This window comes from Taudactylus pleione, unplaced genomic scaffold (genome assembly GCF_031769625.1).
Source record: "Taudactylus pleione unplaced genomic scaffold, aTauple2 ptg000726l, whole genome shotgun sequence".
Taxonomy (NCBI): Eukaryota; Metazoa; Chordata; class Amphibia; order Anura; family Myobatrachidae; genus Taudactylus; species Taudactylus pleione.
Window position 1 is genome coordinate 186,706 of NW_028285128.1, and position 72,089 is coordinate 258,794.

Sequence of the window (72,089 nt, forward strand, 5' to 3'; positions counted from 1 at the left end):
CACAAAACCCAGAACCCAAAACACGGAAGGGTGGTTTTGGCAAAACCAATCCAGATCCAAAACACGAAGAAAGATCCAGATCCAAAACCAAAACACAAAACACGAAAAGTGGCCGGTGCACACCCCTAGTTATCATATAACATCACTTAACCATCACATATAGTAATATTTTTCTAATACACATAACAAATTTTAACCAAGACACATCATTTTTTTTTATTGTACCACAAAGAGCTTTCTAACTAATAAAAAATAATATTTTATTGTGACACAAAATAAGGGGTAACTGTTAACATAATTTTTTACATCAGTTATATAAAAATATAACTCTGATGTAATATGGTGGCCGAGGGCTGCGGTCGCCGAGATCTACTTAGCGCGGGAATCCGGAAGTCTATGGAAAAAGAGTAGGAGCTGCATCGGAGAATGAACTCGCAGGGTCCCAATCGATGGAAAAGACAACTCTTTTGAGTATTGCGTTGAACCGTGGCTTCGGTGCGCTTGAAACAGAAGATTCAACCTAATTGATTGGCTTGAGGGGCATTGCTTTGCCCCTGCCTAAGAGTTAATCTTGGCTTCCTGTGCATGGGACAGTCAGGAGTAACCACAGTGAGCCTTTGACGACATACTGCGTGACAGTTCTGCCCCTTCGCTTGTTCATGTAATAACCGCTCAAACATGGAAACGTTAGTTCGTCTGTGGACAGGGAGCCATCAAGTTCTTCCGAAGTAGAAGAGATATCTTAGAGTAAGTCACTATAAGAAGAACAAAAGACCCCTTGACATCAGAAAGATCAGATAGATCACTACACTGGTGTAGCAAGGGGTCTTTAAAAATACATTACACTTTCTGTTTTTTTTCCAAGTGAAGCCACCTAGAGTCAAGACTGGTGAGAGACTCCTGGAAGCAGGCCCCCCGGATGTCAAGCTGAGGATCATTAAGGAGCGTCACTGACCCTAACGGGGAGGGTCGGCACAGGGTACCCCTCTGTACCCATCGAGATCGGCCTAGACTGGTAAGACATTCATATCTGATTGATAATAATGTTTGAATGCAAATAATAGCATTAAATAATTATCATATAAAAAAAATTTCTAGTCATCACAGAACAACACATAACCATCACATATAGTAATATTTTTCTAATACACATAACAAATTTTAACCAAGACACATCATTTTTTTTTATTGAACCGCAAAGAGCTTTCTAACTAATAAAAAATAATATTTTATTGTGACACATAATAAGGGGTAACTGTTAACATAATTTTTTACATCAGTTATATAAAAATATAACTGCGATGTAACAAGGTGGCCGAGGGCTGCGAGCGCCGAGATCTACTTAGCGCGGGAATCCAGAAGTCTATGGAAAAAGAGTAGGAGCTGCATCGGAGATTGAACTCGCTGGGTCCCAAACACTGGAAAAGACAGCTCTTTTGAGTGCTGTGTTCAACCGTGGCTTTGGTGGGATTGAATCAGAAGATTCAACCTAATTGATTGGCTTGAGGGTCATTGCACTTGGCGCTGCCTAAGAGTCAATCTTGGCTTCCTGTGCATGGGACAGTCAGGAGTAACCACAGTGAGCCTTTCACGACATACTCTGTGACAGTTCTGCCCCCTCGCTTTTTCAAGCAATAACCGCTCAAACATGGAAACGATAGTTCGTCGGTGGACAGGGAGCCATCAAGTTCTTCCGAAGTAGAAGAGATATCTTGGAGAAAGTCACTATAAGAAGAACAAAAGACCCCTTGACATCAGAAAGATCAGATAGATCACTACACTGCTGTAGCAAGGGGTCTTTAAAAAGACTTTACACTTTCTGTTTTTTTCCAAGTGAAGCCACCTAGAGTTAAGACTGGTGAGAGACTCCTGGATGCAGGCCCCCCGCATGTCAAGCTGAGGATCATTAAGGAGCGTCACTGACCCTTACGGGGGTCGTCGGCACAGGGTACCCCTCTGTACCCGTCGAGATCAGCCTAGACTGGTAAGACATTCATATCTGATTGATAATAATGTTTGAATGCATAAAATAGCATTAAATAATTATCATTTAAAAAAATGTTCTAGTTATCATATAACAACACTTAACCATCACATATAGTAATATTTTTCTAATACACATAACAAATTTTAACCAAGACACATCATTTTTTTTTATTGTACCACAAAGAGCTTTCTAACTAATAAAAAATAATATTTTATTGTGACACAAAATAAGGGGTAACTGTTAACATAATTTTTTAGATCAGTTATATAAAAATATAACTGTGATGTAATATGGTGGCCGAGGGCTGCGGTCGCCGAGATCTACTTAGCGCGGGAATCCGGAAGTCTATGGAAAAAGAGTAGGAGCTGCATCGGAGAATGAACTCGCAGGGTCCCAATCGATGGAAAAGACAACTCTTTCGAGTATTGCGTTGAACCGTGGCTTCGGTGCGCTTGAAACAGAAGATTCAACCTAATTGATTGGCTTGAGGGACATTGCATTTGGCGCTGCCTAAGAGTCAATCTTGGCTTCCTGTGCATGGGACAGTCAGGAGTAACCACAGTGAGCCTTTGACGACATACTGCGTGACAGTTCTGCCCCCTCGCTTATTCATGTAATAACCGCTCAAACATGGAAACGTTAGTTCGTCGGTGGACAGGGAGCCATCAAGTTCTTCCGAAGTAGAAGAGATATCTTAGAGTAAGTCACTATAAGAAGAACAAAAGACCCCTTGACATCAGAAAGATCAGATAGATCACTACACTGGTGTAGCAAGGGGTCTTTAAAAAGACATTACACTTTCTGTTTTTTTTCCAAGGGAAGCCACCGAGAGTTTAGACTGGTGAGAGACTCCTGGATGCAGGCCCCCCGGATGTCAAGCTGAGGATCATTAAGGAGCGTCACTGACCCTTGGGGGGAGGGTCGGCACAAGGTACCCCTCTGTACCCATCGAGATCGGCCTAGACTGGTAAGACATTCATATCTGATTGATATTAATGTTTGAATGCAAATAATAGCATTAAATAATTATCATATAAAAAAAATTTCTAGTCATCACAGAACAACACATAACCATCACGTATAGTAATATTTTTCTAATACACATAACAAATTTTAACCAAGACACATCATTTTTTTTTATTGAACCACAAAGAGCTTTCTAACTAATAAAAAATAATATTTTATTGTGACACATAATAAGGGGTAACTGTTAACATAATTTTTTACATCAGTTATATAAAAATATAACTGCGATGTAACAAGGTGGCCGAGGGCTGCGAGCGCCGAGATCTACTTAGCGCGGGAATCCGGAAGTCTATGGAAAAAGAGTAGGAGCTGCATCGGAGATTGAACTCGCTGGGTCCCAAACTCTGGAAAAGACAGCTCTTTTGAGTGCTGTGTTCAACCGTGGCTTTGGTGGGATTGAATCAGAAGATTCAACCTAATTGATTGGCTTGAGGGGCATTGCATTTGGCGCTGCCTAAGAGTCAATCTTGGCTTCCTGTGCATGGGACAGTCAGGAGTAACCACAGTGAGCCTTTCACGACATACTCTGTGACAGTTCTGCCCCCTCGCTTTTTCATGCAATAACCGCTCAAACATGGAAACTTTAGTTCGTCGGTGGACAGGGAGCCAACAAGTTCTTCCGAAGTAGAAGAAATATCTTGGAGAAAGTCACTATAAGAAGAACAAAAGACCCCTTGACATCAGAAAGATCATATAGATCACTTCACTGGTGTAGCAAGGGGTCTTTAAAAAGACGTTATACTTTCTTTTTTTTTCCCAAGTGAAGCCACCGAGAGTCAAGACTGGTGAGAGACTCCTGGAAGCAGGCCCCCCGGATGTCAAGCTGAGGATCATTAAGGAGCATCACTGACCCTTGCGGGGAGGGTCGGCACAGGCTACCCCTCTGTACCCGTCGAGATCGGCCTAGACTGGTAAGACATTCATATCTGATTGATAATAGTGTTTGAATGCAAATAATAGCATTAAACAATTATCATATAAAAAAAATTTCTAGTCATCATATAACAACACATAACCATCACATATAGTAATATTTTTCTAATACACATAACAAATTTTAACCAAGACACATCATTTTTTTTTATTGAACCACAAAGAGCTTTCTAACTAATAAAAAATAATATTTTATTGTGACACATAATAAGGGGTAACTGTTAACATAATTTTTTACATCAGTTATATAAAAATATAACTGCGATGTAACAAGGTGGCCGAGGGCTGCGGGCGCCGAGATCTACTTAGCGCGAGAATCCGGAAGTCTATGGAAAAAGAGAAGGAGCTGCATCGGAGATTGAACTCGCTGGGTCCCAAACGCTGGAAAAGACAGCTCTTTAGAGTATTGCGTTGAACCGTGGCTTTGGTGCGCTTGAAACAGAAGATTCAACCTAATTGATTGGCTTGAGGGGCATTGCATTTGGCGCTGCCTAAGAGTCAATCTTGGCTTCCTGTGCATGGGACAGTCAGGAGTAACCACAGTGAGCCTTTCACGACATACTGCGTAACAGTTCTGCCCCTCGCTTTTTCTTGTAATAACCGCTCAAACATGGAAACGTTAGTTCGTCGGTGGACAGGGAACCATCAAGTTCTTCCGAAGTAGAAGAGATATCTTGGAGAAAGCCACTATAAGAAGAACAAAAGACCCCTTGACATCAGAAAGATCATATAGATCACTTCACTGCTGTAGCAAGGGGTCTTTAAAAAGACGTTACACTTTCTGTTTTTTTCCCAAGTGATGCCACCGAGAGTCAAGACTGGTGAGAGACTACTGGATGCAGGCCCCCCGGATGTCAAGCTGAGGATCATTAAGGAGCGTCACTGACCCTTGCGGGGAGGGTCGGCACAGGGTACACCTCTGTACCCATCGAGATCCGCCTAGACTGGTAAGACATTCATATCTGATTGATAATAATGTTTGAATGCAAATAATAGCATTAAATAATTACCATTTAAAAATGTTTTCTAAGCATCATATAACAACACATAACCATCACATATAGTAATATTTTTCTAATACACATAACAAATTTTAACCGAGACACATCATTTTTTTTTATTGTACCACAAAGAGCTTTCTAACTAATAAAAAATAATATTTTATTGTGACACAAAATAAGGGGTAACTGTTAACATCATTTTTTACATCAGTTATATAAAAATATAACTGTGATGTAATATGGTGGCCGAGGGCTGCGGTCGCCGAGATCTACTTAGCGCGGGAATCCGGAAGTCTATGGAAAAAGAGTAGGAGCTGCATCGGAGAATGAACTCGCAGGGTCCCAATCGATGGAAAAGACAACTCTTTCGAGTACTGTGTTCAACCGTGGCTTTGGTGGGATTGAATCAGAAGATTCAACCTAATTGATTGGCTTGAGGGGCATTGCATTTGGCGCTGCCTAAGAGTCAATCTTGGCTTCCTGTGCATGGGACAGTCAGGAGTAACCACAGTGAGCCATTCACGACTTACTGCGTGACAGTTCTGAATGCTCGCTTTTTCTTCTAATAGCCACTCAAACGTGGAAACGTTAGTTCGTCGGTGGGGAGCCATCAAGATCTTTGGAAGTAGAAGAGATATCTTGAAGAAAGTCACTATAAGAAGAACAAAAGACCCCTTGACATCAGAAAGATCAGATAGATCACTACACATGTGTAGCAAGGGTTGTTTAAAAAGACGTTACACTTTCTGTTTTCTTTCAAAGTGAAGCCACCGAGAGTCAAGAATGGATAGAGACACCTGGATGAAGGCCCCCTGAGTGTCAAGCTGAGGATCAGGAAGGAGCGTCGCTGACCCCTACGGGGAAGGGTCGGCACAGGGTACCCCTCTGTGCCCGCCGAGGTCGGCCTAGACTGGTAAGTCATTTATATCTGATTGATAATAATGTTTGAATGGAAATCATAGCATTAAATAATTATCATATAAAAATGTTTTCTAAGCATCACATAACCATCACATATATATTAATATTTTTCTAATACACATAACAAATTTTAACCAAGACACATCATTTTTTTTTATTGCACCACAAAAAGCTTTCTCACTAATAAAAAATAATATTTTATTGTGACACATAATAAGGGGTAACTGTTAACATAATTTTTTACATCAGTTATATAAAAATATAACTGCGATGTAACAAGGTGGTCGAGGGCTGCGGGCGCCGAGATCTACTTAGCCCGGGAAACTGGAAGTCTATGGAAAAAGAGTAGGCGCTGCACCGGAGATTGAACTTGCTGGGTCCCTAACGCTGGAAAAGACAGCTCTTTTGAGTACTGCGTTCAACCATGGCTTTGGTGGGCTTGAAACAAAAGATTCAACCTAATTGATTGGCTTGAGGGGCATTGCTTTTAGCGCTGTCTAAGAGTCAATCTTGGCTTCCTGTGCATGGGACAGTCAGGAGTAACCACAGTGAGCCATTCACGACATTACTGCGTGACAGTTCTGCCCCTCGCTTTTTCATGTAATAACCGCTCAAATATGGAAACATTAGTTCGTCGGTGGACAGGAAGCCATCAAGTTCTTCGGAAGTAGAAGAGGTATATTGGAGAAAGTCACTGTAAGAAGAACAAAAGACCCCTTGACATCAGAAAGATCAGATAGATCACTACACTGGTGTAGCACGGGGTCTTTGAAAATAGACACTTTCTGTTTTTTTTCCAAGTGAAGCCACCGAGAGTCAAGACTGGTGAGAGACTCCTGGATCAAGGCCCCCAGAGTTTCAAGCTGAGGATCAGGAAGGAGCATTGCTGACTCCTACGGGGTAGTGTCAGCACAGGGTACCCCTCTGTACCCGCCAAGGTCTGCCTAGACTGGTAAGACATTTATATCTAATTGATAATAATGTTTGAATGCAAATCATAGCATTATATAACTATAAGAGAATAATTTTTCTAATCATTACATAAGAACACATTACCATCACATATAGTAATATTTTTTTAAGACACATAAGAAATTGAAACCATTACACGTCTTTTTTTTTATTGCACCACAGAAAAATTTCTAACTAATAAAATATAATATTTTATTGTGACACATAATAAGGGGTAACTTTTAACATAATTTTTTATGTCAGTTATTTCAAAATATAACTGTGATGTAACAAGGTGGCCGAGGGCTTCGGGCGACAAGATCTACTCAGCGCTGGAACCGGAAGTCTATGCAACATCACTAGCAACTGCAGCGGTGATTGAACTCGCTGGATCCCAAACGCTGGAAAAGACAGCTCTTTTGAGTACTGCGTTCAAATATGGCTTTGGTGGGCTTGAATCTAAAGATTCAATCTAATTGACTGGCTTGATGGGCATTGCATTTAGCGCTGTCTAAGAGTCAATCTTGGCTTTCTGTGCATGGGATAGTCAGTAGTAAACACAGGGAGCAGGGAGCCATTCACGACATACTGCATGACAGTTCTGCCTGTTCGCATTTTCTTCTAATAGCCGCTCAAATGTGTAAATGTCAGTTCGTCGGTGGACAGGGAGCCATCAAGATCTTTGGAAGTAGAAGAGCTATCTTGGAGAAAGTCACTATAAGAAGAACAAAAGACCCCTTCACATCAGAAAGATCAGATAGATTACTACTATGGTGTAGCAAGGGGTTGTTGAAAAGACGTTACACTTTCTGTTTTTTTTCCAAGATAACCACTCCTCCAAAAACAGGCAAAAATGTAAGGACATTCTAGAAAATGAGTCTGTACCCCCCAAAAATGGCTAAAGTACATAGTAAAGCAATGTAGAATGTATTATTGGCCTTCATTAAAGTATTTAGGGTACCTAAATTGCATCTGTTGGCTGTAATTTGCGTATATAAAAACATTTTGAAAAATGATAGAAAGTAATTTTTTTTCCAGGAACTGCACGTCAATTGGGTGCAACTATATATTTTGGTGTTGCTGTAAAGTGCACTTTTAAAAAAAAAGTTAAAAAAAACACCTGCTGGAGCCATGATGCAATTTTTAAAACACCTGTTACATCCATACAGCGCCCTGAAATACCAGACCCAAAACATTAAACCCATTTGCAATTATTATTTTTTTTCACCCAAAAGTTTACAGGTAATTTTGGGTCAAATTACGCAAATTACAAAGAACTTTTGTGGTAATTTATCATTGGGGGGGGCAGGGGCTGGCTGCCAACATGCATGCATGCAGGCGGCCCTGGCAGAGGAGTAGCGTGTAGCCAGGGTGCCTGAAGAACGTGCGTGCTACGGCGCCCCCCCTCAAGTGTTCCAGGGAGGAGGCTGGCCATATGGGATTAATGTAAAGTAAAAAATAAGATTAGGGACAGCCCCGTCGTGGTGCCCATATGCAGTGTCCCCCTGTTCCCCAGGAGAGGACCCCCTTATGCAGGCTTCCAGTAGTTCCCCCAGTAGTGATCCCCCCTATGCAGTGCCCCTTATACAGTGCCCCCAGTAGTGGTCCCCCCTGTGCAGTGACCCTTGTGCCCCCAGTAGTAAGCCCCTTATATAGTGCCCCCAGTAGTGGTACCCCCTATGCAGTGCTCCTTATATAGTGTCCCCAGTAGCAGTCCACACCCCATGCAGTGCCCCCAATAGTGGTAACCCTTATGCAGTGCCCCTTAAAAAGTGGCCCAAATTGTAATCTCCCCCCTATGCAGTACCCCCAGTATTGCCCTTTTTATAGAGCCCCCAGCAGTGGTCCCTTGATTCAGTGCCCCCTGTGGTAGTCCCCTCCCCCCTATGTAGTGCCCCTAGTAGTAGTCCCCTCCCCCCTATGCAGTGCCCCTAGTAGTTGTCCCCTCCCCTTGTAGTGCCCATAGTAGTAGTAGTCCCCCCTTGTAGTGCCCCCAGTAGTAGTCCCCCAGTTGTAGTCCCCCCCTTGAAGTGCCCCCAGTTATAATCCCCAGTAGTGGTCCCCCCTTGTAGTGCCCCCCCCTGTAGTGCCCCCAGTAATGATCTCCCCCTTGTAGTACCCCCAGTAGTAGTCCCTCCCTCTTGTAGTGCCCCCAATAGTGGTTCCCCCTTTGTAGTGCACCCAGTAGTAGACCCTCCCTCTTGTAGTGCCCCCAGTAGTCCCCCTCCTTGTAGTGCCCCCAGTAGTAGTAGTGCCCCCCTTGTATGGCCCCCATTAGTAGTGGTTCCCCCTTGCAGTGCCTCCAGTAGTGGTTCCCCCCTTGTGCTGCCCCCAGTAGTGGTCTCCCCCTTGTAGTACCAGCCTCCCCCCCCAGTAGACACACATAGTAAAAAAAAAAAAAAAAAACACTTACCTGAATCCCCGCTCCCGCCGTCGCCCTCCGCTCCTCCGTCTGTCCTTCTCGGGCCGGGCCACTCTGCATTATGGGAGAGACATCATATGACGTTATGACGCCTCTCCCATTGCCCACTGCGGGAGCCGGAAGATGGAGCGGCTCCTGCAGTGGGCGCAGCAGCAGCTAATGAGAGTCTGACAGACTCTCATTGGCTGCTGATCAAAACAAACACACAGCTGCCGGAGCCACTTGTGTAGCACTGACCGAACTCCGTCTGGTCAGCGCTACACACGCGGTGCAGTCTGTGTCACAGTGACACAGATTGGCCACGGCCCGCATGATGCTGCGGCCCAGAGTGCACATGGCACCCTGCCCTCCGGCCCAGCCCGCCACTTTGTGTCCAAAGGGTTCATAAAGAAATCCCCACATTTTTAGGCAAAAATAGGGATATTGCATTTTTTACTTACTCTGACAGTAGCGCATGCAAGGGGGGGTTTCTAAAGCCCCCAGAAACCCCCCTGATGGGTCACTTTTTGTTCCAGAGATGGAGACAACCTTGTGTCCATCTCTGCACCAGCCGCGGACCACCCACTGTCCCCTTCAGCTACCATTAGCGCTCAGTGCATCTGTGCGAGTAGAAACGGGGGCTACCCCCGCCCCTGTGAGCTGCCCGTGAAGCACTGAGGACTGGATGCGCGGCCACGTGCCCAGGTTCCCGCTCGACACACCACTCGGCGAGGCCCCGAACGGGTGACTGGGTGAGGAGGGATCCATGCTGCCAAGCGGGGAATCGCAGGGAGAGACACCCCTCAGGACCATACCTGCTTGGTGGGTGAGAGGGCTGAGAGCGGGAGGCAGCGGGGAAGGTAAGGGAGCAGTGAGTGGAGAGAAGGAAAGTCGCGTGGCCATGCCCGCCATGGCCGCCGTGGAAGCGTGAACGGAGGCCGCACAAGGCGAAGCTCCCGCTCCGGAAGAGCCGACCTGAGGGCGGCCCTGTAAAATAAGGTGTAGTGCGGGTGGTGGAGGCCTGGAGAGACGGCAGACGCCAGAGCCCTGATTAGGCCCGCCGCAGCCGCGGCGTGCCCGGGCACCATCGCTGCTGCGTCCAAACCCACAGTAACCTGGGCTGTGGACTGTGAAGCAGCCGGGGAGGCTAAAAGGGATGAAGCAGGGACCGGGGATAAGGCCCTGGCGGGAGCAGATGTAAGGGGGCAAGCGAAATCAGCCAGCCGGCTGGGAGGGGGGGCAGAGCGCTTGGGACGAGACATAATACAGGAGGAAAAAACATAATAGAATAAAACAATGTGAAAGAACAATGAAAAAACATAATAGAATAAAACAATGTGAAAGAACAATGAAACAGTTCAGACACAGAAATACTCAGCCTTGTGAAGATCCAGCAAAAGAGACTGGATAGAATCTAACATGCCTATATATATACCACGTATAAACTCCTCCTCCAAAACTTGCCATTGGCTAATCACATCATCTGACCATCTAATCTTACCCAGAAACAAGGCTGTCATACACACCACTTTGCAAAAAACCATCAGACTTATTTATCCTCAATTCCATTCAGAATTTTGTCTATATTAACCGCTCAAACATGGAAACTTTAGTTCGTCAGTGGACAAGGAGCCATCAAGTTCTTCGGAAGTAGAAGAGCTATCTTGGAGAAAAACAAAAGTTCCCTTGACATCAGAAAGATCAGATAGATCACTACACTGGTGTAGCAAGGGGTCTTTGAAAAAAGATTACACTTTCTGTTTTTTTTCCAAGTGAAGCCACCGAGAGTCAAGACTGGTGAGAGACTCCTGGATCAAGGCCCCCAGAGTGTCAAGCTTAGGATCAGGAAGGAGCGTCATAGACCCTTTCGGGCAGGGTTGGCACAGGGTACCCCTCTGTGCCCGCCGAGGTCAGCCTAGACTAGTAAGACATTTATATCTGATTGATAATGTTTGAATGCAAATCATAGCATTAAATAATTATCATATAAAAATGTTTTCTAAGCATCACATAACAACACATAACCATCATATATAGTAATAATTTTCTAAGACACATAATAAATTTTAACCAAGAAACATAATTTTTTTATATTGCAGAACAAAAAACTTTCTAACTAATAAAAAATAATATTTTATTGTGAAACATAATAAGGGGTAACTGTTAACATAATTTTTTACGTCAGTTATTTCAAAATATAACTGCGATGTAACAAGGTGGCCGAGGGCTCTGGGCGCCGAGATCTACTTAGCATGGGAATCCATAAGTCTATGGAAAAAGAGTAGGAGCTGCACCAGAGATTGAACTCACTGGATCCCAAACGCTGGAAAAGACAGCTCTTTTGAGTACTGTGTTATACCGTGGCTTTGGTGGGCTTGAATCAGAAGATGCAACCTATTTGATTGGCTTGAGGGGCATTGCATTTGGCTTCCTGTGCATGGGACAGTCAGGAGTAACCAGAGTGAGCCATTTACGACTTACTGTGAGACAGTTCTGATTGCTCGCTTTTTCTTCTAATAGCCACTCAAACGTGAGAACGTTAGTTCGTCAGTGGACAGGGAGCCATCAAGATCTTTGGAAGTAGAAGAGCTATCTTGAAAAAATTCACTATAAGAAGAACAAAAGACCCCTTGACATCAGAAAGATCAGATAGATCACTACACTGGTGTAGCAAGGGGTTGTTGAAAAGACGTTACACTTTTTGTTTTCTAAGCATCGCGTAACATCACATCACTATCACATATAGTAATATTTTTCTAAGACACCTAACACATTTTAACCATGACACATATTTTTTTTTTATTACACCATAGAAAAATATCTAACTAATTAAAAATAATATTTTATTGTGACACATAATAAGGGGTAACTTTTAACATAATTTTTTAAGTCAGTTATTTCTAAATATAACTGCGATGTAACAGTGTGTCCGAGAGCTGCATGCACCAAGATCTACTCAGCACTGGAACCGGAAGTCTTTGGAATAACAGTAGGAGCTGCACCGGAGATTGAACTTGCTGGGTCCCAAACGCTGGAAATGACAGCTCTTTTGAGTACTGTGTTCAACCATGGCTTTGGTGGTCTTGAATCTTGAGATTCAACCTAATTAATTGTCTTGAGGGGCATTGCATTTGGCACTGTCTAAGAGTCAATCTTGGCTTCCTGTGCACGGGACAGTCAGGAGTAGCCACAGTGCGCCATTCACGACTTGCTGCATGACAGTTCTGCCTGCTCGCTTTTTCTTCTAATAGCCACTCAAAGATCTACTCAGCACTGGAACCGGAAGTCTATGGAATAACAGTATGAGCTGCACCGGAGAATGAACTCGCTGGGTCCCAAACGCTTGAAAAGACAGCTCTTTTGAGTACTATGTTCATCCGAGGCTTTGGTGGGCTTGAATCTGAAGATACAAGCTAATTGACTGTCTTGAGGGGCATTGCATTTGGCACTGTCTAAGAGTCAATTTTGGCTTCCTTTGCATGGGACAGTCAGGAGTAGCCACAGTGCGCCATTCATGAATTACTGCATGACAGTTCTGCCTGCTTGTATTTTCTTCTAATAGCTGCTCAAACGTGGAAATTTTAGTTCTTCGTTGGACAGGGAGCCATTAAGATCTTTGGAAATAGAAGAGCTATCTTGGAGAAAGTCACTATAAGAAGAACAAAAGACCCCTTGACATCAGAAAGATCAGATAGATTACTACTCTGGTGTAGCAAGGGATCTTTGAAAAGCCATTACAGTTTCTGTTTTTTTTCCAATTGAAGACACCGAGTGTCAAGACTGGTGAGAGGCACCTGGATGAAGGCCCTCCTAGTGTCAAGCTGAGGATCAGGAAGGAGTGTCGCTGACCCCTACGGGGAAGGGTCGGCACACGGTTTCCCTCTGTGCCCGCTGAGGTCGGCCTAGACTGGTAAGACATTTATATCTGATTGATAATAATTTTTGAATGCAAAACATAGCATTAAATAATTATCATATAAAAATGTTTTCTAACCATCACATAACACATAACATAACCATTATATATAGTAATATTTTTCTAAGACACATAACAAAATTAAACCATGACACATCTTTTTTTTAATTGCACCACAGAAAATCTCTAACTAATTAAAAATTATATTGTGACACATAATAAGGGGTATCTTTTAACATAATTTTTTTTGTCAGTTATTTCAAAATATAACTGCGATGTAACAAGGTGGCCGAGGGCTGCGGGCGCCGAGATCTACTTAGCCCGGGAAACTGGAAGTCTATGGAAAAAAAGTAGGTGCTGCACCGGAGATTGAACTTGCTGGGTCCCTAACGCTGGAAAAGACAGCTCTTTTGAGTACTGCGTTCAACCATGGCTTTGGTGGGCTTGAAACAAAAGATTCAACCTAATTGATTGGCTTGAGGGGCATTGCTTTTAGCGCTGTCTAAGAGTCAATCTTGGCTTCCTGTGCATGGGACAGTCAGGAGTAACCACAGTGAGCCATTCACGACATACTGCGTGACAGTTCTGCCCCTCGCTTTTTCATGTAATAACTGCTCAAATATGGAAACATTAGTTCGTCGGTGGACAGGAAGCCATCAAGTTCTTCGGAAGTAGAAGAGGTATATTGGAGAAAGTCACTGTAAGAAGAACAAAAGACCCCTTGACATCAGAAAGATCAGATAGATCACTACACTGGTGTAGCACGGGGTCTTTGAAAATAGACACTTTCTGTTTTTTTTCCAAGTGAAGCCACCGAGAGTCAAGACTGGTGAGAGACTCCTGGATCAAGGCCCCCAGAGTTTCAAGCTGAGGATCAGGAAGGAGCATTGCTGACTCCTACGGGGTAGTGTCAGCACAGGGTACCCCTCTGTACCCGCCAAGGTCTGCCTAGACTGGTAAGACATTTATATCTAATTGATAATAATGTTTCAATGCAAATCATAGCATTATATAACTATAAGAGAATAATTTTTCTAATCATTACATAAGAACACATTACCATCACATATAGTAATATTTTTTTAAGACACATAAGAAATTGAAACCATTACACGTCTTTTTTTTTATTGCACCACAGAAAAATTTCTAACTAATAAAATATAATATTTTATTGTGACACATAATAAGGGGTAACTTTTAACATAATTTTTTATGTCAGTTATTTCAAAATATAACTGTGATGTAACAAGGTGGCCGAGGGCTTCGGGCGACAAGATCTACTCAGCGCTGGAACCGGAAGTCTATGCAACATCACTAGCAACTGCAGCGGTGATTGAACTCGCTGGATCCCAAACGCTGGAAATGACAGCTCTTTTGAGTACTGCGTTCAAATATGGCTTTGGTGGGCTTGAATCTAAAGATTCAATCTAATTGACTGGCTTGAAGGGCATTGCATTTAGCGCTGTCTAAGAGTCAATCTTGGCTTTCTGTGCATGGGATAGTCAGTAGTAAACACAGGGAGCCATTCACGACATACTGCATGACAGTTCTGCCTGTTCGCATTTTCTTCTAATAGCCACTCAAATGTGTAAATGTCAGTTCGTCGGTGGACAGGGAGCCATCAAGATCTTTGGAAGTAGAAGAGCTATCTTGGAGAAAGTCACTATAAGAAGAACAAAAGACCCCTTCACATCAGAAAGATCAGATAGATTACTACTATGGTGTAGCAAGGGGTTGTTGAAAAGACGTTACACTTTCTGTTTTTTTTCCAAGATAACCACTCCTCCAAAAACAGGCAAAAATGTCAGGACATTCTAGAAAATGAGTCTGTACCCCCAAAAAATGGCTAAAGTACATAGTAAAGCAATGTAGAATGTATTATTGGCCTTCATTAAAGTATTTAGGGTACCTAAATTGCATCTGTTGGCTGTAATTTGCGTATATAAAAACATTTTGAAAAATGATAGAAAGTAATTTTTTTTCCAGGAACTGCACGTCAATTGGGTGCAACTATATATTTTGGTGTTGCTGTAAAGTGCACTTTTAAAAAAAAAGTTAAAAAAAACACCTGCTGGAGCCATGATGCAATTTTTAAAACACCTGTTACATCCATACAGCGCCCTGAAATACCAGACCCAAAACATTAAACCCATTTGCAATTATTATTTTTTTTCACCCAAAAGTTTACAGGTCATTTTGGGTCAAATTACGCAAATTACAAAGAACTTTTGTGGTAATTTATCATTGGGGGGGGCAGGGGCTGGCTGCCAACATGCATGCATGCAGGCGGCCCTGGCAGAGGAGTAGCGTGTAGCCAGGGTGCCTGAAGAACGTGCGTGCTACGGCGCCACCCCCTCAAGTGTTCCAGGGAGGAGGCTGGCCATATGGGATTAATGTAAAGTAAAAAATAAGATTAGGGACAGCCCCGTCGTGGTGCCCATATGCAGTGTCCCCCTGTTCCCCAGGAGAGGACCCCCTTATGCAGGCTTCCAGTAGTTCCCCCAGTAGTGATCCCCCCTATGCAGTGCCCCTTATACAGTGCCCCCAGTAGTGGTCCCCCCTGTGCAGTGACCCTTGTGCCCCCAGTAGTAAGCCCCTTATATAGTGCCCCCAGTAGTGGTACCCCCTATGCAGTGCTCCTTATATAGTGTCCCCAGTAGCAGTCCACACCCCATGCAGTGCCCCCAATAGTGGTAACCCTTATGCAGTGCCCCTTAAAAAGTGGCCCAAATTGTAATCTCCCCCCTATGCAGTACCCCCAGTATTGCCCTTTTTATAGAGCCCCCAGCAGTGGTCCCTTGATGCAGTGCCCCCCGTGGTAGTCCCCTCCCCCCTATGTAGTGCCCCTAGTAGTAGTCCCCTCCCCCCTATGCAGTGCCCCTAGTAGTTGTCCCCTCCCCTTGTAGTGCCCATAGTAGTAGTAGTCCCCCCCTTGTAGTGCCCCCAGTAGTAGTCCCCCAGTTGTAGTCCCCCCCTTGAAGTGCCCCCAGTTATAATCCCCAGTAGTGGTCCCCCCTTGTAGTGCCCCCCCTGTAGTGCCCCCAGTAATGATCTCCCCCTTGTAGTACCCCCAGTAGTAGTCCCTCCCTCTTGTAGTGCCCCCAATAGTGGTTCCCCCTTTGTAGTGCACCCAGTAGTAGACCCTCCCTCTTGTAGTGCCCCCAGTAGTCCCCCTCCTTGTAGTGCCCCCAGTAGTAGTAGTGCCCCCCTTGTATGGCCCCCATTAGTAGTGGTTCCCCCTTGCAGTGCCTCCAGTAGTGGTTCCCCCCTTGTGCTGCCCCCAGTAGTGGTCTCCCCCTTGTAGTACCAGCCTCCCCCCCAGTAGACACACATAGTAAAAAAAACAAAAAAAACCACTTACCTGAATCCCCGCTCCCGCCGTCGCCCTCCGCTCCTCCGTCTGTCCTTCTCGGGCCGGGCCACTCTGCATTATGGGAGAGACGTCATATGACGTTATGACGCCTCTCCCATTGCCCACTGCGGGAGCCGGAAGATGGAGCGGCTCCTGCAGTGGGCGCAGCAGCAGCTAATGAGAGTCTGACAGACTCTCATTGGCTGCTGATCAAAACAAACACACAGCTGCCGGAGCCACTTGTGTAGCACTGACCGAACTCCGTCTGGTCAGCGCTACACACGCGGTGCAGTCTGTGTCACAGTGACACAGATTGGCCGCGGCCCGCATGATGCTGCGGCCCAGAGTGCACATGGCACCCTGCCCTCCGGCCCAGCCCGCCACTTTGTGTCCAAAGGGTTCATAAAGAAATCCCCACATTTTTAGGCAAAAATAGGGATATTGCATTTTTTACTTACTCTGACAGTAGCGCATGCAAGGGGGGGTTTCTAAGCCCCCAGAAACCCCCCTGATGGGTCACTTTTTGTTCCAGAGATGGAGACAACCTTGTGTCCATCTCTGCACCAGCCGTGGACCACCCACTGTCCCCTTCAGCTACCATTAGCGCTGTCAGTGCTTACGCGTCAGGTGGCTTTCACATCACCTGACACGGAAGAGCTGACAGCTAAACCGGCAGGGTCCGGGCAGCGCACCGCAATCTCTGCACAGTCCTCCCAGAGTAAGCGCGGGAGAGCCTGAGGGAGGATCGCTGCCGCCCAGCAGCCCGGCACCGAGGAGGACGTACGCAGCTAGCAGTAGGAAAAGCTGCTATTAGTATGTTATGTGTGTGTCTGTGTTTGTACTTAGTAAGTATGCTGCGTGTGTATGCTTCAATATGTATATGTATGCTGTTTGAATGCTATGTGTGTATGTGCTGAATGCTGTGTGTGTATACTGTATGTTTGCTGAGTATGTCTCACACATATACTATTTATATATATATATACATATATATATATATATATATATATATATACAGTATATATATATATATATATATAATCCATACACACAAACACGGTATATATATATATATTATCTACACACAAACAAGGTATATGTATATATATATATGGAAACCCCCCCGCTAAAAATCCTGCGTTTGCCACTGTCTGAGACGGTGAAAACTTATCGCCTGTTTCATTATCCTTTAAGGATCGTATGACCCTACATAGATCGGCCATTAGAGCCGCATTGGGTGGCAAAATGTCAAAGCAGCCTGTAGCGAGACATTTCGCTGAGTCTCGTCATAGTCTCTCCAGCTTTATACACATAATAGACCACGTCCCAGAAGACAAGAGAAGGGGCAATACTCAAGCTGGAATCTAAGTGGATTTATACCTTAGATACACTGAAATCACGTGGACTTAATGACCATCTTAACTGGAATGTTTTTTTGTCGTTAGATACAGTATTTTACTAGATGCTTTGGTGAATATTTGCTAATTGGTATCATAATAGTATTATAAACACATATCTGCAAAATCTTATTTACGATTTGTAATATGTTGTGATAATAATTACAATTAGGATAATTCTATACTGTGAATAGCTATACGTTTGAATGGGTCACTTTAGGACTCGATATAGGAATGATTTCTCTAGAATATAGGTAATAAGATGCTTATCCATATGTGTTAAGGTGTGACTCTAGTATTTAACATCATAGAAGTCCGACAGACACTGCCGAGGACACCAGCAGGTGAACAGTGTCTAACACTCACGGGGTATCTACATACAGGTAAGATTATTGTTGCTTACATTTTGTATATACTCTCTGAAGATGAGGAATTAAACTTCGAAACGTTGAAGAAACTTTTGGACTAAGGGCCTGATTCAGCAAGGAACGCAATGCTGCATTCACATGCAGCCAGCCGATGTTTGCACTCTGCGCATGTGTATAAGATGCAGTGTGTGTGCGTTAACTAGACGCTGTGGACGGGATTGCGAGCGCAGACAGCACGCAGACCCATCACCCAGTGATTGACAGGAAGTACCGTTTGTTAGTGGTGTAGGGGTGTATGGTCTTACGAACGCAGTCGTGTCAGTGTGTTTCAACGCCATTGAAGCATAAATTAGTCATTGCGAGACCCTATGAAGCCTGAGCTCTCACTTCGTGCAGGGGATGTAGAAAAGTCTGCGGGAGGGTCAGGTCAACCACTATTCTGTGTATGGGTCCGATTGTTCGCGATGTTACCGATGTTTCCGTTATTTTGCAGACTGGCTGTGAGTAAAGGGAGGTGGGCAGCATTATGTATTGCTGGGCGTCTGCATCTTGTGCTGCGGTTGCCGTGCGTATGCACTGATTAGCATATACATGCAGCGGCCGAGTGTGTGTGTGCGCACATTTGCATTCCTTGCTGAATCAGGCCCTAAATGCCTTTATTTACAGTTATTGTAAAGACCATTGAGTGCTATTTATAGTTATACTGATCTAATATATATATCTATATATATATATATATATATATATATATATATTAGGGGTGAGCGGGTTCGGATTTCTGAAATCCGAACCCCCCTGAGCCCCCCCGATCCGAGTCCAATCCGAGTCAGGCTCGACTTTTCCCGCCTGACTCGGATCTGAAATCGAGGCAAAACATCATCATCCCGCCTTCCGAGTCTCGCGGGTTTTGGATCCTATATTAGGTACCCGCGTCGGCGCCATTTTCTCACTCGGCTGTGGACAGTGAAGAGGGAGGGTGGGAGTTTGGGCTGTGTAGTGTAGTGTAGTGTAGTGCTGCTGTTGTCCACTACTTCAAAGTCCATAGGGGCTGGCTGTGTTGTGCTGTGCTGCAGTTGTTAATAGGGGCTGTGTCCACTCCAAAGTCCTGTGCAGTGTCCCAGTCCTAAAGGGGTGCTGTAGTGTTGTCCAGGGGGTGCTCTGTCCATCAGGGGTGCTCCCCCCAAGTGCTAAAAAAATTATATATTTTCTGTGTTTGTGAATTGTGTGCGCAGTAGCCGCACGTGCATCAACAAAGTAGTGCCAAGCGTGCGCCTGTGTCATAAGTAAAGGGCCAGCTGGCTTGACCATTAAGGGTGCTGTAACCCCCAAAAGTACACTCCAGTCCAAACCAAAAAAAAAATTATTTTCTGTGTTTGTGAATTGTGTGCGCAGTAGCAGCACGTGCATCAACAAAGTAGTGCCAAGCGTGCACCTGTGTCATAAGTAAAGGGCCGGCTGGCTTGACCGTTAAAGGGTGCTGTAACCCCCAAAGTACACTCCAGTCCAAACCAAAAAAAAATTATTTCCTGTGTTTTTGAATTGTGTGCGCAGTAGCCGCACGTGCATCAACAAAGTAGTGCCAAGCGTGCGCCTGTGTCATAAGTAAAGGGCCGGCTGGCTTGACCGTTAAAGGGTGCTGTAACCCCCGAAAGTACACTCCAGTCCAAACCAAAAAAAAAATTATTTTCTGTGTTTGTGAATTGTGTGCGCAGTAGCCGCACGTGCATCAACAAAGTAGTGCCAAGCGTGCGCCTGTGTCATAAGTAAAGGGCCGGCTGGCTTGACCGTTAAAGGGTGCTGTAACCTCCAAAGTACACTCCAGTTCAAACCAAAAAAATTATATTTTTTGTGTGTTTGTGAATTGTGTGCGCAGTAGCCGCACGTGCATCAACAAAGTACTGCCAAGCGTGCGCCTGTGTCATAAGTAAAGGGCCGGCTGGCTTGACCATTAAAGGGTGCTGTAACCCCCAAAGTACACTCCAGTTCAAACCAAAACAATAATATTTTTTGTGTGTTTGTGAATTGTGTGCGCAGTAGCCGCACGTGCATCAACAAAGTAGTGCCAAGCGTGCGCCTGTGTAATAATTAAAGGGCCGGCTGGCTTGACCATTAAAGGGTGCTGTAACCCCCAAAGTACACTCCAGTTCAAACCAAAAAAATAATATTTTTTGTGTGTTTGTGAATTGTGTGCACAGTAGCCGCACGTGCATCAAAAAGTAGTGCCAAGCGTGCGCCTGTGTCATAAGTAAAGGGCCGGCTGGCTTGACCGTTAAAGGGTGCTCTAACCCCCAAAGTACACTCCAGTCCAAACCAAAAAAAAAATTATTTTCTGTGTTTGTGAATTGTGTGCGCAGTAGCTGCACGTGGATCAAAAAGTAGTGCCAAGCGTGCGCCTGTGTCATAAGTAAAGGGCCGGCTGGCTTGACCGTTAAAGGGTGCTGTAACCCCCAAAAGTACACTCCAGTCCAAACCAAAAAAAAAATTATTTTCTGTGTTTGTGAATTGTGTGCGCAGTAGCCGCACGTGCATCAACAAAGTAGTGCCAAGCGTGCGCCTGTGTTATAAGTAAAGGGCCGGCTGGCTTGACCGTTAAAGGGTGCTGTAACCCCCAAAGTACACTCCAGTCCAAACCAAAAAAATTATATTTTTTGTGTGTTTGTGAATTGTGTGCGCAGTAGCCGCACGTGCATCAACAAAGTAGTGCCAAGCGTGCGCCTGTGTCATAAGTAAAGGGCCGGCTGGCTTGACCATTAAAGGGTGCTGTAACCCCCAAAGTACACTCCAGTTCAAACCAAAAAAATAATATTTTTTGTGTGTTTGTGAATTGTGTGCGCAGTAGCCGCACGTGCATCAACAAAGTAGTGCCAAGCGTGCGCCTGTGTCATAAGTAAAGGGCCAGCTGGCTTGACCATTAAAGGGTACTGTAATCCCCAAAGTACACTCCAGTTCAAACCAAAAAAATAATATTTTTTGTGTGTTTGTGAATTGTGTGCGCAGTAGCCGCACGTGCATCAAAAAGTAGTGCCAAGCGTGCGCCTGTGTCATAAGTAAAGGGCCGGCTGGCTTGACCGTTAAAGGGTGCTGTAACCCCCAAAGTACACTCCAGTTCAAACCAAAAAAATTATATTTTTTGTGTGTTTGTGAATTGTGTGCGCTGTAGCCGCACGTGCATCAACAAAGTAGTGCCAAGCGTGCGCCTGTGTCATAAGTTAAGGGCCGGCTGGCTTGACCATTAAAGTGTGCTGTAACCCCCAAAGTACACTCCAGTCCAAACCAAAAATAAAATTATTTTCTGTGTTTGTGAATTGTATGCGCAGTAGCGCACGTGCATCAACAAAGTAGTGCCAAGCGTGCGCCTGTGTCATAAGTAAAGGGCCGGCTGGCTTGACCATTAAAGGGTGCTGTAACCCCCAAAGTACACTCCAGTTCAAACCAAAAAAATAATATTTTTTGTGTGTTTGTGAATTGTGTGCGCAGTAGCCGCACGTGCATCAACAAAGTAGTGCCAAGTGTGCGCCTGTGTCATAAGTAAAGGGTCGGCTGGCTTGACCATTAAAGGGTGCTGTAACCCCCAAAGTACACTCCAGTTCAAACCAAAAAAATAATATTTTTTGTGTGTTTGTGAATTGTGTGCGCAGTAGCCGCACGTGCATCAACAAATTAGTGCCAAGCGTGCGCCTGTGTCATAAGTAAAGGGCCGGCTGGCTTGACCATTAAAGGGTGCTGTAACCCCCAAAGTACACTCCAGTTCAAACCAAAAAAATAATATTTTTTGTGTGTTTGTGAATTGTGTGCGCAGTAGCCGCACGTGCATCAAAAAGTAGTGCCAAGCGTGCGCCTGTGTCATAAGTAAAGGGCCGGCTGGCTTGACCATTAAAGGGTGCTGTAACCCCCAAAGTACACTCCAGTTCAAACCAAAAAAATTATATTTTTTGTGTGTTTGTGAATTGTGTGCGCAGTAGCCGCACGTGCATCAACAAAGTAGTGCCAAGCGTGCGCCTGTGTCATAAGTAAAGGGCCAGCTGGCTTGACCATTAAAGGGTGCTGTAACCCCCAAAGTACACTCCAGTTCAAACCAAAAAAATAATATTTTTTGTGTGTTTGTGAATTGTGTGCGCAGTAGCCGCACGTGCATCAAAAAGTAGTGCCAAGCGTGCGCCTGTGTCATAAGTAAAGGGCCGGCTGGCTTGACCGTTAAAGGGTGCTGTAACCCCCAAAGTACACTCCAGTTCAAACCAAAAAAATTATATTTTTGTGTGTTTGTGAATTGTGTGCGCTGTAGCCGCACGTGCATCAACAAAGTAGTGCCAAGCGTGCGCCTGTGTCATAAGTTAAGGGCCGGCTGGCTTGACCATTAAAGTGTGCTGTAACCCCCAAAGTACACTCCAGTCCAAACCAAAAATAAAATTATTTTCTGTGTTTGTGAATTGTGTGCGCAGTAGCCGCACGTGCATCAACAAAGTAGTGCCTAGCGTGTGCCTGTGTCATAAGTAAAGGGCCGGCTGGCTTGACCATTAAAGGGTGCTGTTACCCCCAAAGTACACTCCAGTCCAAACCCAAAAAAAAAATATTTTCTGTGTTTGTGAATTGTGTGCGCAGTAGCCGCACGTGCATCAACAAAGGAGCAGTGCCAAGCGTGCGTCTGTGTCCCTTAAGTAAAGAGCCGGCTGGCTCATTTCTTAAAGGCTGGTGTAACCCACAAAGTGCACTACTCTCCAGCAAAAATAAAGAAATATTTTCTGTGTTTAGCCGCACGTATATATCAAATCGATATAACATAAATGGAGGACCAAACTTTCTCCGATAAAAATAGAGAAAGATCAAGAACCACTTCCTCCTAGTGCTGAAGCTGCTGCCACTAGTCATGACATAGACGATAACACGCCATTAACGTCGTCTGCCAAGGCCGATGCCCAATGTCATAGTAGAGGGCACATACAATTCCAAATGACAAAGTTCAGGAAAATGACCTTGAAAAAAACATTTAAATCAGCTGAAGAGAAACGTAAACTTGCCAATATGCCATTTACGACACGGAGTGGCAAGGAACGGCTAAGGTCGATCCCTAGTATGTTCATGACTAGTGGTTCAGCTTCACATGACGATGGAAGCCCTCCTCCCACTAAAAAAATCAAAAGAGTTAAGCTGGCAAAAGCACAGCGAAGAACTGTGCTTTCTAAGAAGATATCACAAATCCCCAAGGAGAGTCCAAGTGTGGTGGTGGTTGCGATGCCTGACCTTCCCAGCACTGGACGGGAAGAGGTGGCTCTTTCCACCATTTGCACGCCCTCTGCAAGTGCTGAAAGGAGCACCCACAGTCCACTTGCTAATATGCAAATTGAAGATGTCACTGTTGAAGTACAACAAGATGAGGATACTGGTGTAGCTGGCACTGAGGAGGAAGTTGGCGAGGAGGATTCTGATGGTGATGTGGTTTGTTTAAATCAGGCTCCGGGGGAGACAGTTGTTGTCCGTGGGATGAAAAAGCCCATCACGGTCATGCCTGGGCAGAAGACCAAACATTCCACCTCTTTGGTCTGGCAATATTTCTATCCAAATCCGGACAACAACTGTCTTGCCATATGTACCATATGTAAAGGTGAAATAAGTAGGGGTAGGGACGTCAACCACCTAGGAACATCCTCCCTTATACGGCACCTGCAGCGCGTTCATAAAAAGTTACTGTCAAGTTCAGAAACTTTGGCTAAGACCATAAGCAGTCCAGGGACACCTAAATCCAGTTGTCCTGTTGTATCCAAGCGCCTGCAAACCACACCGTCAACTCCCTCCTTGTCAATTTCCTCCTTAGTCAGGATCGGAAGTAGTCCTGCAGGCCATGTCACTGGCATGACTGACTCTCCTATCCGGGATTCCTCCGGAGGATCCTGCATTGCTACGCCTACTGCTGCCGCTGCTGCTGTTGCTGCTGTTGGGAGTCGTTCATCATCCCAGAGAGGAAGTAGGAACACCACTACTTTTACTAAACAATTGACCCTCCAACAGTCCTTAGCGAGGAGGATGAAGTACGACAGCAGTCATCCTGAAGCAAAACGTATAACTGAGGTCTTGACTGCTATGTTGGTGTTAGACGTGCGTCCGGTATCCGCCATTAGTGCAGTGGGATTTAGACAATTGATGGAGGTAGTGTGTCCCCGGTTCCAAATCCCGTCTAGATTCCACTTCTCTAGGCAGGCGATACCGAGACTGTACAGAAACGTCAGAAAAAGTGTCCTCAGTGTCCTGAAAAATGCCGTTGTACACAATGTCCACTTAACCACGGACATGTGGACAAGTGGAACAGGGCAGACTAAGGACTATATGACTGTGACAGCCCACTGGGTAGATGTATCAACTTACGCAGCAACAGCAGCAGCGTCAGCAGTAGCAGCATCTGAGAAACGCCAGCTCGTTACAATGCAGGCTACGCTGTGTATCACCGGTTTCAGTAAGTGGTACACCGCCGACAACCTCTTAGAGAAACTGAGGGAAATCATCGCCCAGTGGCTTACCCCACTTAGACTCTCCTGGGGATTTGTGATATCTGACAATGCCACCAATATTGTGCAGGCATTATATCTGGGCAAATTCCAGCACGTCCCATGTTTTGCTCACACAATAAACTTGGTGGTGCAGAATTTTCTGAAAAGCGACAGGGGCGTGCAGGAGACGCTTTGGGTGGCCCAAAAAATTTCTGGCCACTTTCGCCATTCAGCGACTGCGTGCCGAACACTGGAGCACCAGCAAACACTCTTGAACCTGCCCCGCCATCACCTGAAGCAAGAGGTTGTGACGCGGTGGAACTCAACCCTCTATATGCTTCAGAGGATGGAGGAGCAGCAAAAGGCCATACAAGCCTATACATCCACCTATGACATAGGCAAAGGAGGGGGTATGCACCTGACTCAAGCACAGTGGAGAATGATTTCCGTGTTGTGCAAGGTTCTCCAGCCCTTCGAACTTGCCACACGTGAAGTCAGTTCAGACACTGCCAGCTTGAGTCAGGTCATTCCCCTCATCAGGCTTTTGCAGAAGCAGCTGGAGAAAGTGAAGGAGGAGCTAAGACGGAGCGATTCCGCTCGGCATGTGGCACTTGTGGATGAAGCCCTTCATTCGCTTTGCCAGGATTCCAGAGTGGTCAATCTGTTGAAATCAGACCACTACATTTTGGCCACCGTGCTCGATCCTAGGTTTAAAGCCTATGTGGTGTCTCTCTTTCTGGCCAACACAAGCCTGCAGAGGTGCAAAGACCTGCTGGTGAACACACTGTCAGCTGAAACAGAACGTGACACGTCAACAGCTCCTTCTTCATTTTCTCCCGCAACTGGGGCTGCCAGGAAAAAACTTAGGTATCCTAAGCAACCCGCTGGCGGTGATGCAGGGCAGGCAGGACCAAGTTTGGACATCTGGTCCGGACTGAAGGACCTGGCAACAATTTCTGACATGTCTACTGTCACTGCATATGATACTGTCACCATTGACAGAATGGTGGAGGATTACATCGGTGACAGCATCCAAGTAGGCATGTCAGACAGTCCATACCTGTACTGGCAGGAAAAAGAGGCAATTTGGAGGCCCCTGTACAAACTGGCTCTATTTTACCTGAGTTGCCCCCCCTCCAGTGTGTACTCCGAAAGAGTGTTTAGTGCAGCCAGGAACCTTGTCAGCGAAAGGCGTAGGAGGTTGCTTCCACAGAATGTGGAGAAGATGATGTTCATCAAAATGAATTATCAGCTCTTCCAGGGAGACCAGCCTCCAGAACGTACAGAGGGACCTGTGGTGGTGGATTCAAGTGGGGACGAGTTAATACTTTGTGAGGATGAGGATGTACACACTGAAGAGGATGAGGAATCGGTGGATGAGGAGGATGAGGATGACATCTTGCCTCCGTAGAGCCAGTTTGTGCAGGGACACATTAATTGCCAGCTTGTTTTGTGGGGGCCCAAACGAACCAATCATTTCAGCCACAGTTGTGTGGCAGACCCTGGCGCTGAAATGATTGGTTTGTTAAAGTGTGCATGTCCTGTTTATACAACATAAGGGTGGGTGGGAGGACAATTCCATCTTGCACCTCTTTTTTTTCTTTGCATTATGTACAGTTTGGGGCCTAGTTTTTCAAACTGCCATCCTGTCTGCCACTGCAGTATCACGCCTAGATGGGTCACGTGTTTGTGCCGCCCACTCGTGTCACTTAGCATAGTCATCCAGCTACCTCGGTGCAACCTTTTGGACATAAAAACACTATTGTGAGGTGTGAGGTGTTCAGAATAGACTGGAAATGAGTGGAAAATAAGGTTATTGAGGTTAATAATAGCATAGGAGCAGAAAAAACTACAAATTCTGTGATTTTAGCTGTTTTTATGCTTTTTTTAAAAAAAATACAGATCCAAAACACAAAACCCAGAACCCAAAACACGGAAGGGTGGTTTTGGCAAAACCAATCCAGATCCAAAACACGAAGAAAGATCCAGATCCAAAACCAAAACACAAAACACGAAAAGTGGCCGGTGCACACCCCTAATATATATATATGACAGGCTTAATCCACGGCACTCAACCATATGGGGTGCCCTTGGCATGTGACCACACCATCTACATAAAAAATATCATACAAACTCGGCACTCACATGCTTTTCAAACTGCAACTCCTTTGAACATAGGGAATGTTGGTTCCAAAATATTGAAATCATTTGTTAAGCTGACCACGGTCATTCCCATTCCAGATGGGAATGACTGTGAAGCGGTGGTCAGCTTAACAAATTATTGCAATATTTTGGAACCAACATTCCCTATGTTCAAAGGAGTTGCAGTTTGAAAAGCATGTGAGTGCCGAGTTTGTATGACATTTTTATATATATATATATATATATATATATATATATAAATATTTCTTGCAGGGCGTCTTTTTATTATAGTAGGAGAACAAAATATCAGACTGATTACATGTCACATGTCCTTTCTATAGCGATGGCAGCTTCCATGTGGATGGGCTCCGCTGTCCTGCACTGCCTCAGAGACGCTACAGATAGAATACATGCTGCAAGGTAGTTGGCTTTCAGCCAATGACACTAGTTTTTTCAATGTATCTAGTTCTTTAGTGTTGGGGAACTACAAAGCACAGCATGTTCTGTCAGAGGCCAAGCTGGAGAGCCATAGGTTACAAGGACAATGTCACCATCCATGGTACCTGAATGCACCATAATAGATGGGTGCTGCTCATACAGTATGTGCTGTGTGAATGTACCCACGTCCCTTCAGCTGTGCTCCTCATGGGCCTCTACCATTGTATTCTCCCAGGTAAGCTTGGTCATTTATTGACGTCACTTATCTGTAAAGTAGACTCCAAACCAAGCACTCAGCCTCAGACTTGTGTATAATCCTCACATGCTCCCTCTGTATTCCAGAATCTGTGTGGAAAGTGTTACATACAACTGGCACGCTGAGCGGGATATTTATGTTATATTAAGTACATGGCACATAGGAGTGGTGTATGTTACTGCCCAAATGTGGGGTTATCTGTTCTTGTAGTCACAGCAGTGATACATTGCTGGTAATTGCAGGGCCAGATTAATGTTTGTGGGCCCCTACTGATAAAATTGTCAGTAAGATATACTGAAAATGTTATTATGTGTAAATACACCCAGTACCACAAATGTGTTATATACATAATCCCCAGGTTACATACAGTATGCCACATATGCCCCCACACTGGTAATGTAGTTATATGTATTGGTCTCCCGTGTGTTGGAGTCCTTGAGCAACTGGCTCAGCTGCCCTGTTATTACTCTGTCTCTGTGTTACTGCTCTGTATGGCAGCTATCACTGTCTTTATAATGCACCTCTCTTATAGCTATTTATTTTTCTGTGCAGAGGTGGGCTGAGTCTTTCCACAGGTGACAGAAAGCCTAGATGTGCCCCTGCCAGTACAGTGCTGCACATGATCAGAAGAGGCATCCGATTTGGCCCTCTGAGGCACAGTGTGTCCTAAGAGGCTGGAGCAGCATCGCCAGGCCCCTACCATAACTTTACTATGGTGCTTGGCAATGCCTGATCCACTGCACAACATTCAGACATGTGACATTAGAAGAAAATAAGCCCTCCCTAATCTGCAAAATTGACCAATTTGGTTGAAATATTGCCCCTTTTGGGCTTTGTAACTTAGGCAGATAGGCGGTATGTTATCCTGCCCCTGCTCACCTATAATCACAGTCAGATACTTTATTTCATACAAATATTTGCCTATATGGCTGCTGCTAATGTCTGTGTGATGACATCAGAATGGCCCATTGTTACACAATAAGTGGTAACCCAGGGCAGAACACTAGAGGTTATTCTGTTGCATTGTCTGGTGCTGGTGGTATATTTATAGTATTGTTAGTGATAGTTAAGTTTGGTTTTATTTTATTATTATTTTCTTAGTGTTAGTTTTAGGCATTTATTTATTTAGTATAGTCTTAGGGCTCTATTTACTACAATCCGCATATTGAATGCGGATTGTAGTGTGATATTACCGAGTGAATTCGCATTGCGAATTCAGGCAATATCACAGGGATTTACTATAAATCCCTTGCAGGGACAGAGCTTGCAATAAAGCTCTGTCCCTGCGGATCCCATCCACACTCTAGTCGCGGTATTTTCGGAAACAATACCGCGACTAAGAGCCCGCGCATGCGCCGACCCACCGTCGCTGCTGCCCCCCACCGACACTAAGCCCCACCACCGGCGCTAAGCCTCGCCCCCCACGATCGCGGACCCCCGCGACCCCCCCTCCCTTCATTACACTTACCTGCATCCTCCTGGCCTCCGGTGATCTTCTCCGGGCTTCCCGATCAGGTGATCTCCCATACTGCACTGGGCCCGGTCACCTGATGACCGGGCAGCAGTGCACTGTGGGAGACCAGCTGACTGGAGAGGAGCCATCACCGGAGGCCCGATCACCGGTCCCTGGATTCAGGTAAGTAAAAAAAAAATGTTTCATTTTTTTTTTCTCTTTTTTACAGCAATCAGCTTGCGGTCTATTTAGACCACACAGCTGATTACTGGTACCGGCTCCCGGCTCTGCTCTCCCCGTTAGAGCAGAGTGGGAGCCTGGTAACCGGGGGAGACCCTGGATAACGCCACCTCCAGGTGGCGTTATTATCACAGGGCTTCCCCCGGTATTTTTTAACAATTTATTTTTAGTAACTTTGGTCGGATCACATTTCCCATTACAGTTATGGGAAATGCGATCTGCTTTACTAAAAATAAGTGATAATTAGGGGTTGGAGTAGAATTTTACTAATTCTACTCCAATTGCCCTATAGTAACTACAGGTGAAATTAAAATAATGTGAAAAGGGTGTGAAAACACCCTTTTTCACTTTATTTTAGTAAAAATAATGTTAATATATAGAGCCCTTAGTGTTATATTTAGTTAGTATTTAAGTTTTTTTGTATATATAGTAGTTTATTTAGTGTTAGTTTTATTCAGTTTTCTTTTTATTATATTATTTATCTTTAGTTTAGTATATTAGTATTTTAGTGTATATAGTAGTAGGGGAGGAGGGAGTAGGGAGTAGAGAGAGTAGTTACGGTGCAGCCATGGACCGGCCATGCATCAGGAGACAGGTAAGTGCGCTGTTATTGTTATTTGTTGTACTTTGTTGCTTGTACATTTAGGATTTTTCATGGATCTCAGAAGGGGCGTATCTCAGCTGAAAGTGGGCATTTCCGGGCATAGAGAGTGGTGTTTTATCCCAATTTAGTAGGTGTAAATGTTGGGAGGTGTCTGTGCCCAAATCTGTCTAAGATAAGGGGTTATGTATTACTTATAAAGTTATAATTATTATTATTGCTGGTTCCCAGTGGTGGCAAATCGTAGGTGTTATATATGAGCTGGTGACCCTTAGTCACATGACGGTGATGTGAATTTCTATCCTCCACTGTCCTGCATAAGGTGTATACAACTAGTAACTGCTCAGGTAACAGGATCATAATCCTTAGCTCATAAACAATTGAAGTGAGACACTAACATAAGCAGGAAAACCAATTTCTAGCATTTACAGGTTATGTGATTTATATGTATATATACAGTCAGGTCCATAAATATTGGGACATTGACAGAATTTTCAGATTTTGCCCTCTATTCACCACCACAATGGTTTTGAAATGAAACAAACAAGATGTGCTTTAACTGTAGACTTTCAGATTTAATTTGAGGGTAATTGCATCCAAATCGGGTGAACGGTGTAGGAATTACAACAGTTTCAATATGTGCCTCCCACTTTTTAAGGGGCCAAAAGTAATGGGACTGTCAACTCAAAAGCTATTTCATGGACAGGTGTGGGCTATTCCCTCATTATTTCATTATCAATTAAGCAGGTAAAAGGTCTGGAGTTGATTCTAGATGTGACATTTGCATTTGGAATTAGTTGCTGTCAACTCTCAATATGAGATCCAAAGAGCTGTTACTATCAGTGAAGCAAGCCATCATTAGGCTGAAAAATCAAAACAAACCCATCAGAGAAATAGCAAAAACATTGTGTGGCCAAATCAACAGTGGAACATTCTTAAAAAGAAAGAACGCACCGGAGAGCTCAGCAACACCAAAAGACCCGGAAGACCACGGAAAACAACTGTGGTGGATAACAAAAGAATTATTTCCCTGGTGAAGAAAAACCCCTTCAACAGTTGGCCAAATCAAGAACACTCTCCAGGAGGTAGATGTATATGTGTCAAAGTCAACAATCAAGAGAAGACTTCACAAGAGTGAATATAGAGGGTTCAGCACAAGATGCAAACCATTAGTGAGCCACAAAAACAGGAAAACAAGATTAGAGTTTGCCAAACAACATCTAAAAAGCCATTACAGTTCTGGAACAACATCCTATTGACAGATGAGACAAAGATCAACTTGTACCAGAGTGATGGGATGAGAAGAGTATGGAGAAGGAAAGGAACTGCTCATGATCCAAAACATACCACCTCATCAGTGAAGCATGGTGGTGGTAGTGTCATGGCATGGGCATGTATGGCTGCCAATGGAACTGTTCCCCTTGTATTTATTGATGATGTGACTGCTGACAAAAGCAGCAGAATGAATGCTGAAGTGTTTCAGGCAATATTATATGCTCATATTCAGTCAAATGCTTCAGAACTCATTGGACAGCGCTTCACAGTGCAGATGGACAATGACCCGAAGCATACTGTAAAAGCAACAAAAGAGTTTTTTAAGGCTAAAAAGTGGAATGTTATGCAATGGCCAAGTCAATCCCCTGACCTGAATCCGATTGAGCATGCATTTCACTTAATGAAGACAAAACTAAAGGGAAAATGCCCCAAGAACAAGCAGGAACTGAAGAAATTTGCAGTAGAGGCCTGGCAGAGCATCACCAGGGATGAAACCCAGCGTCTGGTGATGTCTATGCGTTCCAGACTTCAGGCTGTAATTGCCTGCAAAGGATTTGCAACAAAGTATTAAAAAGTGAAAGTTAGATTTAGGATTGTTTAGTTTGTCCCATTACTTTTGGCCCCTTAAAAAGTGGGAGGCACATATAGAAACCGTTGTAATTCCTACACCGTTCACCTGATTTGGATGTAATTACCCTCAAATTAAATCTGAAAGTCTGCAGTTAAATCACAACTTGTTTGTTTCATTTCAGAGTCATTGTGGTGGTGAATAGAGGCCAAAATATGAAAATTCTGTCAATGTCCCAATATTTATGGACCTGACTGTATATATATATATATATATATATATATATATATATATATATATATATAAGAACAGTTCATCTCTGCACTCACATCCTCATCAAGTGAAAATAGTATATGGGGGGGTGCTCCTCCTCAGGTCAAAAGGCCAGTTCAATAATATATACAAATACCACACACAAAAAATAACGTGGAATGAGGGCACTCACCAAAAAATAGAAGATCAGCTTATTTTTAATCAGAGCATCAAATTAGTAGTTCATAGGTGCTACAAAATACCGACGTTTCGGTCCAGACAAGGGCCATTCTCAAGGTGCAGCAATCCAAAAATCACCAATACATCCTGGGTCTACTGAAGTCACAGACTAACTAAGCACATCAGATAGTACATAGTGCAGTCTCCCAGGGCCCTGTTATATAGCCAACACACTCATACCTTGTAGGCAATCAGTAATTAAGCAAATAAGTAACCAGCCACTTACCAGCATGTTAATCATCAAAACAACAGCCAAGACCATGAAGTACGGACGGCGTAAGGAACCAATCAGGTTATCCACCGTCCATCCCGCACAGTGTCAACCCTCCAGTGCAACACACTGACGCACCATCGCTGGTGCGCTCAGCGTGACACGCTCCAAACATCCAGCAGTGACACGCGCTACACCATGTGGTTCGCACACGGCTGCGTGCACATTCTGGATGCATAACCAAGGCAACAGGGCTTCAAGGTGATAGGCTGGTAGGTGCTAGGGCTGATGATATATATATAAATTATTTCTTATATTATTTAAAATAAAGAGAATGTGTTAGTTGAGCTAACAGAGTTGTGTGATGGGCAGCAATGTGCATTGGTTGTATTACCCTCAGGGCCAGATTAACGGGGAGGTGACAGGGGCGATCGTCCCTGGGCCCCCACATGAAAAGGGCCCCCACACCCATCGGGGGTTAAAGTGGACCAGAGGAGACGGAACCAGTTCCGCCACCTCCGGCCAACCTAACCCCGGCGCCGCAGGGAGGCACCATTTGCCAGGCGCACGCTGTGATTGTAACCAGCGGGCACCCGGCTCCCTCCCTGCAGCGGCAGTCGGAGCCGGAGGTTGGAGCTCACTCGTGCAGTGCACTATGGGAGAGACGTCATGATCAGCGCTCCACCTCAAGCGGCGTCAATACGGGGGATGTGGTCGCACCCCCTATTTGCCGGGCACCCGCTGAGTGTGTTACCAGCAGGGTCCCACAATGCACTATAGGAGTGATGTCATGATGGCACTCCAATAGTTCCGTGGAGCGGGAGCCAGGAACTGAAGGCAGCAGCACTGTAGCGGAGTTTCAGGTAAGCATTGTTTTTTTTTTTGTTTTTTTTGTATTTGTGTGCACTCACGAGGGGGGGGGGCTCACTACAGGGGGCATTATTGGGGGCTTACTACAGGGGGCATTACTGGGGGCTCACTACAGGGGGCATTACTGGGGGCTTACTACAGGGGGCAAATACTGGGGCTTACTACAGGGGGCATTACAGGGGACATTACGGTGGCTTACTACAGGGGGCATTATGGGGGCTTACAACAGGGGGCATTACTGGGGGCTTTCTACAGGGGGCACTACTGAGGGCTTACTACTGGGTGCGCTACAGGGAGTTTACTACTGGGGGCTTACTACAGGGGGCTTACTACTGGGAGCACTACAGGGGGCTTACTACTGGGGCACTGCTGGGGCACTGCACTAGTGGAGGTACTGCATAGGGGGACCATTACTGGGGGGCATTACATAGGCGGCACTGCATAGGGGGACTTCTACAGAGGGCACTGTGCAGGGGGACCACTATTGGGGGAACTGCATAGGGGGGCGGCAGCTGGGGCTGACATAGGTGCTGGGGGGGTGGTACATTTTAATTTGGGGGGGCACAAACATTTATCTTGCCTCCGGGCACCAGGGATGAAGTTATGCCACTGGCTAAGATCGAGAACATTAACAAGAAGCTATATTGGGTGGATAGGATGGGGATTGTCAGGGACCCTAGTACGTATGCCTGGCATTTGCCCCCTGATTATGGGCAGAGGCTGTAATTTGATTCACCAGATTGTATCACACTAGCGTCAGAACTGCAATTGCACTGATCCCCACATCCTGATGCACTGAGGGCAAAGACGAATATAATACACTTATATCATACATGCCTACCCTCCCGGTTTTTGCGGGAGGCTCCCGATTTTTCGGGTAATCCCCCGCACCCCTGGAAGGGTAGGCATTTCTCCCGCATTCTGCCCACTTCCTAGTGAAGTGGGCAGAATGAGAATACCCGCGGCGATCGCGGGTCTCCGTGTAGGGGGCGGGGCTTAAAACATGATTCTACATGAATCATGTCATTTGGCCCCGCCCCATATGCAAATTCTAGACTAATTTAACTGTGAGGGGCAGGGCATAATGATGCGAATCACCCCCATCACCCCCATCCTGCTTCTCTTACCCGGGCTTCTCCCGGGAAGAGATCTGAAAAGGTAGGCAACTCTGACTTATATTCCACCTCTCTGCCTGTTATACCATACACTTTTTTATTGCCAACTAGTAGTGGTGATTACACAGAAGAGCCAGCAGTCTTCAAGCACTATCACAATGGCGCAGGCTTGTCAATACAAACTCCCATGTAGTTTGTTCTTCCCCCTGCTTCTAGCAACAATAGCAGTTGTAGTGTACACTTTAAAACAGTTGCGCAGGCCCTGCGTCACAAACTCCCACTCAGTGGTGTAGCAGGGTCTAGGAGCGCCCCATGTTAGCCCCGCCACCTAAGCGCATGATATCATGCAGGGGGTGTGGGGCTGCTGGCACCTGGAGGTGTAGCACTACTCGTAGCATCCTAAGGACGCTCTCAGCCAATGCACAGACTGCCGGGTGCCTGTCTGGAGCATCCAAATGGCGCTCCAGATGGCACTGCCGAAGCAATACTGGCTGCAAGGTGTCAGGTCAGGTAATTGCATCTTCCTGCTGTCAGAGTTAGCATAACTGAATGTACATTTGGGGAGGAGGCTTTTTTGCAGTTTCAACACTTGGTTGAAGGGCATGCTGATATTCGCGGCATGCTATTTGGAGACGCGGGATGATGAACATGTGAACATAGTGAAATATAAATTTTTAGTCCTTGACATGTTTGTCTGCTCGCGGGCCTTGGCATGGCGCGAATATCATGTGCAATTTAGACGAAAACATGACGATAGTCTTGTACCTTTTGGGGCGAAATATGTTGAGGTGTGGTTAGAGGTGTCACAGCAGCATCAGCCACCCTTGGATTCAATGCCTCCTCGCAAAGGGCTATCCTGCCAGTACGCCGGGGACGACAGGGGTGGCAAGGGGCAAATGTTTTGCCTTTAATGACTCTTGCTGTATGCGGGGTCGTCTTGTCATTTTAGTCACTCATGTCGTCTCTGTGGAAGAGAGCATCAGGCCAGGGATTGCCATCGGGGTCGGCTGGAGCTGCCCAGGATCGTAGTGAAGGGTCAAAGGAGCGGTTTAAGGCTAGTTCGCCGAATTGTTTGGATGAGGTGGCTCGATGGTTAAAGTCATATCCTCATAAGGAGGAGGCTTTGTTTTTGTTCAAAGGTTTTTCGTTAGGGTTCCCGGATGTTTTGCAGGCTAAGGTGGGGGCGGAGGTCCTGCTGGGGAGGATGGAGGGTCCTTTCCCTGGTCCTCCTTTGCAGGACCTTTGTATCTCTCTTGTGGGTGTGGTGCCCAAGAAGGCACCAGGCAAGTTTCGTCTGATACAACACCTGTCATATCCACCTGGGGGTTCGGTTAACGATGCAATAACGGATAGCTTCTGCAGAGTGGAATATCAAGGTTTCGATGAGGTTTTAGATTTAGTTTGCAGTTTTGGACAAGGTGCATTGCTCGCAAAATTAGACATTGAGGCAGCTTTTCGTTATTGCTTCTACACCCAGAGGCTATGCAATTCATGGGTTTTAAATTATAGTCTGGTTACTTCGTGGATAAATGTTTGCCTATGGGCTGTGCGGTGTCCTGTGCTTATTTTGAGAAATTCAGTTCCTTTATTCACTGGTGTGTTCATGCCGGCTCTGGACAGGTGGGCGAGGTGCATTATTTGGATGATTTTCTCTTTATAGGTCCAAGAGAGAGCGACGTCTGTTCAGACCTCCTCTTTTCTGCATAGGCTCTTTTCCGTGTTTTAGGGGTTCCCATTGCGTGTGATAAGACAGAAGGTCCCGTTTCTTGTCTATCATATTTGGGAATTGAGACAGACACCGGTAACTTCAAATGGGTGGAATTGATTGTGTGTTTGTGTGAGGTGTTGGATACGGTTCACGTGCAATGGCAGACTGCACAGATTGTGTGATCGGAGATGACGCCCCGTTTGACGTGGAGAGGGGTAAGAAAGCACAGAGGAAGGTGAACGTAGCAGTGGCTAAGCATGTTGTGTCTTTAGGTGGCTTGGTCGTGAGTCATGGCTTTTTGGTGGGTGATCTTGTACGTTTCTTTTGTCCTGACAGCGTGCATTTGAATAGTCTGGGTATGAGTCCGTTTGTGCAGGATTTGTTTTCTTTTCTTAGATAGTTTCGTTTGGGTAGCGGGCCAGTCTCTGTTAGGGCCTGGCTTTGGCGGGAGTACACTGCAGCTCAGTGGCTTTATGTGGCACAAGATAACTGTGGGGGCACTTGCCCTCGATGTCCATGGCGAATTTGTCCTGCTCCGTGCGAGGGGACCCGGGCACTTTTGTGCGAAACGCCTCGGATTGGCCCAGGAGGGAAGTGGGACCCCCTCAGCGTTAGTGTGTCTAGAAGGGGGGACGTGTTAGTCGTCCCCTGAGTATTTGAGCAAGGTAAAAGCTAGAATTGAGTCTGCAGTGTCTCTTTACCACCCTGGTTAGGTTGAATAATTCAATTATAAATAAAAGCTGTGACCTTTTTAGCCAAGCCATGTTGTCTGTGTCTTTATTTGTAGTTTAAGTTAATGGTAGACGAAATCTGTATAGGATTGAGGATAGATAAGATTGATGGTTTATGCAAGGTGTTTTTGTATATGACAGCCTGGTTGGCTGAGTGAAGGGTTTGTGTCAGGTGGCCAGATCATCCTATAGGCAGAGGGATAGGAGGAGTTAAAATGGAGGATATATAAGGAAGGGTTAGAGGGCAGCTCAGCCCCTTTTGCAGTGGAATTTCGGAAAGGCTGCTGGGTCCGCTCCCTCCTCTGCCTGCACTCTTTCCCCGCGTGCTTCTGCAGCTGGCGCGCCTACATCCCCACCTCGCCCCGGCGCCAGCTCTTCTGGCAGCATCGCGGCCCCTGCTTCTCCAGCGCGCGACGGGTCTGCGCATCCCTGTCCGCTCACCCTCTCTCCGGTCAGCATCGCGTCTCCTTTGGCGCCGCTGGGGTCCCCTTGCACACCTGCTTTGCCTGCGGCTCCGGCGGGGGCTCTCGGCGGCGTCAGTGACGTGCGCGCCGCATTTTCCGCGGGTCTCCCCCATTCAAGCAGCGGAGGTCACCTGACCTCAGCCCCGTCCTGGCCTCATGTTGGGTCCGGTGGTGTCGTGGCCACCGCGGCTGTGACCTCTGCCGCTTTGATTTCCGGTGGCCCAGCTGGCCTGGCCCATGCGGCGGGCCCGGTGGCCATCTTGCCTCAGGCGGCCATTTTAGGTGCGGGGTCTCCCTATTTCCCAGGCACCTTTCCACATTTTTCAGGGGGTTTGGCGCAGCGTTTAAGCTCCCCAACTTTGCCCGCTACTCCATTTGCTGGAGTATCATTTGGGCACGTAGTGCCGGTTTCTATTCAACCCCCATGGTACACCCCAGCCGGCAGCCAGGCACCCTCCTTTAATGCACCACCCCCGCTTTCTATGGCAGGCCCTTCTTGGGGTCAGACTTCTTGGAGCTCAGGCGTAGCTCCTCCGATTTTGTCATCTTCTGTTGCTGTTCCTCCTGCCCACTTTTATTCTCCCCATTTCGCGGCCCCTCCTTCGGCATATCCTCCTGCTTTTCAGCATGCGCAGTTTCAGTACCCGTACCTGCCAGCTTGGCAAGTTTACCCACCTGCAGCGGCTGCGCCACCGCCTTTGCCCCCAGTTTCTTCTTTCAGCACACACTCCGGCCAAACTGCCTCTGTTTTTCCCCCGCCCAGTTTGTTGCCTCCTCCGCGGGCGCCAGCCATTCCGCCTCCTAAGCCGGTCACTCTGTCCCTTCCCACCCCGGAGGTTTCCAGGTCCGTTTCTGCGGTGGCTCACACGTCTTCCTTAGTTCCAGGCCTTGAAGTATCTGATGGTCCAAGTGGTGAGGTGTCCGCAGTTCTTTCATTGCCTGCTTCAGGACAGGAAGATTCGGCACCGGTATCTGAAGCTGTGGTGCTGTCAAGGGAGAAGTCTGCTGAAGCGGGTCCGCTTCCATCTGGTTCTGGTGAGTATGAAACTCCTTTGTCTTCTTCTGACTCTTCTTCTTCTTCATCTCACTCTTCTGGTTCCCCCGCTCGCCCCCGTAAAATTGCTAGACTGGTTGCGCGGCGGCTGGCGAAAAAGTCAGGTAGCGAGACTAGGAGGTCTGATGAGTCAGGGGCAAAAGCGCAGGAAGCAGGGGCAGATACAGTGCATTGCGCGAATACTGCGGTGCTACGAGGCTTACGGAAAAGTGTAAAAGGCAAAATTCGCAAAGGGAAATTTGTAGACCTGTTTTCACTCACAGATGACATGAGGAAAGGTTTGGTGCAGGCTAAAAAATCGGGAGGCATAGGAGAAGATGCTTTTTGCAACTTTAATACGTGGTTGAAAGGCATGCTCATATTTGCGACATGTTATTTGGAGACCAGGGCGCAGGAGCACGTTAACATTCTCAGGTATCTATTTTTAGTGCTCGACATGTTCGTCAGGTCTCGTAACTTGGCATGGCGTGAATATGATTCACAATTTAGGAAAAAACATGACGGTTCTTTAGTTATTCCTTTCGGGGTTAAGGATGTTGAAGTCTGGTTAGAGGTCTCTCAACAGCGTCGGCCTCCGTTGGACGGTGCGCCTCCTCGGAAAAGCTATGCTGCCAACAGACAGGGGTCGACAGGAGTGGGGAGAGGGAAATGCTTTGCCTACAACGACTCCAAATGTACTAGGGGGTCGGGGTGTCGCTTTCGCCACTCCTGTCGTCTCTGCGGAGGTGAGCATCCGGCCAAGGACTGTCGACGTGGGGCAGGAGGTATTTCCCAGGACCGTGCTGAGGGCCCCAAGAGTGCTAGTTAAGGCTTGTTCTCCAGTCCGTTTAGATTCTCTTATTAGATGGTTACATTTATACCCATGTAGAGAGGATGCACTTTTTCTTTAAGAAGGTTTTTCAGTAGGTTTTCGTTTACCCATTGACAGGCAGTTGATTGTTAGGGCATCCCAGAATTTGCGCTCTGCCAGGGATTTTCCCGGGGAATTGAGGGTTAAGGTGCGTGCGGAGGTTTTGCTGGGGAGGATGGAGGGTCCTTTTCCTTGTCCTCCCTTGCATAATCTCTGTATTTCTCCAGTTGGCGTAGTTCCTAAAAAAGTGCCGGGCAAGTTTCGGTTGATTCAGCATCTTTCATATCCGCAGGGAGGTTCTGTTAATGATGCCATACCAGAGAATTGTCGTAGGGTCGTTTACCAATCATTTGACGATACCTTGAATTTAGTTCGTAGTTTTGGACATGGCGCTTTGTTGGCTAAATTAGATATAGAATCAGCTTTTCGTTTATTACCAATGCATCCTGAGGCCATGAGATTTCTGGGTTTTAGGTTAGTTCGGGCTATTTTGTAGATAAGTGTTTACCTATAGGCTGCACGGTTTCCTGTGCCTATTTTGAGAAATTCAGCTCCTTTCTTCAGTGGTGTCTCCATGCCGGGACCGGACAAACGGGCATAGCACACTATTTAGATGATTTTCTCTTTATGGGTCCAGGAAGAAGTGACGTTTGTGCTGACCTCCTTTTTTCTGCGCAGTCCTTATTTAGAGTTTTAGGTGTTCCCGTTGCTAACGAGAAGACAGAGGGTCCGTCTGTTTGTTTATCTTATTTGGGAATTGAGATAGATACGATAGAGGGCTGTTGTAGACTTCCCATTGATAAGGTTGAGAAGCTGCGTGGTCTTATTGAGGTCTGCTTAGCAGAGGATTCAGTAAGGTTACGTAGAGTTCAGTCTCTCCTCGGCTCTTTAAATTTTGCTTGCCGTATTATTCCTGTGGGTAGGGTCTTTTGTAGAATATTGGAGAGGGCAACAGCTGGCGTGGTTCGGCCGCATCACTACATTCGCCTGTCCGCGGAGATAAAGGAGGATCTTCGCATGTGGAATAGATTTTTGATACACTTTAATGGTGAACGCATTTGGCCTTCGCCTCCATTAGCGAACAGTTCGTTGCAACTTTTTACGGATGCGGCCGGATCATCCGGTTTTGGGGCCTTTTTCAATGGGGAATGGTGCGCGGCTCCGTGGCCGATAGCTTGGCGTGAAGAGGGTTTGACGGATAACTTGTTGCTGCTGGAACTTTTTCCAATTGTCGTATCAGTTGAACTTTGGTCCGTGCGACTGAGCAACTGTCATGTAGTATTTTGGTGCGACAATTTGGGTGTGGTTCATGCCATCAACAATCAGCGTTCGTCTTCGCATTTTGTTTTGCGTTTGCTCCGACATTTAGTTTTGCGCTGCTTGGAGTTTAATATTAGATTCAGGGCGAAGCATGTGCCAGGGGTGTGTAATGACATTGCAGACGCGCTGTCCCGATTTCAATTTGATCGCTTCCGGGCGCTTGTGCCGTCGGCTTCTAACGTTGGTTTGGTCTGCCCCTCGTTTGTGTGGCAGATTATCAGGCCGGCTTAGAAGGTTTGGCGTTAAAGTCGCTTGCTCCATCGACTTTCCGGGCTTACTCAGCCGCTTGGCGGGATTGGTGCACGCATTGTGCTCTCCCAGACGTGGAGGGTAAGTCTCCGGAACAGTTGATTTCATCTTTTGTTTGGTTTCGTTATCAGCAGGGCAGATCTAGAGCGTTTATAGGTTCCGCGCTTGCTGGTATCTCCTTTTTCTGCAAATTAAAAGGTTTGCATGACCCCACCAAGGCTTTCGTGTTAGTGAAGGCTTTGAGGGGTTGGGCTAAGGGGTCGCCAGCTCGTTCAGACTCTCGCCGGCCAGTCGATTTGCAGCTTTTGTCTGGCTTGTTGACTTCAATGGGAAAGATAGCGGTTGATTTGTATGAAATTTTTCATTTTAGGCTTGCTTTTGCGGTAGCATTTTTTGGGGTGTTTCGTGTTAGCGAGGTAGTGTCTACCAATAAAACTTCCACAGTTTCTGGTCTTTTGTTAAAAGACATTGTTTTTCGTGACTCAGCGATACTTTGCAAGCTGCGTTTCTCCAAAACAGATCAAACAGGCAGGGGGAAATGGGTTACTCTGCATAAGAATAGGGATTTAGACATCTGTCCAGTTCAGTTAGCTGCAAGGTTTATGGAGTTACGTCCTAGTGGGGGTGCGCAGTGGCTAATTCATGCGGATGGCACTCCTCTGACCAAGTTTCAATTTGCAGCAGTTTTTAAGAAATGTTTGTTAGAATTGGGTTTGAATCCTTTAGAGTATGGCACGCATTCTTTTCGTATTGGCGCTGCTACTTGTGCAGCCCTCTCAGGGGCGTCTGTGCAGGACATTCAGAAGGTGGGGCGCTGGAAGTCAGCTGCATATAAAAAGTACGTGCGCTGCGATAAGGTATAGGGGCGCACCCTGCGTTAACCCGAAAACGTTGCTTACCCACCAATTGGTCAACGGTTAGCGTTGAGCAATTGGGGGTGTGAAGGGATTTTTAATTTTTCCTCCCGTTAGCCATGATTTGACCCATTTGGTTCACGGGCAGGTTTTTTGGTTTTTCTTCTTCACTCGGGTTCCTGTTTTCCCCAGTTCTGCATCCCTGCTAGTCAGTTGCTATGTGTTACTAAAGTTGTGTCTGTTGGAATTGGGTTTGGTGCGGTTCTCACGGTTAGGTTCTCTCTTTTTCCACAGCATTGACGGAAGAAGAGGGGCAGGTGTGGCTTCTTGGTCACTCATATATTTTTTGGGCGGAAGAATATGTGTTGTCCCAAAAACAGGTTTTGTGGCCTCGCAGGTTTAGAGTGCGTTGGATTGGTGTTAGGGGCTTGCGTGTTGCACCTGTTTTGGCACTGATAGTTTCATCGGTGGCTAAGTGGGGAGTTCCGAATATATTGGTTTTACATGTTGGTGGCAATGATGTGGGCCAGTTGAAAGGTGTGGAGCTGATTGTCAGGATTCGTGAAGTGATGGACGAGATACGTTTGCAGTGGCCCAATATTCGGATTGTATGGTCTGAAATGATGCCTCGTTTGACATGGAGGGGAGTGCGCAAGTATGGTGCTTTGGAGAGAGCACGTAAGAAAGCGAATGTTGCGATTGCCAAGCATGTGGAAAAAATTGGAGGAATTTTGGTGAGTCATGGCTTTTTGGTTGGTGATATTGGGAAGTTCCTTCGTCATGATGGTGTGCATTTGAATGCTGTGGGGACCAGTTTGTTTGTGAAGGATTTATTCTCATTTTTGGTGTAGTTTTTGGGTGGCGGGCCAGTCTTTCCTTAGGGCCTGGCTTTGGCGGGAGTTCGCTGTAACTCAGTGGCTTTAGGTGGCGTAAGACAACTTTGTGGGGGCACTGTCCCTCATTGCCCCATGCGAATTTGTCCTTCTCTTTGCGGGGGGACCCGGGTGCTGTTTTAGTGCGAAAGCACCTCGGATTGGCCCAGGAGGGAAGTGAGACTCTCGCATCATTAGTACGTCTTGAAGGGGGGTCGTTTAGTCGTCCTCCGAGTATTGAGCAAGGTGAAAGCTAGAACTGAGTTTCAGCGTCTCTTGGCCACCCTGGTTAGGTTGATTGAATTTAATTTATAAATAAAAAGCTGTGACCTTTTTTAGCCAAGCTCTGGTGTCCGTGTCTTTATTTATTTGTAACTTAAGTTAAGTAAGCTAATCAGGTGTTAAAGTATTGTAAAGCAGTAAACCAATACAGATCTTATGGTAGACGAAATCTGTATAGGATTGAGGATAGATAAGATTGATGGTTTCTGCAAGGTGTTTTTGTATATGACAGCCTGGTTGGCTGAGTGAAGGGTTTGTGTCAGGTGGCCAGATCATCCTATAGGCAGAGGGATAGGAGGAGTTAAATGGAGGATATATAAGGAAGGGTTAGAGGGCAGCTCAGCCTCTTTTGCAGTGGAATTTCGGAACCCACCATCCCACCCACATTTAAGTTGTGTTCACTAATCTGCTTTTTTCCAATTTAGGTGAGGCACAGCATGGCGGGAGTTCGCTGCAACTCAGTGGCTTTAGGTGGCGTAAGACAACTTTGTGGGGGCACTGTCCCTCATTGCCCCTGGCGAATTTGTCCTTCTCTTTGCGGGGGGACCCGGGTGCTGTTTTAGTGCGAAAGCACCTCGGATTGGCCCAGGAGGGAAGTGAGACTCTCGCATCGTTAGTACGTCTTGAAGGGGGGTCGTTTAGTCGTCCTCTGAGTACTGAGCAAGGTGAAAGCTAGAACTGAGTTGCAGCGTCTCTTGGCCACCCTGGTTAGGTTGATTGAATTTAATTTATAAATAAAAAGCTGTGACCTTTTTTAGCCAAGCTCTGGTGTCCGTGTCTTTATTTATTTGTAACTTAAGTTAAGTAAGCTAATCAGGTGTTAAAGTATTGTAAAGCAGTAAACCAATACAGATCTTAGTAAGCTAATCAAGGTTGTTAAAGGTTTAGAGGTAATAAATCTATGTAGATCTTAAAAGTCGCACAAAAAGACGCTCGGCACAACTGAGTCATGGCATGGCGCAACTAGTAGGGCTATTTAATGTGCAAGGAGGCTAGATGTATGTGGACACATCTGTATGTACAGTTATTATCATAGGACCTGTACAGTATTGGCCTGATTCAGAGTTAGGACTACTGTAAATCAAAAAAGGAAAAAACCATGATGCAATGCAAGGGGATACAATTGCATTTATGCTTTTTACATTCAGGGAAAGTACCAGCTGCATTTGCACATAATGAACAAATACTGGGCTGCTTTGTTTTCACACTGAAATTTAGAATAAAGCTAGTAACACAATCGCTTTTTTTATTTGCTATTAACATTGAATCAAGCCCTATCTAATTATATGCACTGAAGTGCCAACAGTCATGGGTTAGATGCCTAGTATCCTGTAGTACCCCCTCTAGACCGGCAAAGAGCAGCAACTTGATGTGGCATTCTGGACAACTTGGGACCAATGACATGGTGCATTATCCTGCTGGTATATTCCTTCTATATGGGACTAAATGAAGTCCATGAAGGGCTGCAAATGGTCATCAGGTAATGATGCATTGTAGCGGTTACCGATCAATGACGTGTTCTGGTGGACAAGCGGATCCAACCCATGACATGTGAACACACCCCACACCAGGATGCAGTTATGTTCCCAGCAGTAGGGATGCCAGCACTCAGAATGCTGGCACCGGAATCCTGACACCAGTCAGAAGGGAAGCAGTCGGGAAGCCGGTGGTCGCAATGCCAACCGCCGGCTTCCCAACTGCTGAATCCCGGCAAGGTACAAATGACAGGCATCGAAATCCCGATGCTTGTCATTAGACCTACGATCAAAGGTAAGCTGGGCGCGGACAGCCATGGGGGGGAGGGTTAGGTTAGGGGCTCCTGGGGGGGCGTAGGGTTAGGCACCCCCCCGGGAGGTTAGGGTTAGGCTAGGGTAATGGGGGGTTAGGGCTAGGCACCCCTGGGGGGGAGGTTAGGGTTAGGCACCCCCACCCGGGAGATTTAGGGTTAGGCTGTGGGGAAGGGGGAGTTAGTTTTAGGCACTTAGAGGGGGGTTAGGGGTAGGCACCTGGGGGGAGGTTAGGGCTAGGCACCCCTAAGGGAGGGTTAGGGGGTAGAATTAGGTTAGTTTATACTTACCTTAAGGACGATCGGGATTGCAGCCGGCGGTAAATCATACTGATTCCAGTCAGAATCCCAGCGCCGACATCCCGACGGTAAATATTGGGGTTAGAGGGTGGGTTAGGCACTAGGGGGGAGGGTTAGGCTGCGGTGGGGGAGGGTTAGGGTTAGGCTGCAGTGGGGAGGGTTAGGCTTAGGTTGCAGAGGGAAGGCTAGGGTTAGGCTGCAGGGAGGAAGGGTTAGGTTTAGGCGTAGGGTACTTACCGGTAGCTGTCGGCTTTCTAACCCAGTTGGGATGCCCAACTGCTCCCGCTGCCTTCTGATCTGCTCGGCTGGCGCTGCTCCTCTGCACTATGGGAGAGACGCATGACGTCTCTCCCATAGTTCACTGCCTGTGCCGGAAGGTGAGCTCTAGTCTCCGGCTCTGGCTGCTGCTACGGGGAGGGAGCCGGGCGCCCGCTGGTTACAATCTCAGCGGGTGCCTGGTGTCTCCGTGCGGCATCGGGGTTAGGTGTCCGGAGGAGGCGGAACTGGTTCCGTCTCCTCCGGTTCACTTTAACCCCAATGGCTGGGTGTGGGGGCCCAGGGACGATCACCCCTGTTGCCCCCCCTTTGATTCAGCCCTGCAACCCCCCCACACCATTATGAAACTACCAACAGCCTGCACGGTGCCTTATTGACAACTGGGGTCCTAGGCCACAAGGGGTCTGAGCCTCACCTAAACCCTACCATCAGACCAAAACAACTGGTCTGATGGTAGGGTTGACTCGTACCATGCCAAATGTTGCCAATCCTCCAGGGTACAATTAGCGACGTCATGAGCCCAGGTGAGGTGCTGTGTCTGGTATCGTAGTGTTAACAGGGGCACTCTGGTGGGTTTTCTGCTCCCATATCCCATGAAAGCTAAAAAACTGCTGGCAGTGCCAGATTAAGGTCCACATGGGCCTGGAGCTGAAATTTATGAAGGGCCTATTGTGTGATGCTGCAGGGGGTGTGACCAGCATGGCAGGGGTGAGGCCTCTGATGTGGGGGTGTGACCAGTGATGTGGGGTGTGTGGTCTGTGCTGAGGGGTGTGGCTAGCACCATGGAGGGCATAGCTACCCGCCTACCTTCAGCCACCTCAATCTCCCTGGTGCCGGTACTAACGATGACACTTGTGGCTCTGAACAGAAAAATAGTGGAGGGGAGCGGCTTCCTGCTTGCACATGGATTTTTGCATTAGCCGAATGGAAACTCCCTTTAGCATAAAGTGCAGTGTAGGCATTGAGCTTGGTAAGGATTAAGGGCCTCATTTATCAATGAGTTTATCATTCACAAAGAGTGGTAAAACTTGTTACATATGATAAAGGTGCTCCAGCCAATCAGCTCCCAGCTGACATCTGTTTGAAATATGATAGTTGGGAGCTGATTGGCTGGAGCACCATTTATCATATGCAACGAGACGATAAAACTTGTTGATAAACGAGTCCCTAAATTTGTATGCACCCCGACAAAAATTTAAATCATGCACCTGCCCCTTCCTATCTCATACAAATACTACGCTCTTTTTTGTCATTGTTTCCGACATCCAAAAATCATACATGCTCTCTATATATAATATATACACATATATATATATTTATAATATATACACATACACAGTGCTTAAAGTGGTCCTAAAGAGGTGGTGGAACTCATTACCCCCCTCCACACTCCCCTCCACGGGTGACTCACACCGACAGAGCCGGCCCTAGGCATAGGCATTATAAGCAAATGTCTAGGGGCATTCCAGGGCTCTATCTCTGTCTGTCTGCCTCCCCCCGCCGCCGCCTGCCGCTAGCCGCTGCTCCCAGCCTCCCACCTCTACAGCGATGCTGGCGCTGCTACCCGCACTCGCATTCCCTCCCAGCGCACTGCCACGATCGGAGCTCTCCATTCGGGCAGTGCAGTGGATGGCAGGCCAGTCATGTGACTTGTGACCAGGATCCGCATCCGCTCGGCCCTTATTCAGAATGAGCTTCTGCATGCTGCGCATGCCCTGCCGCTGCCACACCTCCCATGGGCCTTTGCGGACCAGAGCCGTGAGTAACAACTCACGGCTCTGCCTCCATCTAATAGACGCCTAGGCCTCCAGCCAGCCATTGCGAGGAATCACTGCAGGCTGCAGGTAAGAGACAGTAATAACAACGCACAGCTGCGCTCGCCACAAATATTTATTTCCCTTCTATGCCCTAGTGGATGGTAACACAGGAGCGGTCCAGCCTCCTGCAGCGGTCACGTGGTGGATACGTCACAGAGGTCCTTTATGCCAAATAGCAGCAACCGTATAAGGCGTCCATAACTTTATTGCAATTAAACACAATATATAACAGCTTACACTAACTTATACTAAAATAAAGACAGGACACAGACTGCTTTGGTTAAATGGTCATAACTTTCTTTATTAAAGGTATGACCCTGAATTATACTTAAATTATTGAATTTACTTTATTGGGAGGCAAAGAAGGATGCTACAACCAGCTCCAGCCATATGATCTTAGCCAATATTAGGGGACGACTGATACGCCCTCCCCTGTGGCCATTGTGACCAATATTAGGGAGCGACTGAAACGCCCCCCCTGTGGTCATTGTAAGCTAAGCTGCGAAGACTCACAACCCCTATGATATTGCATAGTACGAGCGTGTCCGCAGAGACTGACGCCCAAAGTCCTCCCGCAGAGGTAGGCCATACTACGACCATTTAAAGGATATGTGCTCCACAACGAATACTCTTACACTTTACGTGGCCGCTGGATTGTAGCACCTTCCCGCCACCGCCAGGTTCCAAAGAACCGCAGCCTGCCACCCAAACCAAAACACTAGACCGCATCCAAACAGGAAATAACATCACCCAAAAACACACCTAACCCCAAATCTGATAAATGCACCCCATCAGGGCGAAAAAACGGAGCCTGCTCTAAACGTAAACTTGGGTGCCGAACCACCAAACCACCTGACCCGGAGACAAAACGAGAAACAGCCTTGGTAATCTTCCTGCGAGCCTTATCCAAAGCCAACAAGTCCCTTGAACCCCTCCATACATGGCGAGGGATAATTTCCGACCATACCAAGCGCACCTCCGGCCACCGGGACCGAAGGGCGCACAAATCAGCCTGCATCCGCAAGATCAGATCTATACCCTTAGACTGCCCCACATCATTGCCTCCGAGGTGAATCACCAGCCATGCCGGGCGCCCACAGCGCATCTCCTGCTGAAACAAGAATTCTAAAAGAGCTGGCCACCGCATGCCCCTGACTCCAAACCAACGAACCTGACGCCCCCCTAACAACAGGGATGCCCTTTTTGCCATCGCATGCCTTTCAGCCCAATAAATAAACGAATGGCCCACAAGCCAGACTTGCTCAGAAGACACGGACATAGCTGTAAAAGAGCAAAAAGAACTAAAACGTCAGTAAAGAAACATTATATGAAGAGGATAGAGGTAACTTAGGAGGAGAATGTTAGTAACAATGCCCAGGCGAAGGAGAAAATCCAAAAAACCTCCTGTTTGTCCAAGTGATCCATGAGCCGTGTATAATAAGTAGGGGTGAGCGGGTTCGGATTTCTGAAATCCGAACCCCCCCGAGCCCCCCCGATCCGAGTCCGATCCGAATCAGGCTCGACTTTTCCCGCCTGACTCGGATCTGAAATCGAGGCAAAACGTCATCATCCCGCCTTCCGAGTCTCGCGGGTTTTGGATCCTATATAAGGTACCCACGTCGGCGCCATTTTCTCACTCGGCTGTGGACAGTGAAGAGGGAGGGTGGGAGTTAGGGCTGTGTAGTGTAGTGTAGTGTAGTGTAGTGCTGCTGTTGTCCACTACTTCAAAGTCCATAGGGGCTGGCTGTGTTGTGCTGTGCTGCTGTTGTTAATAGGGGCTGTGTCCACTACTTCAAAGTCCATAGGGGCTGGCTGGACTGTGTTGTGCAGTCAGTTCTCCATAGGGGCTGTGTCCACTCCAAAGTCCTGTGCAGTGTCCCAGTCCTAAAGAGGTGCTGTAGTGTTGTCCAGGGGGTGCTCTGTCCATCAGGGGTGCTCCCCCCAAGTGCTAAAAAAATAATATATTTTCTGTGTTTGTGAATTGTGTGCGCAGTAGCCGCACGTGCATCAACAAAGTAGTGCCAAGCGTGCGCCTGTGTCATAAGTAAAGGGCCGGCTGGCTTGACCGTTAAGGGTGCTGTAACCCCCGAAAGTACACTCCAGTCCAAACCAAAAAAAAAATTATTTTCTGTGTTTGTGAATTGTGTGCGCAGTAGCCGCACGTGCATCAACAAAGTAGTGCCAAGCGTGCGCCTGTGTCATAAGTAAAGGGCCGGCTGGCTTGACCGTTAAGGGTGCTGTAACCCCCGAAAGTACACTCCAGTCCAAACCAAAAAAAAAATTATTTTCTGTGTTTGTGAATTGTGTGCGCAGTAGCCGCACGTGCATCAACAAAGTAGTGCCAAGCGTGCGCCTGTGTCATAAGTAAAGGGCCGGCTGGCTTGACCGTTAAGGGTGCTGTAACCCCCGAAAGTACACTCCAGTCCAAACCAAAAAAAAAATTATTTTCTGTGTTTGTGAATTGTGTGCGCAGTAGCCGCACGTGCATCAACAAAGTAGTGCCAAGCGTGCGCCTGTGTCATAAGTAAAGGGCCGGCTGGCTTGACCGTTAAGGGTGCTGTAACCCCCGAAAGTACACTCCAGTCCAAACCAAAAAAAAAATTATTTTCTGTGTTTGTGAATTGTGTGCGCAGTAGCCGCACGTGCATCAACAAAGTAGTGCCAAGCGTGCGCCTGTGTCATAAGTAAAGGGCCGGCTGGCTTGACCGTTAAGGGTGCTGTAACCCCCGAAAGTACACTCCAGTCCAAACCAAAAAAAAAATTATTTTCTGTGTTTGTGAATTGTGTGCGCAGTAGCCGCACGTGCATCAACAAAGTAGTGCCAAGCGTGCGCCTGTGTCATAAGTAAAGGGCCGGCTGGCTTGACCGTTAAGGGTGTTGTAACCCCCGAAAGTACACTCCAGTCCAAACCAAAAAAAAAATTATTTTCTGTGTTTGTGAATTGTGTGCGCAGTAGCCGCACGTGCATCAACAAAGTAGTGCCAAGCGTGCGCCTGTGTCATAAGTAAAGGGCCGGCTGGCTTGACCGTTAAGGGTGCTGTAACCCCCGAAAGTACACTCCAGTCCAAACCAAAAAAAAAATTATTTTCTGTGTTTGTGAATTGTGTGCACTGTGGCTGCACGTGCATCAACAAAGGAGCAGCGCCAAGCGTGCGCCTGTGTCCCATAAGTAAAGAGCCGGCTGGCTCATTTCTTAAAGGGTGGTGTAACCCACAAAGTGCACTACTCTCCAGCAAAAATAAAATAATATTTTCTGTGTTTGTGTGCGCTTTAGCCGCACGTATATATATCAATATAACATAAATGGAGGACCAAACTTTCTCCGATAAAAATAAAATAGGGAAAGATCAAGAACCACTTCCTCCTAGTGCTGTTGCTGCTGCTGGGAGTTGTTCATCATCCCAGAGAGGAAGTAGGAACATCACTACTTTTACTAAACAATTGACCCTCCAACAGTCCCTAGCGATGAGGATGAAGTACGACAGCAGTCATCCTGAAGCAAAACGTATAACTGAGGCCTTGACTGCTATGTTGGTGTTAGACGTGCGTCCGGTATCCGACATTAGTGCAGTGGGATTTAGACAATTGATGGAGGTAGTGTGTCCTCGGTTCCAAATCCCGTCTAGATTCCACCTGCATCCTCAAAGCAGCAGCGACAAGCGTGCGTCTGTCTGTTAAAGGGTGGTGACACCCTCAAAGTGTGCTACACAAACAATTAAAATATTGTTCTTTTTTTTTCTGTCTTTGTGAATTGTGTGGGCTGTAGCCGCACCTGCATCCTTAAAGCAGCAGCGACAAGCGTGCGTCTGTCTGTTAAAGGGTGGTGACACCCTCAAAGTGTGCTACACAAACAATAAAAATATTGTTCTTTTTTTTTTGGTCTTTGTGAAATGTGTGGGCTGTAGCCGCACCTGCATCCTTAAAGCAGCAGCGACAAGCGTGCGTCTGTCTGTTAAAGGGTGGTGACACCCTCAAAGTGTGCTACACAAACAATTAAAATATTGTTCTTTTTTTTTCTGTCTTTGTGAATTGTGTGGGCTGTAGCCGCACCTGCATCCTTAAAGCAGCAGCGACAAGCGTGCGTCTGTCTGTTAAAGGGTGGTGACACCCTCAAAGTGTGCTACACAAACAATTAAAATATTGTTCTTTTTTTTTTGGTCTTTGTGACTTGTGTGCGATGTAGCCGCACCTGCATCCTTAAAGCAGCAGCGACAAGCGTGCGTCTGTCTGTTAAAGGGTGGTGACACCCTCAAAGTGTGCTACACAAACAATAAAAATATTCTTCTTTTTTCTGTCTATGTGAATTGTGTGGGCTGTAGCCGCACCTGCATCCTTAAAGCAGCAGCGACAAGCGTGCGTCTGTCTGTTAAAGTGTGGTGACACCCTCAAAGTGTTCTACACAAATAATTAAAATATTGTTCTTTTTTTTTCGGTCTTTGTGAAATGTGTGGGCTGTAGCCGCACCTGCATCCTTAAAGCAGCAGCGACAAGCGTGCGTCTGTCTGTTAAAGGGTGGTGTAACTCTCAAAATGTTCCAAAAAATAAAAAACTATTTTTTAATGTGTTTGTGACTTGTGTGCGATGTAGCCACACTTGCATCCTCAAAGCAGCAGCGACAAGCGTGCGTCTGTCTGTTAAAGGGTGGTGACACCCTCAAAGTGTGCTACACAAACAATTAAAATATTGTTCTTTTTTTTTCTGTCTATGTGAATTGTGTGGGCTGTAGCCGCACCTGCATCCTTAAAGCAGCAGCGACAAGCGTGCGTCTGTCTGTTAAAGGGTGGTGACACCTCAAAGTGTTCTACACAAACAATTAAAATATTGTTCTTTTTTTTTTGGTCTTTGTGAAATGTGTGGGCTGTAGCCGCACCTGCATCCTTAAAGCAGCAGCGACAAGCGTGCGTCTGTCTGTTAAAGGGTGGTGACACCTCAAAGTGTTCTACACAAACAATTAAAATATTCTTCTTCTTTTTTCTGTCTTTGTGAATTGTGTGGGCTGTAGCCGCACTTGCATCCTCAAAGCAGCAGCGACAAGCGTGCGTCTGTCTGTTAAAGGGTGGTGTAACCCTCAAAGTGTGCTCCACAAACAATAAAAATATTCTTTTTTTTTTCTGTCTTTGTGAATTGTGTGGGCTGTAGCCGCACTTGAATCCTCAAAGCAGCAGCGACAAGCGTGCGTCTGTCTGTTAAAGGATTACATCGGTGACAGCATCCAAGTAGGCATGTCAGACAGTCCGTACCTGTACTGGCAGGAAAAAGAAGCAATTTGGAGGTCCCTGTACAAACTGGCTCTATTTTACCTGAGTTGCCCCCCCTCCAGTGTGTACTCCGAAAGAGTGTTTAGTGCAGCCGGGAACCTTGTCAGCGAAAGGCGTAGGAGGTTGCTTCCACAAAATGTGGAGAAGATGATGTTCATAAAATGAATTATCAACTCTTCCAGGGAGACCAGCCTCCAGAACGTACAGAGGGACCTGTGGTTCCAGCAGGGACGAATTAATACTCTGTGAGGATGAGGATGTACACACTGAAGAGGGTGAGGAATCGGTGGATGAGGAGGATGAGGATGACATCTTGCCTCCGTAGAGCCAGTTTGTGCAGGGACAGATAAATTGCCAGCTTGTTTTGTGGGGGCCCAAACGAACCAATCATTTCAGCCACAGTTGTGTGGCAGACCCTGGTGCTGAAATGATTGGTTTGTTAAAGTGTGCATGTCCTGTTTATACAACATAAGGGTGGGTGGGAGGGCCCAAGGACAATTCCATCTTGCACCTCTTTTTTTTCTTTGCATTATGTACAGTTTGGGGCCTAGTTTTTCAATGCCATCCTGTCTGCCACTGCAGTTTCACGCCTAGATGGGTCACGTGTTTGTGCCGCCCACTTGTGTCGCTTAGCATAGTCATCCAGCTACCTCGGTGCAACCTTTTAGACATAAAAACACTATTGTGAGGTGTGAGGTATTCAGAATAGACTGGAAATGAGTGGAAATTAAGGTTATTGAGGTTAATAATAGCATAGGAGCAGAAAAACCTACAAATTCTGTGATTTTAGCTGTTTTTATGCTTTTTTTCAAAAAAATACAGATCCAAAACACAAAACCCAGAACCCAAAACACGCAAGGGTGGTTTTGGCAAAACCAATCCAGATCCAAAACACGAAGAAAGATCCAGATCCAAAACCAAAACACAAAACACGAAAAGTGGCCGGTGCACACCCCTAATAATAAGCCAATTGAATTAAGGCCCTTTTTTCTTTGGAGGAAAAATTAAAAAATCCCTTCACACCCTCAATTTTTGAATGCTAGCCATTCAAAAACTGGCGGGTAAACTACGTTTCTGGGTGAGAAAAACACAACTTAAAGCTTATCACATCTAACATATGATTTATAGGCGGATGACCTCCATCTCCCAATTGCTTGAATGGCAGATGGAGGCAATCCGCTAGCTGCTGCACAAGTAGCCGCGCCAATACGGAAAGAATGCGTCCCGTAATGCGCAACATCTAAACCCAGCTGACCCAAACAGCGCTTAAACACAGCAGCAAACTGAAACTTAGTCAAAGGAGAGGAGTCAGCATGTAATAACCATTGCGCGCCAACCGACGGGCGCAGACCCGCATATATCCCAGCCAAGCGCAAAGGGCAAATCTCAGAATTAGCATGCGGCTTGATGGTAACCCAACGCCCACACCCTAACTGATCAGTTTTGGAACGTGGAATTTTGCACAGGATAGCCCCCGCCTGGATTACCACATGCTTAAATAATAGCCCTGAATCAGCAAACCTCTTACTAGATGCCACAAGCTCACTAATCCAAACCCGCCAAAAAAAGCAAGCGCAAACGCTAAACGTAACAAAAAAGACTCAAATTCGGAAGATGTAATCAATGAAACTACCCCTATCAACCTCTGCAGCAGGGCCAGGTCAATCGGCCGGCGAGAATCAGCCACCCTGGGATTTTCTTTAGCCCAACCCTTAAGGGCCTTAGACAGCACAAAGGACTTTGTGGGATCATGACCGCCATGAAGGCGAGAGAAAAAAGCAATACCTGCAAGGGCGGAAGCCATGGCCGCCTTAGATCGGCCCCTCTGATAATGGTCCCACACAAATTCAACTAAACGCTGATCTAAAGACTTACCCACCGCAGGATGCCTAACCCGATAAGCCTCCCAGTCGCGCCAAGCTGCCTCGTAAACTCGCAAAGTTGACGGAGCCAGGGACTTCCGGGCCAGACCAATTAGTCCGGCTCGACAAGCTGCCAGACAGAAGACGGACACGTCATCCCAATCGGATTAGCCTCAGGGGCCAACACCCGAAACCTATCAAATTGAAAGCGGGATAGTGAATCCGCTATCCCGTTTTCAATGCCCGGTACATGCCTCGCCCTAAAGACAATATTCGCCTTCAAACATCTCAAAACTAAAAACCTCAACAGACGCAGCGCCATAGGAGAAGAAGAACGCTGATTATTAATAGCGTGCACCACGCCCAGGTTGTCACACCAAAAAATTATGTTCTGGTTAGACAAACTGTCAGCCCACAAATCCACAGCCACAATTATCGGAAAAAGTTCCAATAACAACAGGTTAGACTGCAATCCGCGAGCTATCCATGATGCCGGCCATGGAGCAGCGCACCATTCCCCCTGAAAATATGCCCCGAAGCCAGTTGAACCTGCAGCATCGGTGAACAACTGCAATTCAGCATTGTCAACCGGCTGCAATGGCCAAATTAACTCGAGGTTGAAATCCAACAAAAATGAAGCCCACACCCGGAGGTCATCTAGGATTTCCCTGGAAAGGCGAACACTAAAATGCGGGTTGGAGACCCCCGCAATGGCCCGCTCCAATTTACGGCAAAACACCCTCCCCATCGGGATGATCCGACACGCAAAGTGAAATGAACCGAGAACCGACTGCACATTGCGCAATTTAACCCGCCGAGAATCTAAGCAACCTTGAATCTGACCTAGCAATCGCTGCACTTTATCGTCCGGCAAACGGCAGCACCCAGCAACTGTGTCCACTTCGATACCTAGGTAAGACAAGCAAGAAGTCGGACCCTCTGTCTTGTCTGTGGCCACAGGAACGCCGAGCACCCGAAAAAGGGCCTGCGCAGAAAACAACACATCCCCACAAACTGTGCTATCATGCGGGCCGACGAACAAAAAGTCGTCCAAATAATGTGCGATACCGGCATGGTCAGTGCCAGCCTGGATACACCAATGCAAAAAGGTGCTGAACTTTTCAAAATAAGCACACGAGATAGCACAGCCCATGGGGAGGCACCTGTCAACAAAAAATTGACCATCCAACATAAAACCCATAAAACGTAGGGACTCGGGGTGCAACGGAAGCAGGCGGAAAGCAGATTCCACATCCAATTTTGCCATCAACGCCCCAGGACCAAAACCCCTAATCATAGCGAGCGCCTCATCAAATAGCTGGTACTGCACTTGGCAAAGCGAGTGGGGTATTGCATCGTTCACAGAGCCCCCATGAGGGTACGACAAATGCTGTATCAAACAGAATTTACCCTGGACCTTTTTGGGCACGACTCCAAGGGGAGAAATGCATAGGTCCTGCAAAGGAGGGGAGGGAAAAGGCCCGGACATACGGCCCAACGCCACTTCAGCAAAGACTTTCTGTCGTACCACATGGGGAAGCTCTCTGGCCGACCGCAAGTTCCGGGAGGAGACTACATGCAAAGCGCCAGCTACGGGTAATCGGAAACCCAAACGAAAACCATCCAGCAAAAATTGGGACTCGTCCCGCAAAGGATACCAGCCCAACCATTTCGCTAACTCGTCTAGCACCACCGGAGAATAGGCCTTACTTGTCAACTCCGGTAGCGTCAAACCTGCCCCTTGAACCGCCCTTTGTTCCTGACTTACAGTCTTTAGCGGGGTGACTACCGTTACAGATGCGGCAGGAGTGACGAAAACGACACCCTGACCCCCGGGAACACCGAGAGTCATTATAGGCAAAACACTTCCCTTTACCGAGCATGTTCGCTCCAGCACGTGAAGGGAGAGAAGCCTTCCTACCTTGTGCCCCTTCCGCAGGCGCCTTAGTTTCCTGTGTAACAGCTAACCAGACCTCCACATCTTTACGGCCCAGAGGCATAACCAGCTGACCGTCCTGCTTCCTACGAAACTGTTCGTCGTAATCTCTCCAAACAAAGCCCTTGGATTTGATAAAAATATCATGCACCAAATGAATATACTTTATTACATTACGGTGCTCCGTTGGGCGCGTTTCAAGGTAGCAGGCCGAAAAAACCAGTATACCGCTAAGCCAATGATGAAAACCACGGCCAGAATCCTCCCCGCCACCCCCAGGTTTTTTGGCTTTATCTAAAGCTTTCTTCATGTCTTCGGTTAGAGAAAAAACATCCACAAACTTACCCTTGCGAATCTTGTCCCTAACTCGCTTACGCAAACCCCTGTCCACTGCCGTATTGGCACAGTGAACCATACCCGCATCTTCAACAGGCGCTACAACAGCAGCCGGAGCTGACTTACGCTTAGCCGCTTTCTTAACCAAACGCTGCGCAACCAGTTTAGCTAATTTTCGCGGGCGTGGCGGAGACCTAGACGAGGAGCTACTATCGCTAGACCCTGAAGATTACGTATCGAACTGCAAAGGAGGGACAGCAGACTCACCACCAGCCAGACCCGACATCCCGTCACCGACAGCCTCCGGCACCACAACATCAGGGGCAACGATCACGTCCCCTGTATCAGGACCGGCCACGGCGCTACCACCCGAGATCCCAGCACCACCAGAAGCCATCGCTGGAGCACAAGGCAAAACACTGCGGCGAGACATAGAGGATGGTAAATCACTGAACACCGCAGCGGGGGTACTCGGAACTGTTGCTGGGTGAAAAACCGGGACAGGAGGAGAAGGAGTTAAAGGGGGAGGGGCGGCGCAAACCGCACTGAGAGAAGGCGCTGGTGGGCGTGGGGCAGGACCCTGTGGGGGAACAAACTGTTGCGGCCAAGATGGGGCGGAAGGAGAATTAACATGCACAGGGTAATTTGGAAAAGTATAAGGCTGGGCAAAAGAGGGGTGCCAATAAGGAAAAGGGGCCCCCGCAGGAGGAAAAAGGGGGTAATTGGAAAATTGGCCAGGAAAAGTAGGAAAAACCGAAGGTTGGGAAACTGAAGGAAAAACTGGGGAGGACCATGAAGTGAGGGAAGGAGCAGAGGAAAAAACAGGGAAAGAAGGATGCGCTGCTGTAAGAGAAAAGGGGGGTAGGGAGGAAACAGGCTGGGAGAGGAGGCTGGGAGGAACAGGGGGGGTTATAGAGAGGGGGGGGGAGCACCCACCCCAGCAGGAACTGTAGGGTGGTAAGGAACAGGGCCCCCAGAGTAGTTGGACCCCATGAAAATAGGAGCCGAACGCTGGTGATATGGGGCGGGGCCCGGGGGCAAAATGGCGGCCGCGGGGGGGAGGGGGGGGGCGGCGCTGGCCGCATGGAGGACTGGGTCCCCCGCAGCTTGGTACAGCGTCGCGGGGGTGAAGGGGCTTGCAGTGCTGGCCGGAAGGTGGGCCGGAACCTCCGCAGCCTTATACAGCGCCGCGGGGGGGCACCATGGGGACAGGAGCGGAGGGAGGAAGCGCCTGGCTGGAGCCGCACGCGGGCGCAATGAAGGCCGGGCCCCCCACAGCTTTATACAGCGCAGCGGGGGGGGACCCGGCAACGGGGGGCATCAGGAGGCCAGGAGCGGAGGAAGGAAGGGCCGGGATGTAGATGCGCGCGGGCGCCGGAGGTGACCGCGCGCCCGCGAGCAGTTGGAGGGTGGTTGCCGGAGCGAGCGGTGACCCCGCAGGAGACGGGGACCGCTCGCCCGGGGAGGAATAAGGCCCGGCAGGAGGGAGGCTGTAGTCGGTGGTGGGGGGCGTGGCCAGTCCCCAGGCAGCATTTGAGACTTCTGCCGGGGACAAAACGGATGGCAGACTCAGGCGGCGCCGAGCAGGAGGAGGTGGGGGGGGGCTGGAGAATCTATAAATCGGCGGGGGGGGTACTGAACGTTTTGGGCGAGGCATGAAAAAGGGGGGGGGTGGGCAGAGGTGAAAGGGAAAGTGATAAATTGAAGAAGAGTGAAAATAAGAAAAATGAAAAAACCAGAGGGGAAGCAAACAGACAAGAGGTGCACAAAAACAGGAGAATACAAGGGACAGGGAGATATAAAAGACAGGGAGTTACAAGTATAAATGTCACCGGATACAGTTCCTGAGAATGGCACCCAGGACAAACACCATCCAGAAAAGGAAGTTGCTGGGCGTACCCCAGTCCTATAAAGTCCACCAAGCCACTCCCACGAGCTCCCACATGGTCAGCGACCAATCAACCATGACAACCCCCCCCCAAACTACTCTACCTAGCAACTACTGACAAATTCCAACCAATTACAAAAAACTAAGGACTCTTATATAGATTTAAACTTAGTCAGTTCTCATCTCTTCATCTCACCTATATGTTATATATGTGTGTGTGTAGATATATATATATATATATATATATATATATGTGTGTGTGTGTGTGTGTGTGTATGTGTGTATATATATGTATATATACAGATATATATATATATATATATATATATATAGTGCTCCAGAAACTTTCAATAACACACACCGCTATACCATAATACCAAATGAATGTTTAGCTGGCTAGCTGAGAGAAAGGTGGGCACCCGTGACTGGGGCTGGGAGCAAAGAGTGGTTTTAAAGCAATGTGTTCTATTTGGCGTCGGCGGAAAAACAAAAAGATTGGTGGAATTATCTGCTAGGGGGCACCAGTCAAAATTTTGCCTAGGGCACCAAATTGGCTAGGGCCGGCTCTGCACCCCGAGCCCCTCCCTTTCCTGATTACCTGGCAGATGCCACACTCCTAGCCCCTCCCCTTCAAGTGTGATTGTGAACCATACACCTATACTGTATATAGTCACACATACATCCATATAGCAGAGCAGGGGGAGACTGAGGTATAGAACGAGAGTGAGGCTAGCACTCCAAAGCAATGACCAATTTTATTATTATACTTTATTTTTATGGTGCCACAAAGTCTCTGCAGAACCTTCCAGCGTACATAAACAGGGTATGAGCCCCCCCAAAAAGTGAATTACAGTACAAAACATTGCAGAACAAGGACAAGATTTTTTAACCATTGTTGAATAGTGGGGGCACTGATTGGACTGGCTGGGGGTTCTTGCTGAGGGGCAGCGGGCTGGTTGGGGAGTTAAGGGAGGAGACACTGGGCTGGAAATGTGGGAGACAGTGGGATAGGGGGCCAATGAGATGATGAGGACACTGTGCTGGATGGGGGGGGCATTGCGAATGGGGGGGTCCAAGACTGTATTGGAAGTGGGGAGGAGAGAAAGGGGTGGGAGGAAGGAACACTAAATTGAAGGGGGTACACTAGGAGGAATGAGGGGGGCACTGGACTGGATGGGGAGGGGGTAGTGGGCAGGGGGGGACACTGGGCTGAATTACGGTGATCACTGTGACTTTACTGGCTGGGGGGGTTCTAGGTGGATGGGCAGTGATAGAGGTGCAGTGAGCTGGTTGGAGAGAACACTGGGCTGGCATGATGGGAGTGACTGGGATGAGTGGATCAGTAATGGTGGGGAACCTGGCTGGAGAAGGGGCAAACACTGGGATGGGAGCACTGACTGCTGTACCATTTCTGCCGGGCCCCGAATACTCGCTGCAGCACCGAACGCTCACACAGCAGCCTCCTGAGAAGCCCTTCTAACTCCGGCTGCTACTCCGATCTGGGAGGAGTGTCCCTAAGAGGTGGCTGACTTTCCCTGGCGGTGCGGCTCCGATTCAGTGGGAGAAGAGACTAGCGTGGCCACCCAGCCCAGGCAGCAGCTGCAGCCATCAGTGAGAGATGGAGCTTAGGGCAATGAGGAAGCGGGGCCTCTTGTCTGCTCTGTCTCTATTGAACAGTGATGAGATCAGGGCAGGCCGGCTCCTGATCAGTGCTAGCGGAAGTGGATAGATGATGATCCCCTTTAGTTTCTGTACCCTGACATCACCCAGCGCTGGCCAGGGCACCACAAATTTGAAGAAAGTTAATATAAAATAGAAAAACAATCTGTGCCTGGATGGGGCTCAGCTCGCACAGGCAGTGACTGCGGGAGGAGGAGCCGAGAACACAGAGAAAGAGAAATTAAGGAACCCAGGGATAGCCAGAGCTGAGTGCGTGTAACCTAATTGCATGAGGGTGATGCAGAATGCAGGGATGGCGCCCGTTCCGGCCGGTGCCGTCCTGCAATGCATACCCCACTTATTGCTTCACGCCGGTACTGTATACCACCTTAAGATGCAATTTATATAAGTACTGGCCTGCAGCGTATCTTAGGTCAGGGAAGGTGGGGGGACAGAGGCGGAACTGGTTCTGCCTCCAATTACAACTAACGGAACGCAGTTCCGCCCCGTTCCGGCCCACTTTAATCCCTGCATATATATATATTATATATACATAGATATGCATATATAGATACAAATACTGTACTACATAAATATGTACACACATTACATCAGTATATATATATATATATAATTATATATTTAATATATAGTATACTCTATTCATAATATAATATATATACACACCTTATTATACCTAATGGGTCATGATGTTGGGTAGGTATTATATATATATATATATATATATATATATATTTGTTAAACTCTGTTGCCACAGAATGCCCTACATTATGCATACAATACATATATGCTACAGTATCAGAAAAAAATAGCCAGGCGGCAGGCCGCCTTCAAGAGCCGCTGTGGTTGCTGAGGCTGTGGCTGTGCTGCTGGACCCGGCAGGATACTTCTGGGCGCAGTGGTGACGGGCGGCATCTTAGTGACATCACACGGCATCTTAGTGACGTCACAAGCATTGATGTCACGCAGCACGGAGGCGGCGCTGTCACTGTGCATTAGCAGTGCAAGGAAGGCTAATTAAGCCTTCTACTGCGCCGCTGTCTATGCTGCCAGCTTGTGATCTTCCAGCGCAGCAGTAATACAGGGGGAGGAGGGTGGTTGTGGCCAGGGTTGAGGGGGCGTGGCCTTGAACTGGCAGGCTAATAAAGCAGGAAATGTTTTTTCCTGTCTGTAACAGCCCACACAGCAGATGCTGCTGTGGACCTATTCTGGTGGTGGGCCTGGACCTGTAGTTCCATCAGCCCCATTATTAATCTGGCCCTGCCTGCTGGATATGTGTCTGGTACCTACTGCATTGAATGTGGATGTGATATGAGCCACTGTCGCTTGTATGTTACTACGGACAATTCTGGCCAGATGTCGCTGGTGACGATCATTAACCACCTGTGGTTGGCCAATGCGCTGTCCACAGTGGCTGGTAATGCCTTCCATGTGGTGTTCCCAGTACTCAGTGACACAGTAGATCGAGGAATGTTGAATGTCCTCACAACTTTGGAAATGGAATGTCACATCTGCAGAGCACCCACTATTATGCCCTGTTCTAACTCCGGTAATTCACCTTGCCATGAGCAGCCTAACCAGTGTGCAAAATTACTTACGAGATGTCAGAATTCAACTGATGCAGGTCTGGGTATTTCCAAGATGTCACAGTACGGTGACACCATCTATCTTTACCTTTACATACTGCTATCCATGACTTTTAGCACTTCAGTGTATATAGGGTTGTATATAGGGCTATATTCCCTGTATTTATTTTCTTAGTCAGGAAGGTTACACAGCCCTTCTTAATAGGAATGCTGCACCTCCGATATCATTAGCACCATTTTTTAAAATAAAGGTTTTTTTTATTACATTTAGTGTATATAGTTTCTTTATTTCCACTAGAGTTTCTCCATGGTGCACTACAGGTCTCAGCTTACTCTTAAATGCCAGTATGCAATGCCGGCAGCCATGGTTATGTTAAAGCTTGTAATACTACAAATGGTATGGGCATGCTGCGACCTGTGACCTCACAAGGGTTGGGTATGAAATACCGGCAGTCGAGATGCCAGCTGTCAAAATACCATCAGCGGCATCCCGATGCTCAGTATCCCGACTGGGGATATGTAAGTATCCTAACCATCCCCCCTTCTGCATCTAACACTTCCTTCTTGCACCATAACCATCCCCACTCCACACCCTAACCCTCCCCATTGGTGCCTAAACCTAACCCTCCCCACTCCACACCCTAACCCTCCCCCTTGGTGCCTAAACCTAACCCTCCCCACTCCACACCCTAACCCTCCCCGTTAGTGCCTAAACCTAACCATTCCCACTCCACACCCTAACCCTCCCCATTAGTGCCTAAACCTAACCCTTCCCACTCCACACCCTAACCCTCCCTGTTACTGCCTAAACCTAACCCTCCCCACTCCACACCCTAACCCTCCCCGTTACTGCCTAAACCTAACCCTCCCCACTCCACACCCTAACCCTCCCCGTTAGTGCCTAAACCTAACCCTCCCCACTCCACACCCTAACCCTCCCCGTTAGTGCTTAAACCTAGCCCTCCCCACTCCACACTCTAACCCTCCCCACTCCACACCCTAACCCTCCCCGTTAGTGCCTAAACTTAACCCTCCCCGCTCCACACCCTAACCCTCCCCGTTAGTGCCTAAACCTAACCCTCCCCACTCCACACCCTAACCCTCCCCCTGGGTGCCTAAACCTAACCCTAACCCCCCTTAGTGCCTAATTCTAACCCCCAAGTGGTGCCTAACCCTTAGCCCCCCTCCACGTAGCCTAACCCAGTGTACAGGTTAGCAAACAACGTGTTTTCTAACCTGTATGATAAGGATCTGCACTCTGTTTTAAAACTGATTATACCTTTGTCATGTTGTATCAACTTGGTTTATATGTTTTGATGACATATGTATCAAAGCTTGATGTGAGATAAAATTGTGAGACATATATCACCAACCAATCAGCTCCAAACTATCATTTCTTAAATATCCACTAGGAAGTGGGCAGAAATGCGGGAGAAATGCCTACCCTTCTGGGGGTGTGGGGGGTTACCCCCAAAAATCGGGAGCCTCCTGCGAGTTCCGGTAGGATAGCCATGTATGCTGTGGGAGGAGCGAGCACGCTGATCGCGCCCCCCCCCCCATGGATTTGCGCCGGGCCGGGGGGCTCACAGCTGCAGCTAGGATTTTTTCCTTTGTTTGTGGCCTCGTCTCCTGCGATTAGGCCACGTTCCCTTCACCCAGGCCCCGCGCACCTCTTAACGGCATGTGTGCTACTGTCAGCAGTGAGAGGGTTAATGCCACAACAAGAGTTTTCCACAACAACCCAGGAGAAGGCAGCACAGTGACAGTTGGTCTGAACTAACAGCAGGAAGAGCAGGCAGTGAGGTGCCCGGCCGGCTTGGAGGACAAAACTCTTAGTTCCCCATACATCTGGTAAGGGGAAATAGTGAGGATAAAGGGAAGTGAGGGGTGAGAGGAAGCAGAGGGGAAATGAAGGGAATTGGCAGCCAGTACTGGGTGTTATTACTATTTTGAACTGCAGAGGGATCCGGAGGGTGAATGAAAGAGAGGACACTTTGGGGCCTATTCATCATCACTTAATTTTCACAAAAGCAGGTGAAAAAGCACATTTCACCTGCAATTGTGAAAATGAAGTATTCGGGCCATTCATTAAGAAGGTAAATCAGGAGATATCACAGATAACTCCTACTTACCTTCCGTTTACGGAATCACCCGCTGTCCCTATACACTAGTATGGGGGACAGAATTCATCACACTCCGAAAATATTATATTTTCGGAGCTTGACTGCGGGAGCATTCACCGCTTGTTGATCGCTACCCGTTCTTCCCTATGGGAAGAAGCTACTGGTTGCGAAAAGGGATCCTTCCGGATCCCTCCGCCTCTGTCCAGCTCCTTCCTCCGGGCGTCGGAGCTCTTGTGCGCATGGGTGACCTGTAGGTCACGCATGCGCACCGCAGTCACTGCTCTGACAGGAGCAGTGAAAAGATTCACTACTCCGAAAAGGAGCAGTGAAGGCGCTCACGGGGGCAGCTGATTTCGCACCCTCGATAATTAACATCATGAATAGGCCCCTTTGTGAGGAGGTTAGAAATGGGTTGGATGATAGTAATAATAGTAATAATAATAATAATAATAATAATAATAATAATAATAATAATGACAATAATAATAGTTGCAATCGAGAGAGATAACCAAATACATATCTTGTAGTTACACCACATAAGTGTATTCAATAAAGTGACTTGATACTCCTGTCAATAGGCACAGCAGAGAGGGCGGGTTAACCAGAATACCACTACTATTAATGTTATACATATACTACAACCAGTTGCAGTTTTTGATTGGACTAGTTATGAGATGTGTTTTCTTCATCACAGAATATTTAACACTATAGTCACATGACCCGGTCAATTTTCTTTTTTAAATTACATGTGCCAACATCAGCTGGACCAAAAGTTATCCTCAAATCTTAGGGACTCAGGGACTACTTGTATATATATATAAAATCATATGTTCGGACTGACTGACTGATTCATCAACACTCAGCCTAAACCCCTGGATCTAGAAACATGAAAATCGTGGAGTATATTCCCTCCATGACTTTGGTGCCCACTAAGGGATTTTTTGAAATTCGACTCCTAAGGGGATGAAAAGGGCTAAAATGTTTCCTCCCCCTGTGCAATGTCCTGACTGACTATATCATTGTGGCCGTAGCACAGTGCATATTCATACACCAACTGTCATCCCAAGTGCTGCCAAACATCACTGGCAGTTGGTGTGGCTCCTCTATTTGAAAAGTGAGAGAAGGAAATGTGTTACTACTAAAGGTGAGAGAGGAAAAGTGTGTGTTGCTACAAGGGCTAACGGGGGTAATGTATTACTACAGGTGTGAGCGGGGGTAATGTCTTACCACCAGGGCTATTTTTCTGGAAAAATAGGTTCAGGAACTGTGGGTGGAGTGACTGGAGGTGGAACTATAGAAAAACAATATAGTATTTAGAAAATAAGGCACTCAAAAGGGACTTTAAAATACCATATGGAAAATACATTTTGGCATTACATGATAGTTAATGAAAGGTTCAGGAACTGATTTCCTGCTTGTTCATGCTGAAAAATAACACTGGTTACTACTGGAATGCGTTAATCCAGAGGTGAGGGAGGGGAATAAGTTACTACTGGTGTGAGTAAGGGTAATGTGTTACTACTTGTGTGAGGGAGGGACTGTGGGCCTGATTCAGAGCCGCTCGTAAGCGGCCGCTCGCTCACTCAGAGCGATGTTCGCACATCTGTGCATGCGTATGGGTCATAATGCGCATGCGCCAACCAGTCATTACGGTCGGAAATCGTGCACTCGCAAAACAATGAGGGCCTGCTAATTTGAGTGACAGAATGAGGCGTTTGTGGGTGGTAACAGGGGAAGGTGCTTGAAAACGGGGAGTGGAAATCCGAACGCAGGCGTGCCAAATGGTCAAAACGGGCGTTTAATGGATTTGCATAATTAACAAAGCAGCGTCATTGACCACGTCACTTGGTTGCCTTTTAGCCTGAACTGCCCGCAGTGATTGCGGGAAGTAATACCTACCACAAGCACTGCGAGCAGTTCAGACGCCTTTCGACGTACTCGATTAATCTAATAAATAGCGGAGATGACGTATGATGCGAACGGCCAGGGGTCGTCTTTACAAAATAGCAAGCGCATGTTTCGTTCGCTCGCTCAGACATAGAGGCGTCAACAGACCGCAAAGAGCGAGCGCTCAATTTAAATAGCCGGCCCCTTTTTCCGAACGACCGTTCGCAAATAGCGTCAGGCTCTGAATGAGGTCCTGTATTTCTACACAGGTGAGGGAGGGGAATGTCAAATGTGTTGCAACACGGGCGAGGTAAGGACTGGTGTTACCACAGAGGGAAGGTAATGTCTTACAATAGCAGTGATGCATTACTATTAGGGGTGAGCGGGTTCGGATTTCTGAAATCCGAACCCCCCCGAGCCCCCCCGATCCGAGGCAGATCCGAGTCAGGCTCGACTTTTCCCGTCTGACTCGGATCTGAAATCGAGGCAAAACGTCATCATCCCGCCTTCCGAGTCTCGCGGGTTTTGGATCCTATATAAGGTACCCGCGTCGGCGCCATTTTCTCACTCGGCTGTGGACAGTGAAGAGGGAGGGTGGGAGTTAGGGCTGGCTGGGCTGTGTAGTGTAGAGTAGTGTAGTGCTGCTGTTGTCCACTACTTCAAAGTCCATAGGGGCTGGCTGTGTTGTGCTGTACTGCTGTTGTTAATAGGGGCTGTGTCCACTACTTCAAAGTCCATAGGGGCTGGCTGGACTGTGTTGTGCAGTCAGTTCTCCATAGGGGCTGTGTCCATCCCAAAGTCCTGTGCAGTGTCCCAGTCCTAAAGGGGTGCTGTAGTGTTGTCCAGGGGGTGCTCTGTCCATCAGGGGTGCTCCCCCCAAGTGCTAAAAAAATAAAATATTTTCTGTGTTTGTGAATTGTGTGCGCAGTAGCCGCACGTGCATCAACAAAGTAGTGCCAAGCGTGCGCCTGTGTCATAAGTAAAGGGCCGGCTGGCTTGACCATTAAAGGGTGCTGTAACCCCCAAAGTACACTCCTGTCCAAACCAAAAAAAAAATTATTTTCTGTGTTTGTGAATTGTGTGCGCAGTAGCCGCACGTGCATCAACAAAGTAGTGCCAAGCGTGCGCCTGTGTCATAAGTAAAGGGCTGGCTGGCTTGACCGTTAAAGGGTGCTGTAACCCCCAAAGTACACTCCAGTCCAAACCAAAAAAAAAATTATTTTCTGTGTTTGTGAATTGTGTGCGCAGTAGCCGCACGTGCATCAACAAAGTAGTGCCAAGTGTGCGCCTGTGTCATAAGTAAAGGGCCGGCAGGCTTGACCGTTAAAGGGTGCTGTAACCCCCAAAGTACACTCCAGTCCAAACCACAAAAAAAATTATTTTCTGTGTTTGTGAATTGTGTGCGCAGTAGCCGCACGTGCATCAACAAAGTAGTGCCAAGCGTGCGCCTGTGTCATAAGTAATGGGCCGGCTGGCTTGACCATTAAAGGGTGCTGTAACCCCCAAAGTACACTCCAGTCCAAACCAAAAAAAAAATTATTTTCTGTGTTTGTGAATTGTGTGCGCAGTAGCCGCACGTGCATCAACAAAGTAGTGCCAAGCGTGCGCCTGTGTCATAAGTAAAGGGCTGGCTGGCTTGACCGTTAAAGGGTACTGTAACCCCCAAAGTACACTCCAGTCCAAACCAAAAAAAAATTATTTTCTGTGTTTGTGAATTGTGTGCACAGTAGCCGCACGTGCATCAACAAAGTAGTGCCAAGCGTGCGCCTGTGTCATAAGTAACGGGCTGGCTGGCTTGACCGTTAAAGGGTACTGTAACCCCCAAAGTACACTCCAGTCCAAACCAAAAAAAAAATTATTTTCTGTGTTTGTGAATTGTGTGCGCAGTAGCCGCACGTGCATCATCAAAGTAGTGCCAAGCGTGCGCCTGTGTCATAAGTAAAGGGCTGGCTGGCTTGACCGTTAAAGGGTGCTGTAACCCCCAAAGAACACTCCAGTCCAAACCAAAAAAAAAATTATTTTCTGTGTTTGTGAATTGTGTGCGCAGTAGCCGCACGTGCATCAACAAAGTAGTGCCAAGCGTGCGCCTGTGTCATAAGTAAGGGGCCGGCTGGCTTGACCGTTAAAGGGTGCTGTAACCCCCAATGTACACTCCAGTCCAAACCAAAAAAAAAATAATTTTCTGTGTTTGTGAATTGTGTGCGCAGTAGCCGCACGTGCATCAACAAAGTAGTGCCAAGCGTGCGCCTGTGTCATAAGTAAAGGGCCGGCAGGCTTGACCGTTAAAGGGTGCTGTAACCCCCAAAGTACACTCCAGTCCAAACCAAAAAAAAAATATTTTCTGTGTTTGTGAATTGTGTGCGCAGTAGTCGCACGTGCATCAACAAAGGAGCAGCGCGAAGCGTGTGCCTGTGTCCCATAAGTAAAGAGCCGGCTGGCTCATTTCTTAAAGGGTGGTGTAACCCACAAAGTGCACTACTCTCCAGCAAAAATAAAAAAATATTTTCTGTGTTTGTGTGCGCTTTAGCCGCACGTATATATCAATATAACATAAATGGAGGACCAAACTTTCTCCGATAAAAATAAAATAGGGAAAGATCAAGAACCACTTCCTCCTAGTGCTATTGCTGCTGCTGCTGGGAGTTGTTCATCATCCCAGAGAGGAAGTAGGAACATCACTACTTTTACTAAACAATTGACCCTCCAACAGTGCCTAGCGATGAGGATGAAGTACGACAGCAGTCATCCTGAAGCAAAATGTATAACTGAGGCCTTGACTGCTATGTTGGTGTTAGACGTGCGTCCGGTATCCGCCATTAGTGCAGTGGGATTTAGACAATTGATGGAGGTAGTGTGTCCCCGGTTCCAAATCCCGTCTAGATTCCTCCTGCATCCTCAAAGCAGCAGCGACAAGCGTGCGTCTGTCTGTTAAAGGGTGATGACACCCTCAAAGTGCGCTACACAAACAATAAAAATATTGTTCTTTTTTTTTGTTCTTTGTGAAATGTGTGGGCTGTAGCCGCACCTGCATCCTTAAAGCAGCAGCGACAAGCGTGCGTCTGTCTGTTAAAGGGTGGTGACACCCTCAAAGTGTGCTACACAAACAATTAAAATATTGTTCTTTTTTTTTCGGTCTTTGTGAAATGTGTGGGCTGTAGCCGCACCTGCATCCTTAAAGCAGCAGCGACAAGCGTGCGTCTGTCTGTTAAAGGGTGGTGACATCCTCAAAGTGTGCTACACAAACAATTAAAATATTGTTCTTTTTTTTTCTGTCTTTGTGAAATGTGTGGGCTGTAGCCGCACCTGCATCCTTAAAGCAGCAGCGACAAGCGTGCGTCTGTCTGTTAAAGGGTGGTGACACCCTCAAAGTGTGCTACACAAACTATTAAAATATTGTTCTTTTCTTTTCTGTCTTTGTGAATTGTGTGGGCTGTAGCCGCACTTGCATCCTCAAAGCAGCAGCGACAAGCGTGCGTCTGTCTGTTAAAGGGTGGTGATACCCTCAAAGTGTGCTACACAAACAATAAAAATATTGTTCTTTTTTTTTCTGTCTTTGGGAATTGTGTGGGCTGTAGCCGCACTTGCATCCTCAAAGCAGCAGCGACAAGCGTGCGTCTGTCTGTTAAAGGGTGGTGTAACCCTCAAAGTGCTCCAAAAAATAAAAAACTATTTTTTTAATGTGTTTGTGACTTGTGTGCGATGTAGCCGCACATGCATCAACATAGTAGCAGCGCCAAGTGTGCGCCTGTGTCATAAGTCAAGGGCTGGTTTGGACATCTGGTCCGGACTGAAGGACGCGCCATCAATTTCTGACAAGTCTACTGTCACTGCATATGATACTGTCCTCAAAGCAGCAGCGACAAGTGTGCGTCTGTCTCTTAAAGGGTGGTGACACCCTCAAAGTGTGCTACACAAACAATAAAAATATTGTTCTTTTTTTTTCTGTCTTTGTGAATTGTGTGGGCTGTAGCCGCACTTGCATCCTCAAAGCAGCAGCAACAAGCGTGCATCTGTCTGTTAAAGGGTGGTGTAACTCTCAAAGTGCTCCAAAAAATAAAAAACATTTTTTTTAATGTGTTTGTGATTTGCGTGCGATGTAGCCGCACTTGCATCCTCAAAGCAGCAGCTACAAGCGTGCGTCTGTCTGTTAAAGGGTGGTGACACCCTCAAAGTGTTCTACACAAAAAATAAAAATCTTCATCTTCTTTTTTCTGTCTTTGTGAATTGTGTGGGCTGTAGCTGCACCTGCATCCTTAAAGCAGCAGCGACAAGCGTGCGTCTGTCTGTTAAAGGGTGGTGACACCCTCAAAGTGTGCTACACAAACAATTAAAATATTGTTCTTTTTTTTTCGGTCTTTGTGAAATGTGTGGGCTGTAGCCGCACCTGCATCCTTAAAGCAGCAGCGACAAGCGTGCGTCTGTCTGTTAAAGGGTGGTGACACCCTCAAAGTGTGCTACACAAACAATAAAAATATTCTTCTTTTTTCTCTCTTTGGGAATTGTGTGGGCTGTAGCCGCACTTGCATCCTCAAAGCAGCAGCGAAAAGCGTGCATCTGTCTGTTAAAGGGTGGTGACACCCTCAACGTGTGCTACACAAACAATAAAAATATTGTTCTTTTTTTTTCTGTCTTTGTGAATTGTGTGGGCTGGAGCCACACTTGCATCCTCAAAGCAGCAGCGACAAGCGTGCGTCTGTCTGTTAAAGGGTGGTGTAACCCTCAAAGTGCTCCATAAAATAAAAAACTATTTTTTTAATGTGTTTGTGACTTGTGTGCGATGTAGCCGCACGTGCATCAACATAGTAGCAGCGCCAAGCGTGCGCCTGTGTCATAAGTCAAGGGCTGGTTTGGACATCTGGTCCGGACTGAAGGACGTGCCAACAATTTCTGACAAGTCTACTGTCACTGCATATGATACTGTCCTCAAAGCAGCAGCGACAAGCGTGCGTCTGTCTGTTAAAGGGTGGTGACACCCTCAAAGTGTGCTACACAAACAATAAAAATATTCTTCTTCTTTTTTCTGTCTTTGTGAATTGTGTGGGCTGTAGCCGCACTTGCATCCTTAAAGCAGCAGCGACAAGCGTGCGTCTGTCTGTTAAAGGGTGGTGACACCCTCAAAGTGTGCTACACAAACAATTAAAATATTGTTCTTTTTTTTCGGTCTTTGTGAAATGTGTGGGCTGTAGCCGCACCTGCATCCTTAAAGCAGCAGCGACAAGCGTGTGTCTGTCTGTTAAAGGGTGGTGACACCCTCAAAGTGTGCTACACAAACAATTAAAATATTGTTCTTTTTTTTTCGGTCTTTGTGAAATGTGTGGGCTGTAGCCGCACCTGCATCCTTAAAGCAGCAGCGACAAGCGTGCGTCTGTCTGTTAAAGGGTGGTGACACCCTCTAAGTGTTCTACACAAACAATAAAAATATTCTTCTTCTTTTTTCTGTCTTTGTGAATTGTGTGGGCTGTAGCCGCACTTGCATCCTCAAAGCAGCAGCGACAAGCGTGCGTCTGTCTGTTAAAGGGTGGTGTAACCCTCAAAGTGTGCTCCACATACAATAAAAATATTCTTTTTTTTTTTTCTGTCTTTGTTAATTGTGTGGGCTGTAGCCGCACTTGCATCCTCAAAGCAGCAGCGACAAGCGTGCGTCTGTCTGTTAAAGGATTACATCGGTGACAGCATCCAAGTAGGCATGTCAGACAGTCCGTACCTGTACTGGCAGGAAATAGAAGCAATTTGGAGGTCCCTGTACAAACTGGCTCTATTTTACCTGAGTTGCCCCCCCTCCAGTGTGTACTCCGAAAGAGTGTTTAGTACAGCCGGGAACCTTGTCAGCGAAAGGTGTAGGAGGTTGCTTCCACAAAATGTGGAGAAGATGATGTTCATAAAATGAATTATCAACTCTTCCAGGGAGACCAGCCTCCAGAACGTACAGAGGGACCTGTGGTTGTGGATTCCAGCGGGGACGAATTAATACTCTGTGAGGATGAGGATGTACACACTGAAGAGGGTGAGGAATCGGTGGATGAGGATGACATCTTGCCTCCGTAGAGCCAGTTTGTGCAGGGACAGATTAATTGCCAGCTTGTTTTGTGGGGGCCCAAACGAACCAATCATTTCAGCCACAGTTGTGTGGCAGACCCTGGCGCTGAAATGATTGGTTTGTTAAAGTGTGCATGTCCTGTTTATACAACATAAGGGTGGGTGGGAGGGCCCAAGGACAATTCCTTCTTGCACCTCTTTTTTTTCTTTGCATTATGTACAGTTTGGGGCCTAGTTTTTCAATCTGCCATCCTGTCTGCCACTGCAGTTTCACGCCTAGATGGGTCACGTGTTTGTGCCGCCCACTCGTGTCGCTTAGCATAGTCATCCAGCTACCTCGGTGCAACCTTTTGGACATAAAAACACTATTGTGAGGTGTGAGGTGTTCAGAATAGACTGGAAATGAGTGGAAATTAAGGTTATTGAGGTTAATAATAGCATAGGAGCAGAAAAACCAACAAATTCTGTGATTTTAGCTGTTTTTATGCTTGTTTAAAAAAAATCCAGATCCAAAACACAAAACCCAGAACCCAAAACACGG

At 47.0% G+C, this 72,089-nt stretch overlaps 1 pseudogene; it reads right to left on the minus strand.

Annotated features, from left to right (window-relative positions):
* Positions 1 to 48,218: 48,218 nt before the first annotated feature.
* On the minus strand, positions 48,219 to 56,745 carry LOC148477286 (uncharacterized; annotated as a pseudogene).
* Between the last annotated feature and the right edge of the window lie 15,344 nt (positions 56,746 to 72,089).